We start from the raw sequence: 72,089 nt of genomic DNA, 5'->3' as shown, positions 1-72,089 counted from the left end.
ACTTTATCCAGTAACAGTAAATCCAGCGTTTAGAATTACACAACACACTTTTAGAAATAAGATAAAGGAACAGTCCTGCGTTTTTCAGCTCTGTCTCTGTCTCAGTTACGTCCCTGATCTTATTTTAATGTCTTTCTATTTTTTATTCATTAAAAATATTAACATTTAATTTTTAAATCCCATTTTCTACTTAATTTGGAAGGCCAGTTATTCAATCTCTAACGCCTCCTACTATACATGTGAGGTCAGGCTCCGCCTCTTTTCCAACCGCAGCCAATCAGTGCATCATCACTATTAAGCATCATTAGGCAATGCTTTTTGAGGAAAGCGCAGCATCCCCAGCTCTGATACATCAGCAAACAGACGCCTGTATCAACCATCATCACAACGTATAGGAGTGATGAGGAGAGAGAGCGCCCCCTACTGTACTACTGTACCCACCCAGAGAGAAACAGCATGACCTACTGTACTCTCTTTCTCAGACTCCAGCTGCTGAAGCACTGTGAGTCCTTTTTAATGCTGATGGAGAAGCAGCATGATCTACTGTACTCTCTCTCTCAGACTCTGGCTGCTGATGCACTGTGAGCCTTTTTAATTTGTGTTTCTAATTTAGAAAATGACAGCTGTTCTTGCTGAATTATTAGTGAATAGAATTATTTTGCAGAACGTTTTAATAGTACGTTTAATATTTCAATACTTGTTTAAATGAAGCTGTAAATCTGTATAATCGTTTTCATTCAGTGAAGATAAACAGTTAAAAGAGTTGCAAATAATTCTGGGGTAACTTTAGACCCATGAAACTGAAAAGAACTGCTTAATTCTTCTTCAATTTACAATACCGTTAATAGGCATTTTTATCAATCTGTCCCATCTTTGCTGTGAGAATAGGATGGGTAGAATTTTAAATTAAGATCAAATTCTCATAAATTTCAACCCAATAAAATCCTTTACTGTATTTTTTGCACAATAAGGCACGCGCAAAATCCTTTAAATTTACCAAAATTCATCAGTGTGTCTTATAATCCGGTGCTCCTTATGTATAAATTCTATCAGTTAGGTATTAAGGAGCAGTAAAGACACTCCACTGAAGTACAGAGTTATACAGGAGTTATAGTGAAGTTTCTCCAGCACCAAGGCTAGAGCAGCAGCATTAGCATTAGCTGCTAAAACAAGCGACACGGGAGAAACTGCTAGCTATAAGTGCCCTGGGTTAATGAAAAACTCAGGGTTTTTCAGTATAGCGCTATCAGGCAGCATTTACTAGCGCTAAGTGCTGCTATTCGCGGCTAGCGACGCTACTAACTGAACTGTTGAAAACATTGGAAATCTAAGCTTACTGTAATTAAATGTAAGTTCTTTACTCACCCAAATAAACAATTTTCAGGAAAGAAATCTGTGTAGATTAATATCCAGCACTCGTTTTACTTCGAAAGAAAATTATTTTTTTTAAGAATTACAGTTTTGATTACTTGACGACACCTTTGTTCCTTACTATTGTTGCTTAAAATGTGCCCTATAGTCCGTTAAATACGGTTTACGCTATTCTACTGTTTTAGAGCGGATTTTCTGTTCAGGGAAACATTGCATTACAGACGTTTCAGACAGAGCCAAAGTTGAAAAAGGCTGAAATGTTCCTTTAAGATTACATCCAGCAAATGTTTTACAAATCACAAAATCAGATTATACACAATAAAAGCACATACAGCACCCAACAGATCAATACACAACAAGCAGGTGTACACAAACATCTAGACTCGGCCACAGTCTTCACACATCACGATACACATCACATCAAGTCCAGTCCGGCTTCCTTTGAGTTTCTGTCACACGAACCAACAAAGCGTAAGCATGCAAAACGGCTACGAGCTAAAGCTACGAGCTAAAGCTACGAGCTACAGCTATGAGCTAAAGCTACGAATACAAGCTACGAGTGGGGTTTATTGAGATTCACTAACATCTAAAACATCTAAAGTACCATGTTTTTTAAATATGCGTAATTTACGACTAAATGTGGCGAATAAAAAGTTTAATAAAAGGGAGTTTTTGCTGCATGCTAAATCCATTAAATTAGTGTCTTTCGTTGCCCAAAAAAAGTGGATTAAGTCCGAATAAACTCAGCAGTTCACTACGGAGCGCGGGCGAAGCGAACGCTGCAGAACCGCACTTCCTCTTCCAGACCGGCTCAGTCTGCACACTTTACATCAGAACAGCGCGGCGTGTTCTCAGTGCAGCACTAAAACAACAACACCAGTTCTGTCCTGCGCCACTTTACTGCCAGTCCACATCCATCTGCTCCTTATTTTTCCTCACCTCCTCAGCGTGCTTGTCCTGCAAAACACAAAAAAACAGAGAGAAAATACAAAATCCATTAGTTTACAATGAATTATTACAAAATTATATTATTATTATAATTACTACAATTAAAACAGCTTAGACACAAATTAATACACACTAATAAAATCTTTAATCAAGCTGGATGACCAGAGCAGATTTTGACCAGTATACAGTTTAGGATACGTCTAAATCTAAGTTTGATGGTTAAGCTGGTCATGCTACAGACATGATTAGAGACCTACAGACCATCTCACCGAATTAGACTTAATTTTTTAAATAGTTTTTTTTAAACTCAGAATCTATTAAAACATATATTTAACTATTTCAGGCAGTTTTACTTCATTTTTTTTAGGCTTCTAATCCAAAGACTTTTACATTTTTCTTAGTCCTTTTACCAAAACTTATTTAAAATGTCACATTTAAAAAGCATGTTTTTAAAGCATTTTAAAAAGGAAGTCAACTAATTCACTAATTGATTTTCTCTTAAGAAAGTCTCTATTTTAAAGAAATGGTTGACTACATGTTCAAAAAATTGATAGTTATGACCAAAAAAATAAAAAATCACTCCTGTTACTGGAACTTAGTCCTGTTACTGGAACTCACTCCTGTTACTGGAACTTAGTCCTGTTACTGGAACTCACTCCTGTTACTGAAACTCACTCCTGTTGCTGGAACTCACTCCTGTTACTGGAACTCACTCCTGTTACTGGAACTTAGTCCTGTTACTGGAACTCACTCCTGTTACTGAAACTCACTCCTGTTGCTGGAACTCACTCCTGTTACTGGAACTTAGTCCTGTTACTGAAACTCACTCCTGTTACTGGAACTTAGTCCTGTTACTGAAACTCACTCCTGGTACTGGAACTCACTCCTGTTACTGAAACTCACTCCTGTTGCTGGAACTCACTCCTGTTACTGGAACTTAGTCCTGTTACTGAAACTCACTCCTGTTACTGGAACTCACTCCTGTTACTGGAACTCACTCCTGTTACTGAAACTCACTCCTGTTGCTGGAACTCACTCCTGTTACTGGAACTTAGTCCTGTTACTGAAACTCACTCCTGTTACTGGAACTTAGTCCTGTTACTGAAACTCACTCCTGGTACTGGAACTCACTCCTGTTACTGAAACTCACTCCTGTTGCTGGAACTCACTCCTGTTACTGGAACTTAGTCCTGTTACTGAAACTCACTCCTGGTACTGGAACTCACTCCTGTTACTGGAACTCACTCCTGTTACTGAAACTCACTCCTGGTACTGGAACTCACTCCTGGTACTGGAACTCACTCCTGTTACTGGGACTCACTCCTGCTACTTTTTATTTTTTGAGTAACAAAAAGTCAATTTCACGAGTTTTGAAATAAAATTCACTTTAACACTATCCGATGATGCCTATTAGGTAATGTTAAATTAAACTTGTTTAAAGGTTGTTTTTCAATCATCAACCTTAAAAGACTAAACAGTAATAAAACGAAATAAAGTAATGTTTATTTAATGTTCGTTGCTAAAAGGGCAAGCTAGATAACAAGAAAGCATAAATAAGAAGCTAGCAGGGTAGCTTAGTTATCCACTTTTACCATTAAAATCAAGCTTAGACTATCTAAAACCAGCTAACAGTGGGATCTGGGCTTGAGCTGAATGTTTCAGCAGGAAAAATCACATTATATCACTATTTTCCTCAAAATACAGCTTTAAATAGTTCTATACAGAAGCTAATGTGGGCTAATGTGGTTGGTGTGGAGCAGTGGATAACACAACTACCTAAAAGTGAGATAACAACCACATGGTAGGGGAGACTGGGGTTCAATTCCTGGTCTGGGTGACTGAATGCAGGGCTACACCAATAAGAGTCCTTGGGCTAGACTCCTAATCCTACATTAATCCAACTCTGTAATATAAATAACCTAATAAATCACTCTGGATAAGAGTATTAGATAAATGCCATAAATGTAAATGTAATGTATCTAAACAAGCTAACAAGTTTAGCACAATCGTATAACTCAAGCACACCGCTAGCTGGATAGCACGGCTACAAACAGTAGCAGCCAATCGGTATTTCCCCAACTTTAGACCACATTTATAGATATTTATCATCACAAAGAGTCACACAGAGTCAGAAACCACATGAAGACTGTCTATTAGAGATAAATCAGTCTGAGCAGAGTGTGGGACACGGAGATATAAATGCTGTTAGCCCCACGCTAACTTGTGGGTGTACGTTTCTGCTTAGCTAAGCTAATTACAGCAGCAACAATAGCATCACTGCTCCAGACTAACATTTTGGGTTTGGGGTTACAGACACAGGGGTTTCACTTTCAGTATTAAAATAAAAAAAATAAAATAAAATTCATGTTCTCTAAATATGATAAATCATTCTCCCAATTATGTTTTTTTAATTTATTAAAGGGTAACTAAACCCCTTGATTTTAGCTTGACTCCACCCTCAGCTCAATTTCGAAAAAAAAAAAATGCTAAAAAACTAGAAGGGTAGTTTGGAGGAGGCACTAAGTGATGTATGGGTTTAGAGGTGGGGCAATAAAAGCGTTATTTAAATATAAGGAAATGTTTATAAAACATTTAAGCAGGACTGGTATGTTTTATTAATTTAGAGTAACACATTTCAGTTATTAATAATAAAAAAATATGGTTTAGAGTTATGTTTGGACTGTCTCTCTAAACTAAGATAACATTAAATTGAGAGTTTAACAGTTAAAAAGATGGAAATAATCTGTTTTCTGACCAGCTCATCAGAGTTTAAATGCATTAATTTAAGTTTTGCACTAGTTTGTTGATGCCGTATTTCTGATTTTACAGTATATCAGTGTTTTTAAATCAGAACCTACTGTCAGTGTTGTCCGTCACCTCTCAGTTTCTGCTGTTTTTTATATATAAAATATATTTAAACATAACATAAAATGTTCTTTATTTTCTAATAATACGACGGATTTTACTGGTGACTAGCCATGCTCGTTCATACTGTTTAAGGAGTTTCAAATTAATTATGAACAGTGTGTTTACAGTATTTATATTACTAACTAACTGTACAGGAAAAACATGTTTTATTAAACCTTAAATCTCCTTAGCTGTTGATTTTAATACCAGCAGATGACATGTCTCTCCGAACCATCACTAACTGCACTTCATGCTTCCCTCTGCTGACTTTTAACTTTTATGAAGATGCAGATTTCATTTTCCAGCAGGACTTGGCACACTGCCCATACTGCCAAAAGTGGTCTTATATAAGATTCTAATTTTCTGAGATGCTGATTTTTGGGTTTTCATTGGCTGTAAGCTTCATAATCATCAACAACAATAACAGAAATATACGTTTAAAATAGATCACTCTGTGTGTAATACATTTACTGAATATAAAAATCCTAAATTTCCTTCAGGATCAATAAAGTATCCATATATCCTAGTAAACGAGCTGATTAAGCAGATGTTTTACAGCATGTTGTTAATCCCTATACTGGTTGAAATCTAAGCTGATCCACCAGCTTCACCAGTCTTATACAGTTATTCTGTGATTTCAGGATTCTGGTTTGCTAATTAACTAATTGATTTGTTAATTAATTAACCAATCAGCGCTCACCTTCTCCTGCAGGCGCTCCAGCATGGCGGCGATGTGAGCTTCCCTGTTCTCCTTGTTGATCTCCATCCTCTGCTCCAGCTTCTCTTTGGCCATCTTGATGAAGTTGTTCTGCTCGTCGATGGCCTTCTGAGCCACCTCCCGCTCGTGCTCCCTCTTCTCCGCCAGGTGCTTCAGAAGCTCCGCCTCCTGACCCTGATCACACAGCGCCACAGCCAATTATAGAACACGCAGAACACAAGGGGAGGGGTTTCTAAAAAAAGTGGCCACAGTGAGTGGATTGGAAGCACAAGGTATGTAAAGTTAGGGTGTTTCCAATAAAGTGGCCACAAGGTATGTAAAAGTAGGGTGTTTCCAATAAAGTGGCCACAAGGTATGTAAAGGTAGAATGTTTCCAATAAAGTGGCCACAGTGAGTAAATCGTAAGTACAAGGTATGTAAAGGTAGGGTGTTTCCAATAAAGTGGCCACAAGGTAGGTAAAAGTAGGGTGTTTCCAATAAAGTGGCCACAAGGTATGTAAAGGTAGGGTGTTTCCAATAAAGTGGCCACAAGGTATGTAAAAGTAGGGTGTTTCCAATAAAGTGGCCACAAGGTATGTAAAGGTAGAATGTTTCCAATAAAGTGGCCACAGTGAGTAAATCGTAAGTACAAGGTATGTAAAGGTAGGGTGTTTCCAATAAAGTGGCCACAAGGTAGGTAAAAGTAGGGTGTTTCCAATAAAGTGGCCACAAGGTATGTAAAGGTAGGGTGTTTCCAATAAAGTGGCCACAAGGTATGTAAAAGTAGGGTGTTTCCAATAAAGTGGCCACAAGGTATGTAAAGGTAGAATGTTTCCAATAAAGTGGCCACAGTGAGTAAATCGTAAGTACAAGGTATGTAAAGGTAGGGTGTTTCCAATAAAGTGGCCACAAGGTAGGTAAAAGTAGGGTGTTTCCAATAAAGTGGCCACAAGGTATGTAAAGGTAGGGTGTTTCCAATAAAGTGGCCACAAAGGTATGTAAAAGTAGGGTGTTTCCAATAAAGTGGCCACAAGGTATGTAAAGGTAGAATGTTTCCAATAAAGTGGCCACAGTGAGTAAATCGTAAGTACAAGGTATGTAAAGGTAGGGTGTTTCCAATAAAGTGGCCACAAGGTAGGTAAAAGTAGGGTGTTTCCAATAAAGTGGCCACAAGGTATGTAAAGGTAGGGTGTTTCCAATAAAGTGGCCACAAGGTATGTAAAAGTAGGGTGTTTCCAATAAAGTGGCTACAAGGTATGTAAAGGTAGGGTGTTTCCAATAAAGCGGCCACAGTGAGAGGACTGGAAGCACATGGTATGTAAAGGTAGGGTGTTTCCAATAAACTGGCCACTGCCTCACCTTTCTTCGTTCCTCAGCTGCGTGGAGTTTTTTCTGGATCTCCTCCAGTGACGGGTCTCGGCGGGGAGGGATGGTGGGATGGAACTCACGCTGTCCATCAAACGACGGGGGTCTGAGGATCACCTCGAAGGCCTGGCCGGAGGTGCGCTTGTTCAGCTCGATCACCTCCATGTCTTTAATAATGCACAGGTTCAGGTCCACCACACCTGCACAGGTGAGCAGCACACAGGTCACACATGGGTTAATAGAGCTGCATATATACACAGTACTTCACAGTACTCTAAATATGGTCACTTTATCAGAAATTTCGATCTGACCCTTTAAATGTAGGTCTCGTGGATCGGATACGTATCCGATTTAAGACCACATTTAAAAGTGACTCAAATCTGAAAAAATTAGCCATGAAAAAATCAGATCTGAGCCACACTGAGCAATGACTATGTCTATGATTATCTGGTGTACAGATGGTATAATATATATTTAGTAAAGTAGTGGTTTAGTAAAGATTATAATATGATGTGTTTAGATAGTGAAAAAAATCACTTTTAAAATCTTAACATAATTGAAAAAACTATAAAGAAACGTTGGAGGATTAAAGTGCACCTGATTCTGATAATCACGCACAGTCAGTACCAGTCAAAAGTTTGGACACAACTTAAATTCAGTGTGTTTTTTGTCTCCAGTGTACTTATGTAAGATGTAAGATGGTCACAAGCCATCAAACCAAACTGAACTGCTTGAATTTCTGCACCAGGAGTAAAGCAGCATAAAGTTATCCAAAAGCAGTGTGTAAGACTGGTGGAGGGGAACATGATGCCAAGATGCATGAAAAAACTGTGATTAAAAAACAACCAGGGTTATTCCACCAAATATTGATTATTTCTGAACTCTTAAAACTTTATGAATATGAACTTGTTTTCTTTGCATTATTTGAGGTCTGAAAGCTCTGCATCTTTTTTGTTATTTCAGCCATTTCTAATTTTCTGTAAATAAATGCTCTAAATGAGAATATTTTTATTTGTAATTTGGGAGAAATGTTGTCTGTAGTTTGTTTATACGTATAAGTAGTTTTTCCCAGAGATGTATAATGAAAAGTAATAACTACTCAATGTAAAGAAAATCAAGTGCAGTCACCGCAAACACCATCAAAAACGTTATTAATGATGAAACTGGCACTCATCAGGACTGCCCCAGGAAAGCACGGAAGAGTAAGAGTTTCCTCTGTTGCACAGAATAAGTTTATTAGAGTTACCAGCCTCAGAAGTTATTATGATTTGGTTTGTTTAATACTGTTTTTAAGTTACTACATGATTCCTTATGTGATCAGTAATTGATCAGTAATTGATAAGTAAATGATGGGAGTAATGGGAGTAATGGTAGAGGACGGTACCTTGTGGTGTGTGTTTGGTGGGTTTCTCTTTGGGCTGGGGGAGGATGCAGGAGCAGAACAGAGACACCAGGGGGAGCTCTCTCATCTTCTCTCTATACGCTGCAGGAAAACACAACAAGGCCAGAGCTGCTGTTAGAGAGAGGGATGACGTCATGTGATCTGCTTTCATTTGGCATCCCTAACAAACGAGGGTGACCTCACACACACACACACACACACACACATATATAGCGCATGTATATATAGGTATCTATACCTGCGAGAGTCATGATGGCGTGTTTCTGTGTTTTCTGGTCTGCAGAGTTCGGTGATCCTGAGGGATGAGAGAGAGAAGATGATGATGATGATGATGTCATCAGTAAACATGGTGCAGTGATGACCCGGGCGGTGAGGTCAGCACGCTGCAGTGCTAGTGTATATATTTATAAATAAAACAGCGGGTGGGACACTCTGATGAAAACACAACCCACACACACACTGGAAAAACACTGAACACTACCAACAGAAGCACAGCCAGCTTTTTGTTGTATAATGATGTATAATGTTGTAATAATAGATAGATAGATATATAGATAAGAAAGCACAGTAAGAAATATATTAAAGTATAGAAGATGCTAACTGAGGCTTAAAATAAGAATAAAAAATGCTCTAACTTCAAGATAAGCATCTCATTTACTACAGCTCTCAAAGAATATATACACAAATATATAAATACAATCAATACAAAACTATACATAGTATGAAAGTAATGTAACCATAGAGATAGAGAGGTAGTGCAGTAATACAGAATAAATGAAATATAATTAATAGCAGGTATTGAGTAGCAGAATTTAACACAACACAATATTTTCCTAACAAATAAACACCCTTTAACACACAATTCACACAATTACAACAGATCAGATACTGAGATCACACACACACACACACACACACAAACCGCCAAACCTCAGTAAATCTGTTATCAGAGCAGGAAATAAGGGAATTATATCAGTGTCTGTAAATCTGCGCTTGTGTTTCAATAATCATCATCAACCGCATTATTATCATTACATCACTCACCTCCCTGCACTCACTCGCTCTCTCTCTCTCTCTCTTTATCTTCTTTCCTCCTTCGCTTATTCTCTCTCTCTCTCTTTCTCTCTGTCAGTTATTCTTTTTCTCTCTCTCTCTCTCTCTTTCTCGCCCTCTGTTCCTCCTCTCATTGTACCCACGTTCACAGCTAATCACACTGCCACACACACAATGTCATGCCCACACACACACACACACACACACTATACAGGCTTATCTGTACAGTTTATGCTCAGTTCAGGTTGTATTTGTGTGCATTTTCTGCATAATATAAATAAAAATATAAATAATAATATATATAATATATATAACTAAAGCATTTATACATTAAATCCATTGCTCAGCACACACGTAATATAACACACACACACACATATATGTTTATATATAGGCACAGTATGTATATAAAACAGTTTTCCTATTATCTGAATACCCTAATGCCTAAAAATACTAAAAAATCTACACTTAATCTACCTCCTAAATTTCCTTCGGGATAAATAAAGTATCTATCTATCTATCTATCTATCTATCTATCTATCTATCTATCTATCTATCTATCTATCTATCTATCTATCTATCTATCTATCTATCTATCTATCATAGTACAGTTTATTAAGTGCATGTAAATGCATTAAACACACATTGTGTGTATATATATACTGCTGTATAAAAGCTGTATATATCATAAAATCTATAGTGTTAAGACAATACCCTTTTTTACTTTATATTTTAGCTACTTAGCATTTTTAGTCTTTCCTTTTGATTATATTGTATTATTCTAATTATTTATCTATTTATTTTATTACTTTACATTTTAGCTTGTCTTTTTATCCTTTTATTCTGAATTATTTTATTGCTTCTTAATTTAATCTTTTATTGTTTGCTTGTTTTTTTCTAAAGCTTTTACCAGTTTTTTTATTTTATTTTAGCTTAACCTGATTAAACACTTGATCTTATTTTATTGTATTTGTATTTTTCAGTCCCTTTAAGTAGTAAATGCTTGGATGCATTGCAAGTGAAGGTTAAATTCAGTGTATTACTGAGTTAAAATGAAGGTTGGTTGGTTGAAATATACATACATCAGCAAATATATGTATATATATTTCTGGTGTGATTTCTCAGCACATGTATACCCAGAGTTTTCCTATTATCTGACTATTCAAGTATATAAATATATTTATATAAATGCATTGATTTGATTATAGCACTTATAATTTAAAACGTATATAGCACCCTGTATTTATATAAATTCACATTAATGCATATATATAAATATATATATAAATGCTGCATTGCTGCGATGTTGCTCTGTTTCCATGCAGTTTTTTTTTCATGAGGCCTCTGACCAGACTCACCTCCATTACATCACTCTTATACACACGCACACACACGCAAGCACACACACTCTCACAGATGCAACACACACACAGATGCAACACACAATCGTATACACACTCCACACTTGTGCACACACCTTTTCCCCACACCTAACGCAATTTTTCCCATAAAAATCAGCAGATAATTAATAATAAAATGCACAGTTTGATGCTGTAAAGCTTCCTGCACTCCTTTATACCTTAATACATCACTGTAATCTCTGAACACACAGTCTAAAGCACAATGCAAAGCAGAGTCTAACTAGGATTTATCTTGATTTAACAGTTTTTACTTGTTTCTACAGTACAGTTTTCTCCTGTAAGATTGAAGCTCCTGCATGCAGAACTCTGCAGAACTGAACGCAGAACCTCAAACAGCTTTATCAGCTTTACTGATGCTGATCTCAGACCTGCAGCACAGCTCAGAGAACCGGTTCTGCAGAACTAGAGCTAGAACTAGAAGGAGCAGGTCTAATGATGTACAAATACAAAGAAAGAAAGAAAGAAAGAAAGAAAGAAATGCATAGAAAAATAATAATAAAAATAAATATAATACTAAAATGTAACAATGCATGCACATTATCGATGCATAGATATAAATGCATATAGCAGCAATTCTATTAATATATATAGAAGTGTGTGTTCTTACCTCCAGCAGTCTGCAGCAGTGTGAGAGTGTGTGTAAGAGTGTAAGAGAGTGTGAGAGAGAGTGTGTGTGTAAGAGAGGGTGATGGTCTGCTGTGTCCTCTGCTCTGGGCGAGTGCTGCTGTTTGGTGATGGAGCTCCGCGCAGCATCAGCACCAGCTCTGCTGCTCTGCTGCATGACATCACCTCTCTGCGCTCTGATTGGTGGAGAGGGATGCGGGGCTGCTGGAGGGTGGGGGCCCTTCGGGGTGCAGGCGGGGGCGGAGGGAGGAGGAGGGTTAACCCTTTGTTTGCAGAGAGAGAGAGAGAGAGAGAGAGAGGAAGATCTGTCTGTAAAAAGATTTAACACAAGACTTTATTACCCTTATTTACAGAAGCAGTGCAGCTTAATGGCTTTACTGGGTTTAATGGTGTGTTTAAAGGTGATGTGCAGTGATCTGTGCATCTTAATCATTCAGTCAATTTACATTTTATACAATTTCTATCAGTTAGATGAGGATAATATGAACAAAAATATAGATATACAGATAAACTTCTCTGATTTTGCCATTTGTAGGTTTATGTTTAAGTAAAATGAACATTCTTGTTTGATTCTATAAACTACAGAGAAATGGCTGAAATAACAAAAAAATATGCAGAGCTTTCAGACCTCAAACAATGCAAAGAAAACAAGTTCATATTCATAAAGTTTTCAGAAATCAAGAAGAGTTCAGAAATCAATATTTGGTGGAATAACCCTGGTTGGTTTTTAATCACAGTTTCTATGCATCTTGGCATCATGTTCTCCTCCTCCACCAGTCTTACACACTGCTTTTGGATAACTTTATGCTGCTTTAATCCTGGTACAAAAATTCAAGCAGTTCAGTTTGGTGGTTTGATGGTTTGTGATCATCCATCTTCCTCTTGATTATATTCCAGAGGTTTTCAATTTGATAAAATCAAAGAAACTCATAATTTATAAGTGCTCTCTTAATTTTTTCCAGAGCTTTAAACAAATATGAGCACATGACTGTATTATAGTCAATATTATAGATATAATACAGAGTACAGTAAACACAGTAAACACTCTGCAGACTAAAATGCTGCATTTTTAAAACCCAATAACTGCACATGAATTGTTGGCAGCAAATCATACAAATAAATTCAAAAATATTAGACCAAAATCAAGACAAAAAAGCTTTTTTGGGCAAATCAGTAGAGACCAAACAATTTATACTGAACAATATTGTGCTTTGATGTTGTTTGTGTTTAGATTCAGGGATTATATTATTTTTTTATATTCTCTGTATTTTTCTGTAATTGAAATTCCTTTAAAAAGCAAGATATGGTACATTTATACTATTTAATGCATTCCGTATAAAAACGGTGTGTCCTGTGTTCATTTTGGTGCATTCCTAATATACAATAAAGCTCTTTTATAAATTTATTTAACATTTTCCCATTTTCTCCAAACTTATTGTCTCACCCAATCAGCTGCTACTCAGCTGTATATCCCTCTATTACTAGTGATGCTCCTTTAACACCAGGAGGGTGAAGAAGACCAGCACACGCCTCCTCCGATACATGTGAAGTCAGACTCCGCCTATTTTTGAACTGCTCGGAGGAAAACGCAGCGACTCGGTTCTGATACAGCAGCTCACAGACGCAGCCTTGTGCTGATCCACATCACCCTAGGAGTGATGAGGGGAAAGAGAGAGCACCATCTACTGTACTGTACCCACCCAGAGAGAGCAAGGACATCTGTGCTCTCTCTGGGCTTCGGCAGCTGATGGCAAACTGCATGACCGGGATTCAAACCGGCAATCTCCCGATCATAGTGGCAGAATTGTAATAAACTAAAGTACAGAAGGCGGACTGGGCCGGTTCTGAATCCAGAACTCTGAGGGCAGTGCTGGTTCTGTACTGTGTGCAGAGGATTCAGCACCGCCTCCTCGTATCTCCAGCTCTCTGAAAGTTCAGAGCTTTATTTATCGTGATTCATTCAGTCAGATCCAACCGGGTCCTCGAGCAGAACCGGCTCGGCCCGGCTCTGAAATGTCAGATCTAAAAATGCTGAGCGGTGAGTGTGTATCAGAGCGATGAGTGTGTATCGCTCGGTGTGATCAGACAGTCTGAGGCCCATCTGTTCATCTGATCTTCTGCCAGATTCCTCATTTACATCCCAGAGAGAGAATTAATTTACGTATCAGAACCACTTCTCCTCACGCTCTCGCGCTTTCATCAATGAACAAAGAAAAAATTCACTTTACTTTACTTTAAACAATGCAGTTTACTGAAAATGCTAATGCTTACTAGCATAACTAATGTGTATTTGATGGTAATTGTGTTTATTATTATCTATTTGCTAAGGATGCTACCAAAATGATTTGGTCAAAATTTGATTGCAACCAACATACATAGAATGAGAAAATATTTTTCTAAATTTAGCAATTGTTAATAAATGTGGCAAAAATCGAAAGAAAACTGGTGGAACATCTATGACACTCTTGAGTCCTATTTTATCGATCTATAGAAACGCTGTAAACCATGCACCATGCACCATGCAGCTTGATTTAGGGTGTGTCAGTGTGTCTTTGCTATCGTAACGACGGGAAAAGTACATCTTGTGTGGTTAATTTTGGGCGTAACATAAAAAAAAATAAATCAATCAGAGTTTTATCTGTTTGCTCATCATTCTCTTTAAGAGTAGATCAGGTGAGCTCTGTCTTTGGTGGATTGCTATTGTAACGGTGCAGCTACCTGGACGTGTCCAACAAACTCTTCTCAGCAGAGGAAACTGAGCTGCTGGTTGACGCTGTGAAGGAGCTCCAGCAGCTCATTTACGGGAACAGCAATGTTATTTTATTTACTATTCTGTTTATTGTTGATGTAAAAGTTGGGTTTGTGCTGCTGTGTGTTCATGTGTGTGTAATAAGTGGGGGTGTACGCTCGGCTCGGCACGGCGCCTGTGTTACAGAGATAGCGATGAACGTCTGACTGTTGGCATCTGTCTAGGTTGTATTCAGTCAGTGGAGCTCCTGTGTTTTCTGTTACCAAGATAAACAAGATAAAACTCCAGAAATGTACCTGAACACACCTCATTTCCAGAACACCACGCCCATCAGTGTAGATATATTCAGAAGCTCTGCTGCTGTTTTTATAATGATAATAAAACGTTAATTATCATCTCATACGTGTGTATTATTGGGTGTATTATTTTCCAGTGTTCACTGCAGGCCCACGTCTCTCTCTCTCTCTCTCAGGTACTGTGGAAGATCCTCCCTGTGGAGCACCGGGACCGGTGTGTGCTAATCACCAGCAGAACAGTGTGTACCGCCTTCACCAGAGCGACAGAACCCAGTCAGAACACACCTGCTCAACACACACACATCAGACACACACACAAATCCCACACACACATAACCACAGGGCTGAATCAGCTGCCAATCATTAGCCGGCCCGGCAGAACACACAAAGGCCCGGTTCTGTTATTAATAGAGCTCTCAGAGTGATCTGCATACGAATAAACCCTTCATTAGAGAGGCAGCAGCAGCAGCCCGGCCCGGTCCGAACGGGTCTGAGTACCTGAATATTTAACACAGTGCAGCACTGAGTGTGTTTACCACAGGAGGAGGAGGAGGAGGAGGCCTGCATACACTTGTTTTTATACCATATCGGGACATGAGGTCACACACATGCTCCATATTTAACGGTATATTATATACAGCTCTTTAAAAAATGAAGAGAGCACTTCAGTTTCTGAATCAGTTTCTCTGATTTTACTATTTATAGGTTTATGTTTGAGTAAAATGAACATTGTTGTTTTATTCTATAAACTACAGACAACATTTCTCTCAAATTCCTAATAAAAATATTCTCATTTACAGCATTTAGTTCAGAAATAATCAATATTTGGTGGAATAATCCTGGTGGTTTTTAATCACAGTTTTTTTTCATGAATCTTGGCATCATGTTCTCCTCCACCAGTCTTACACACTGCTTTTGGATAACTTTATGCTGCTTTACTCCTGGTGTAAAAATCAAGCAGTTCAGTTTGGTGGTTTGATGGTTTGTGATCATCCATCTTCCTCTTGATTATATTCCAGAGGTTTTTAATTTGGTAAAATCAAAGAAACTCATCATTTTTAAGTGAAAACTTATTTTTTTTCCCAGAGCTGTATATATATATTTATAAAAGCAATGATAATATTTTAAGTGTTCTTCCTTTATGCCTATTTTGTACATATATGTAATAAACATGGCATATATATATATATATATATATACACACTGAATGACAAATATATATTGTACACCACATATATAGTACATATTCAAGGATACAGGTGTAGTCTGGGCCCTCTCAATCTCATCTTGCAATACAGTTTTACACAATAGACATATTTATTATTATCCTTTTACTCTAAAATATCATTAAATCCACACCTATACAGATTTACAACAATTAATTTTATTATTTTAGCATATTACCACGTACCAGTGACTTGTGTCCTTACAAAGTGCTTAATACACACACACCCAGACACACACACACACTCTGTGTCCTCATCTGCTATTCTCCTCACACTCTGTGGATGATGTCATCCAGCTGTCTGCTGCTAGGTGCAGAGTCGTGTGCACACACACACACACACACACACACACTCTCTCTCTAACACACACACACACACACACACAAACACACACACACCCACACACAGGGCCAGAGGTATGACCTAGTGCAGGAGAGGACGAGTAGGGAAGGAGGGAGGGAGAGAGAGAGAAAGAGAGAAAGATCGAGGGAGAGAGAGAAAAGCTCCAGTAAGGAAAGCCTCATCATCAGAAGCAGCCAGAAGCAGTGATGTCACTGCCAGCCAATCATAGGAGGCCACTGTGATGCAGCTTCCAGTCTGAGTCTGGAACACCACACCTATCACATCACATAACCCAATGCATGCACACACACACACACACACACACACACTCACACACACACACCCTGTTTAAAATGCATGGGGTGAAATCAGTGCAGAGCTGTGGAGCATTCCAGGCTAATCAGCTGAGATCCTTTATAGCAGACATGCTAACACGGCTAACACATTACTGAATCTTTATCTGTGGGAATATAATAATTCTATATTAGAGTGAATGAATTAAATTTAATTGTGAATAAATGTTTAAAACAATAGACCCAATAGAAACAATAGAAACAATGCTCTATCTAGTACCTGTTGGTTCCTCTATGCTGGATATAAGATGAGATTGAGAGGGTTGGGTTTGGAGGTTCTACAGGTTCTGTATGGATCCTGCAGCACATTTACCCACAGATGTTGCTACAGCTGGGCCTGTAGATCCTGTAGCTCTACACTCGTAGGTAGGATCTCTGAACAGCGAAAGAGCTAGCGCTTAGCACCATTAGCATCTAATGCTAATACTGCTCCAGCAGTGCTAGCCGTGGTTGGCAGCAGGCTGCAGGCCGATATACTTGTCTCTATACAGTGAAAGAACTAGCGCTTAGTGCGGTTATTAAATAATGCTAATACTGCTCAAGCAGTCCTAGCTGGGGTTAGCAGCAGGCTACGGGCCAATAATACTCACCTCTGAACAGTAAAAGAGCTCGTGTTTAGCGTGTTTAGCGGGTAATGCTAACGCTGCTCCAGCGGTGCTCGCCGGGGGTTAGCAGCAGGCTGCAGGCCGATATACTTGTCTCTGTACAGCAAAAAAGCTAGCGCTTAGTACAGTTATTAAATAATGCTAATGCTGCTCCAGCAGTGGTAGCTGGGGTTAGCAGCAGGCTACAATCTGATGTACTCACCTCTAAACAGCAAAAGAGCTAGTGCTTAGTGTGGGTATCAGCTAATGCTAATACTGCTCCAGCCATTCTAGCTGGGATTAACAGCATGCTACGGGCCAATAATACTCACCTCTGAACAGTGAAAGAGCTAGCGCTTAGTGCAGTTATTAAATAATGCTAATGCTGCTCCAGCAGTGCTAGCCAAGGCTTAGCAGCATGCTACAGGCCAATAATACTCACCTCTGAACAGGGAAAGAGCTAGCGCTTAGTGCTGTTATTAAATAATGTTAATGCTGCTCCAGCAGTGTTAACCAGCGTTATCAGCAGGCAACAGGCTGATAATACTCACTTCTGAATGGTGAAAGAGCTAGTGTTAAGCGTGGTTATTAAATAATGCTAATGCTGCTCCAGCAGTTGTAGCTGGGGTTAGCAGCAGGCTACAATCTGATGTACTCACCTCTAAACAGCGAAAGAGCTAGCGCTTAGTGCGGTTATTAAATAATGCTAATGTTACTCCAGCAGTGCTAGCCAAGGCTTAGCAGCAGGCTACATGCCAATAATACTCGCCTGTGAACAGAAAAAGAGCTAGTGCTTAGTGCAAATATCAGCTTATGCTAATGCTGCTCCAGCTTTATTGATGGAGATACTTCACTGTATAGCTCTGTACTTCAGTGGAGTGTCTTTACTGCTCCTTAATACCTGACTGATAGAATTCATACATAAGTAGCACCGGATTATAAGGAGCTCTGATGATTTTGGGGAAATTAAAGGATTTTTAATGCAGCTTATAGTGTGAAAAATACAGTATTATTATTGAAGAACTCTATATAGTGTTCAGGAGTAGATGTGAGTTATTCAGACTATGAGGTCATGCAGTGCTGCACTGGACTGAACTGGAGCATGAAAACATCAAAAGTATGACATCACTCTGAGCATCGGCCTGCATTACTCACAGCCTGACCGTCCTCTACCAGCAAACCCAATTACCCACAATTCTCTCTCTCTCTCTCACACACACACACACACACATTATAACAGTGAACAGTTATAAACGGGATGATGATGATTAGGAATATCAGCTCTGTATCGTCATTAGATTCTTAGAAACCGTGGTTTCAAAGGAACAAATCAGTGAAAATTCGTCATTATCGTAAGTGCTCCCTCATGGGTTTCTTTAGCTTACAACAGAAAATGCTAAGCTAATGTTTCTAACAAACACTGATTATTTTAGCTTCTCAACCCATCACTCAAAATTCATCAACGGTGTGAAAAGTATCTCCACCCATTCCTCTGTAAAATACATTTTTACATTACATTACATTACATTACATTACATTTGGCAGACGCTTTTGTCCAAAGCGACTTACAATAATCAAGTACAATGTAAAATAAGTTTAAAGGAAAAACATCTTTGGATAGGGATAAAAGGAGGTCAAAGGGGAATAATAGGATAGAGGAGTGAAGGAGAGGAAGAAGGAAATGAGGTTAGAATTAGTTAGTTTGTTAGAGGTGTTAGGAGAGTAAGTGCTCTTTGAAGAGCTCTGTCTTCAGGAGTTTATTAAAGATAGTGAGAGATTCTCCTGATCTGGTAGTGGAAGGTAGTTAGTTAGAGGTGTTAGGAGAGTAAGAGCTCTTTGAAGAGCTCTGTCTTCAGGAGTCTCTTAAAGATAGTGAGAGATTCTCCTGATCTGGTAGTAGAAGGTAGTTAGTTAGAGGTGTTAGGAGAGTAAGTGCTCTTTGAAGAGCTCTGTCTTCAGGAGTTTATTAAAGATAGTGAGAGATTCTCCTGATCTGGTAGTGGAAGGTAGTTTGTTCCACCATTGGGGAACTCTGTATGAGAACAGTCTGGATTGCTTTGTGTGAATGTTTGTTTGTCAAAGCGAGGCGACGTTCACTGGAGGAGCGCAGCGGCCGGGAGGTAGCGTAAGCCTTCAGGAGCGAGTGCAGGTAGGAAGGAGCTTCTATAGAAGTATCTATAGATACTTCTATAGAAGTATCAACTCAAGCGTTTTACCAATTTACACAGCCAATTACACACTCATCAGGACTCCCCCTAACACTAGTGATGCTCCAACACCAGGAGGGTGAAGAAGACCAGCACACGCCTCCTCTGATACATGTGAAGTCAGACTCCGCCTCTTTTTGAGCCGCTGCTGATGCTGTAGCATTACAGAGTAGCATCACAGCGCTAACGCTCGGAGGAAAGCACAGCAACTCGGTTCTTATACATCAGCTCACAGACGCAGCCTTGTGCTGATCCACATCACCCTAGGAGTGATGAGGGGAAAGAGAGAGCGCCATCTACTGTACTGTACCCACCCAGAGAGAGAGCAAGAGAGAGCCAACTGTGCTCTCTCAGGGCTCCGGCAGCTGATGCTCCAGCAAGCTGCATGACTGGTATTAGAACCAGTAAAAAAGTGTACAAGTACTGGTTTCAAAACTACTTAAAGTATAAAAGTAAAAGTAATGTAAGGGGAAAAAAGTAAAAAAGCCATTAAGAACAGAGTCCTATAGTGCACTAACACCCCCCCCCCCCACCCCAAAACACATTTTTCTAAAAGCTATCATGACTGTAATGTTAAAATATTAAAATGTTAATGTTGATAATATAATTTTGGATTTTGCACTAGGCTGTTCTCTAGTGTTTCAGCTGCATATATGCTGATTGTAAATGAATGTACTTTAGTAGAATGTAAATATATTAAAGTTATGTTAGTTGGACTGGAGTCTGCTATGTTCTTACTGAAGTGTGTGTGTGGGGGGGGGGGGGTTGTGTGCATGTGTGATGGATCACAGTATTATCCAATAGGGAGTGGGAATGGTATATGTTTCTACTTCTCTACATCCAATCACAATCAGATTCACTCTATCTGGATGGAGAGATTTATCTGGATAGGGGTTTTATTGAACGATGAGAAGCCGGAATGAAAACCAGCTGAAATGAAACAGGAATAAACAGGTTATTTAACTTTATAAAGTGATAAAGTTGTTGTACTTTATCAGTTTATTGTTTATTAGGTTCTGTCTGCAGACTCCCTCACTTCTCTCTCCTCCAGGCGTGTGATCAGGAGGCGTTCTGACATTTCCTCAGATCCATTCAGCTCCAGATCCGCTCTCCGGTTCTGTTCTGACTGTGTGTGTGTGTGTGTGTGTGTGTGTGAGAACAGGGTGCTGATAAATACCAGCACGCAGTGATTCATGCTCCGCCGACAGCTGCCTTTGTAAGCCCAGTCTCACAACCTACACACTGCAGCGGAGATGAGTCGCCTACACACACACACACACACACACACACACACACACAGAAAGTGAAACAAAAAAGTGCATGAATGAACACGACTTTAATTTAATAAAAGTTTAAGTTTAACTTAAACTTTTTAGGTTTTAGGTTCAATTCTCCCATACTGTCCACTGTATATTCAACATGCCACCTCATGGTAAAGAACTCTCTGAGGATGTGAGAAACAGAATCGTCGCTCTATATAAAGATGGAGCCCAGGCGATAAGAAGTTCACTAACATCCTAAAACTAAGATACATTTAGAACCGGTATGCATTTGTAACTATAGCCCGTTTAAATATATTAGTTATGTAAATTAAAGAATAATATTAATGCACACTGATTGGAATTTATTTGTTAACTAGAAAAAGAAGGGAATTGTTGCTAATTTTAATACTTTAATGCCTCTAATGGCTTCAGAAAAACATTATAAATTGATATTAAACTCTTGTCTGACTTGTGCAATAGAGCTTTTAAAAAATATTTTTTAAATACTTACAAATTAAGTATTTTTAGGTTTGTTTATAGTGTTTAAAAATAAGCTGTAATAAAGTTGTTAGCAAATCTCTTTCTAAGGTCTATTGTTGTCTATTGCTGTTTTTCTAAAAATGAAGTCTGATTTATTTATATATTGTGTAATTGTGTAATTTTGTGGGCCAAAGTAAACCCAATACTAATCAAAGCCTTAATTTAAAGCCTTAATGTTTTATATTATATGTACTCCTAACAGTACAGTAACAAAACAAACACAAACCTATATTAAAGCCCAGTTATGCAAATAAATAAATAAGATAAGATAATAATACATTGATATACTGTAGAATTGTCAGAATCTTAAAAAATACAGTGATATACATTTTTGGTCATACCCCCCAGCACCACCATATAACAGTTTCATAACAGGTCTCCTCATAAAGTCCATGTGTTTAGTGTAATATCCAGAGTTTGGCTTTAAAAAACAGATGCATTAGTGCTGCCAGTATTGCTTCAGACGTTGAAGAAGTGTGAGGTCAGCCTGCATTGCTCAGACCGTACGCCACACATTGCATTAACTCTGTCTGCATAGAACTGTCCTTAAAGGAAGCCTCTACTGAGGCTGATGCACAAAAAAGCCTGAAAAAACAGTTTTTGCTGAAGCCAAGCAGTCCAAGAGCATGGACATCTGGAACCATGTCCTGTGATCTGAGGGGATCAAGATACACTTGTTTGGCTCAGATGGTGTCCAGCACGTATGGCGGTGTCCTAGTGAGAAGTACCAAAACAACTGTCCCTTGTCTACAGTAAAGCATGGTGGTTGAGTTGAATTTCAACATGTACTGAGACATTCTGAAGCAGAGAATGATCACCTTTTGCAACATAACGACCCAAAACACACCTCAAAGATGACAACTGGCTTGCTGAGGAAGCTGAAGGTAAAAGCAACATACTGGACAAGTATACCTGCAGAATTAAACTCAATTGAGCACCTGTGGGGCATCCTCAAGCAGAAGGTGGAGGAGCGCAAGGTCTCCCAACATCCTCCAGATCCGTGATGTCGTCAATCTATACTATTAGACAAGCTGTACACAGACTGCTCTTAAGTTATATCCATCTTTCATTTCTACAGTGTTGCCACATGATAATATATATATATATATATATATATATATATATATATATATATATTTTTTTTTTTTTACTGTACTCACGTCTGTTGGATACTGTACACCAGGGTCAGCAATTAAAAAAAATCTGCTTTGTAAAATAAAGTGCAATGGGATGGAGTGCTGCTACAGACCCGTAGCAGACCCAGAGGGCTGCTGAACCCAATTGCAGAACAGGTAAACCCAAGAAGAAAAAATAAATAAGTAAATAAACACACCGCTCCTCACGCGGGATCGAACTTGTGTCGCCAGGGTCGCCGTCTAATGAACTACTGCTGCACCAGCTAGTGAATTAAGACACAGCCGGGGAAAAAAACGCCCTTATAAGGAAGAGAGGGAGCCCTAGAACGGGTGGAAAAACGAGAAAGTGCGGAAACTAAAGTCACGCCGAGCGCGACAGAGAGAGAGAGAGACAGGGGAGGCACGTAAACAAAAGCTCTCCGGAGCTTTATAGTTCAAACAACCTCTCGGACCAGATGTTTCATGCTTGTGGGCCACATCTGGCCTATTGCCGACCCCTGTTTTATACTGTGAATATTTAGAACATCAGTGTCCATGCTCACCAGCATAAATCAAGCACCAGACGAGTATAAACTAGTATATATTGAATTTTAAACACTGGTATTGCAGCAGAAATCATTATATATTATATTTTGAACAGTAATGTACTGGTAAAGCAGAACCACAGTGGTTCCAGATCAGAGTAATGTGGTTTAGAGGAGTGAAGGTGTAGATTTTACTCTGTATGAATGGTGTTTAGAGTGTGAGGGGGCAGGAGAATATTAAATAGTGTAACAGAAGGACGACGGGTGGCAGATCAGGAGCATTCCCCCACACACACACACACACTACACACACACACACTACACACACACACGTGCTGTTCCATATGGCAGCAGAACGGCTGCAGGACAGTCACGACTCAAACCAGCCCAGAACACACACACACACACAAACACACATCCATTCATCAGCACGGCTCTGCTACAGACTGGCCACTTTATCAGAAACACCTGCTATACCTTCTGCTCCACTCTAATACACACTCCTCCCTACAGCTGAAACACCCTGTAGATACAGTAAAATCAGACAGAAAATCTGAATCTGCTGCTGCACAGTTTACAGCAGGGGTGTCCAAACTACGGCCCGCGGGACATTTGCGGCCTGTTTCCTTTTTTGGAGCGGTCCGCGAGGTATTTTAGAAATAGAATGAAAGTTGTCCCGCTGTTAAGCAGGTTTTTATAATGTGAGATTCACAGTTTGAACGCTAGGTGTCAGACACGGGCCAAAGAGTCTAAAAGCGGAGAGAGTGCGCATTTCTAGTGCAGAAAAACGGGCCAAAGAGTCTAAAAGCGGAGAGGGTGCGCATTTCTAGCGCAGAAAAACGGGCCAAAGAGTCTAAAAGCGGAGAGAGTGGGCATTTCTAGCGCAGAAAAACGGGCAAAAGAGTCTAAAAGCGGAGAGAGTGCGCATTTCTAGCGCAGAAAAACGGGCCAAAGAGTCTAAAAGCGGAGAGGGGGCGCATTTCTAGCACAGAAAAACGGGGCAAAGAGTCTAAAAGCGGAGAGAGTGCGCATTTGTAGCGCAGAAAAACGGGCCAAAGAGTCTAAAAGCGGAGAGAGTGCGCATTTCTAGCGCAGAAAAACGGGCCAAAGAGTCTAAAAGCGGAGAGAGTGCGCATTTCTAGCGCAGAAAAACGGGCCAAAGAGTCTAAAAGCGGAGAGTGCGCGCATTTGTAGCGCAGAAAAACGGGCCAAAGAGTCTAAAAGCGGAGAGAGTGGGCATTTCTAGTGCAGAAAAACAGGCCAAAGAGTCTAAAAGCGGAGAGGGGGCGCATTTCTAGTGCAGAAAAACGGGCCAAAGAGTCTAAAAGCGGAGAGGGTGCGCATTTCTAGCGCAGAAAAACGGGCCAAAGAGTCTAAAAGTGGAGAGAGTGCGCATTTCTAGCACAGAAAAACGGGGCAAAGAGTCTAAAAGCGGAGAGAGTGCGCATTTGTAGCGCAGAAAAACGGGCCAAAGAGTCTAAAAGCGGAGAGAGTGTGCATTTCTAGCGCAGAAAAACGGGCCAAAGAGTCTAAAAGCGGAGAGAGTGCGCATTTTTAACGCAGAAAAACGGGCCAAAGAGTCTAAAAGCGGAGAGTGCGCGCATTTGTAGCGCAGAAAAACGGGCCAAAGAGTCTAAAAGCGGAGAGAGTGCGCATTTTTAACGCAGAAAAACGGGCCAAAGAGTCTAAAAGCGGAGAGTGCGCGCATTTCTAGCGCAGAAAAACGGGCCAAAGAGTCTAAAAGCGGAGAGAGTGCGCATTTTTAACGCAGAAAAACGGGCCAAAGAGTCTAAAAGCGGAGAGTGCGCGCATTTGTAGCGCAGAAAAACGGGCCAAAGAGTCTAAAAGCGGAGAGAGTGCGCATTTCTAGCCCAGAAAAACGGGGCAAAGAGTCTAAAAGTTGCCGTAATTAAGGAGTTTAATATTAAGAGACATCATGAAATTAAACATCAATTTGAAAAATCTTAGTTTACACAACACTGTCAAAGATAAAGATAGTCAGTCAAGTAAAATTATGTGTAAATGAAATAATCAGGAAAAGGTATTATTTAAAGTGGTATATTTTATTATTTGTTTTATTACAGAGTCTGTGGCCCGTGACTTCAAATATATTTCTCCTTCTGGCCCCCAACAATAAAAGTTTGGACACCCCTGATTTACAGCCTTCATCATCCCCTAGTCCTTCATCAGTACAGGATACAGGACACTGCCCACAAGGAGATATACATAATAAGACAGTACCCAAAGCATGCCTGGCCACAAGACGATACCCACAGGACACACTAGCTAACTTAGCTTTAATTTATATGTTATAAATAAGAAAGAGAGAAAGAGAGAAAAACATAAAAGAGAGAGAAAAGAACAAAAGAGAGAGAGAGAGAGAGAGAGAGAGAGAAGATGACATTACAACTGGGAGTGCTCATGTATAAAAATATTTATTTTCACACCAAAATCAAAACCGCAGCAGTGTGCATGTTTATGTTTATGGACACAGGAATGGATTTAATCTATTCAGCATATAAAGAGAACACAAACCTGATAAATACAACACTGTAATAACAAATAAACTGAGAAAAGAATTCCTAATAACAGCTTTAGGCTTTTAGGAGGAGAATAAAGTTCTGTATTTCTGTTCCAAAAAGTGAGAAACTGAGAAACTAAGTATGAAGTGAGAGGAGGTTTATCTGTGTAAATCCTTATTTATCCAAATAGCATCAGTCTGAGTCAGACACTCTGTATAAATGTGTGAATATATGAAGAAATGAGAGATTTATGCTAAACTAATCCTGAGGGATCAGATCTTCTGCTGTTTCTCCAGCACTGAAATAGAGCTGGACGCTTCTACGCTTCCCTCTTTAACTAAACACAAATCCTCAGAAATCCACACAAATCCTGACGCGCTGTTCGTTGGTTCTGAAGAAGCTCCAGCAGCCTGACGCACCAATCAGATCCTCAGAAAGCTCAGAGTCCAGGGAGAAGACCTGAGGTGGAGCTTCCTAACCTTCACTTCCTGCCGTCGTCACTGAGACTTCCTGTTTCTCACCTGCACCACCTCCTTCCTCTCCTTCAGGAAGTTCCCGAAAGCCACGCCCTCTTTACTCTCCTCCGTCACTGTGGGGGGAAAAAAAACACACACAAAAAAAACACCAGGTGTGATTATTAGCATCTGTGCACCATTATTATTATTATTCACTACTGATAATACTCAGCACGTCATCATCAACATTATTTATTTACATTTACAGTATTTTTTTCGCATTATAAGGCGCACCGGATTATAAGGCACATTATGTGACACTAGGAAGGAACAGGGGTGTCGCCATGTTTCCCATCTAAATTCAGCAGATCTTACTTTTGAGGGGGTGTGGGGGTGAGACCAGTAAAGCTAAGCTAAGCTAAGTTAAGTTAAATAAACAAAACTGTAATTCTTAAAAAAACAACAAAAAAAAAACTTATTTTAAAGTTAAACGAGTGCTGGATATTAATCTACAAAGATTTCTCTCCTGAAAACTGTTTATTTGGGTGAGTAAAGCGCTTCTATTTCTGTACAGTAAACTAAGGCTGGGTGCAGCAGCATTAGCATTAGCGGCTAACCGCTAGCACAAGACGAGATTAGCGCTAATAAATGCAACTCAACAGTGCTACCCTGAGGAACCCTGAGTGTTTCAGTAAACCAGAGTAATATTAGCTAGAGGTTTGAGTTTGTCAATAATCTGATCTACACATTTGCATGTATTTTTAAACACATCAAGCCAATATATAAAATATAAAACACGTTCTGGTTTGTTTAACACTTTTTAGTTTACTAAATAATTTAATTATTTCATTTTCTTCATAGTTTTGATTAATCTACAACGCAGAACATTTTAATATAATGAAAAAACACTGAATTTACAGTGTGTACAAACTTTGATTGGTACTGTATATTATTAATATCATATTATTAGTATACTGTAATAGACAGGTATTACTGTAGTAATTGGCAGTAAAAGGGTTTATACAGGTGCATCTTAAAATCTGCTGCTGTTGATCCACTGCAGTTTTGTTTTCCCTCAAAATCTTACAGCACTTCATATCTTACAGCTGAAAACAACTTTTATAGAGATGCGGATTTCATTTTCCAGCAGGATTTGGCACACTGCCCACACTGCTTATCAAAAGTACCAATTGATCTTATATAATATATAATATTCTTATTTTCTGAGACATAGATTTTGGGTTTTTATTGGCTGTAAGCTTCATAATCAATAATCAACAATAAAATAAATAAACATTTAATATAGATCACTCTGTGTTTAATACATCTATATAATAAATGAGTTTTTCATTTTCAACTGAAATATTACTGAAATAAAGTAACGTTTTAATGATATTCTAATTGTTAATTGGGGCTGAGGTCAGGGTTGTGTTTGTACAGAACAGATTTTTTGAAGAACTGAAAGACTGAATCGTTATTGAACATGATCACAGACAGAGCTCTGAGACTGGAGTGGGAGAAAAGAGTAAAAATAAATATATAAATAAATAAAGCCGCCCACACACAGTCTCCTTCATTCACTCTCAGTGTGTGGTGTTCTCTGTGCTTCAGATCGTGACTTCTTAGACTTCTCCTTCTTTCAGTGCTGGGTTTCCACCTCCACCTCCATTCACCTGCTGCTGTGCCCACCTCCCACCTCCCCCCCACGCCGTGCCCACCAGACCTGCCAATCACAGCGCATCTCACGATAACCACGATATCACTCAGTATTTCAGTAAGATAATTCTCTACTATACTTCACAGCATCTGTGTTTCTGAAGAGGATAAAATACTCCTTAATAATCAAATACCAGCAATTATGGATTTATTGGTGTTTCAGTTCCACACAATTTAACACCAATATTCTGCACTGCAGATCCACTAAATATGTGTTTAACAAAGTGCTGGACGATATGGCCAAAATTTATATCACGATATATTCCTTAAATGGAAATCTGTACCTACTACTGTCTGAAAATTTAATTTAAGACTTTGAAACCTCCTTTCACAAAAACTTTAATACTTTAGAAATAAAAGTAGTCAAAATAAATCAATGCTCAATATTATTTGCATATAGCAAAATAATAACATGACATCCCTGTCCAACATAAGCCAATATAACTATTACCAATAAAAATAACTTTAAATTACAACAGAGGCAGAGCTTCTTATTCTTTGTGAACAAATTTAACAGATTAAAACAAGTGTTTCAACTAGGATATAGAATACAATAAGCCTTTATATACGTAAAAGCAACAAGATTTTCCCGTCAAATAAACAAACCTACAGGCTTTATCAACTATGAATAACTTGAGCTATAAAAGTGCTTCAGTCAGTATAAGAAAAATATTGTATGTAGTGGAGTTGCTTGAAGTGGTGGAACAGTTTAGATGTATTAACATTACCGCTGCTGGTCGGCTGCACTCTCCGGCACAATTTGCAGCAAAGCGGCAAGGGAGCGGACCCGCGGCCGGCCTCGAGGATCCGGGGCCGACCGAACCGAGTCTACCTTAGCCTTGGATCCGCTCGTCCCGGCTCCGTTTGGCTCCAGCGCGAGACATATGTGCTGAGTAGCGAAGCGGACCCGAGCCTAGCCATTTGAACCTAGCCTTGCCTAGCCTAGCCTATTTGGCTACGTGCCTGTGTGGTTACGTCATCACGCACTGACGTAGCCCAGCTACGGGGGCTGAAAGTGTTGCGCTCTGGGGCGAGCTGACGCCAGTAAAAAACGCCTGTCCGTGATTCTAATACATATCGATATACCACAAAACTGATATCACCGTTATTGAAACATTTCTTATCGCGATAAATACCGATATCGAATTATTGTCCAGGCCTAGTTTAACATCACTGCGAAAATGTGCAACGGTGTGCCAAGTGGTCCAGCAGTCTAAAGCACTATGCCACTATGATCAGGAGATGGCTGGTTCGAATCCTGGTCATGCAGCTTGCTATCAGCTATCAGGGTAGATGGTGCCCTTTCCACTCATTACTCTCAGGGTGATGTCGAGCCTTATGTTCCCTCCTTTACGGTTTAAACTGCAGAGCGATGCGGAATCCGGAGACACATGGAGACAACGCATTGAAATTCGGTCATAGGTTGTGACGTGGGAAATTTCATTATCACAATGTTATTACTATTATAACCACCTTGTTATGACAAATGTAATCATTTTATGCATGTTCATTTCACTAGATGTGATCATTTGTATGCATGTTTATTTTATTAGATGTGTTTAATCACACTCAATATTCACAGTGGTAATTCACTTCATATTAGCTCGTTTTGCAGAGTTACCTTGTCGGTCATTCCGACATTTGTGTACGTGCTAGCTTGCAGAGAAACCTTGTCTGATAACCATTTTTGAGTAAACACCAGGATGTGAACGTGAAGAGGTTATGCTGACATTTCTGACGGGAAACAACCCTAAAAAAGTCTGCCTGGGAACAGAAGGGAGTTTCCGTCTTGGGATAGAAGGGAGATTCTGAAGGATGCCGTTGCAAGCGGGAAACCTTATGTCCATACATGGTTTAAGGTTCCGGATACAGCGGAGCGGGGATAAATAATGGCTCTGAGAGACTGTTACTCTCAGAGCACTTTCAGAGCGTGATGATTTCATGACTGATTGTACTCTCAATAATTTGCATTAATAAAAACTTGTTACTCATCTGACACGACTCAGAACTTAATATTTGTCTTTATTAATCGTCACAGGTATTTCCACCACAAACTGGCGTCACGAGACAGGATCCCAGAGTGATCGACGGACGGAGAAAGGTCCCTCTCATCGAGGACGCTCTCCGGTGAGACCGGACCCAAAACGAGGAAGGCCCACAGACAAAGGGACAGTACCGTGGGGGTGAAGGGGGGCAGGTCTCCATCCGCCGATCTGACGGGATTTAATAAGAACCGTGGTGGTAAGTGACAAAATCAGTTTTTGAAAAAACTTTAATATTAAATTCCCTCCACCGGTCCTCAAGCAGCTCCTTCTTGAGAATAAAATAGTACCTATATGGCAGTTAGCGGCCCTTTAAAGGGGTGGCAGTTAGCGGTATAGTATATGTGGCAGTTTTAACGACATATAACTCGTGGCAGTTAACGGCGTCTAAAGACGCGGCAGTTAGCGGCGTGTGTACAAAACCCACCTGGTTGATAAGGTCTCTAAGTACAGACGTGTATTAGAGTAAAATAGGTCCGGACCGCTAGAAGGACTGCAAGAATAGAGGAGGGTGAGAATAATTTTTGGGAACTAAATTTCTGAGTCAAAGTCAAGTGAGAGAACAACAAAATGGGATCCCACTTAGCTAAAGAATTAAAATATAACCCAAAAATACACACTGCTCCATTATTTCATGAGATGAGTAGAAATTATGGCACAGAGAGTGTAATGTATGTTCCAATTTGGATTAGATACTTTGGATTTCCAGTAAATGGCAGTCTTGGTGTTAGATATTTAGGGAGATTCAAGCAGAGGATACAGCAGCCGCCCATGGGGTGTCCACGGGCAGTAACTAATCATTGGAAAAAGCATAAGGAAAATATGTTAAGGGCAGCAGGGTTTTGGATAGAGGAGGCAGAAAAACGGGAGAAAGAAAGGGAGGGGGGTGCAATTAAACCCATGTCTCAGTGTCTCTCAGCAGTGCTCGATCCTGACCTGGACGCCGCCTGTCCCCGACGCCCACCACCTAACAACAATCAAGTAGGCGCTCCAGCAGCTGAGGCACCACCACCACCAGCAGCTGAGATACCACCACCACCGCCACCACCACCAGCGTATGCAGGCCCATTTCAACCCGGTCCATATGCAGAACTGAGGGAGAGGCTGGATGAGATGATAGCCAACACAAGTTTGGGGACCAACGCCCCAGCAAGTTCCCCGGTGTCAAGCAACACAAGGCAAAAGAGGCCAGGGGGGGGGGCAAACCAATCTCCCTCCTGCAAAGCCCCAAAACACAGGGCGTTTGGACCAGTCAGATGATCTGATTTTCGTAGGACCGATGGTTGAAGTAGCAGGGCATGAAGGGCCAATGCTAGTTCACAGATACTGGACTGAAAAGGACATTTTGGAAGTTTCTACTGGATTACCAGACCCACAACAAGTTGGAGGAAGGAAATTCGGAAATGAATTTGAGAACTTTTGTATTTCGTGCCGACCCACAGCCAACGAGATAAAGCGCATCCTGATGAGAAAACTTGGATCAAGTTACTGCAAGATTGACAGAGGTTGGCCGCAGCAGGACATCAGACTGGGTGATGTTCAGTGGAATCGAGATCCTGCAGCAGACCCAGATGTGAATTTGGAGTACAGGAACATGATAAGAGACTTAAAAGAGCGTCTTGTTGCAGCTTTTCCCCTTCACGTCAACATGGGAAAAATCGCTGAATGCAAACAGGAAGACGGAGAGACTGTGCAGGATTATATGGTTCGTCTAACCAGAATCCACACTGATCATAGTGGACTTGACGCTCCTGCAGCCAGAGCAGAAAATGCTGATGCGGTTTCTTCCTGGGAAGCACACTTGCGCAATAGCTTCCTACTGGGACTGAAGCCAGAATTGGCCAATTCCATCAAACAACACTGTATTGGATATTATCGACAACCTCTCAGCGTTATTGAAGATCATGCCAGACACTATGAGATTCTCTTCAAAAATCAAGAGAAGAAAAAGGAGAAGAAAAAGTCTGAAACGATGGATCAAGCTATGTTAACGATGGTACAGCAGGTAACGGAGCTAACTGTAAGCTCCCAGAGAGGAAAAGGAAGAGCACGAGGAAAAGGAAGAGGTAGAGGAAGAGGTGGACGAGGTGGACGAAGTGGATTTGCTGGTAACGGGCCTGTATTCCGACCACCAGCTCCTCAACAACAGCAACAAAACAGTCAAGAGGACGAAACTGAAGTGGATTGGACAAACAGGTGCTATGCCTGCAGAAGGGAAGGACACTTTGCTAGAAACTGTCCTGGAGAAGTTGACAGCAGTGCGTCAAACAAGTGACGGGCGGCGGAGAGGCAGGACGGCACAGACGAGTCCACTGAGTCATCGGACAGGGAAGTAGATCTTTCTTTCTCTTACCTTAGTTTAGTGCAGCAATTAACCAATAATCCTACAGCAATGCCAATGTTAAATGTTGAAGTATGCGGAAAGACATTGAAATTTATGGTTGACAGCGGTGCTGGTTATTCTGTAATTAGGGCTGAGGATTTGAAATGTGAAACACAACCAGGAAAACATACAGCATTAATTGGGGTAGGAGGGCAAATAGTTAAAGAAAAGGTGTCTGTGCCTCTCCAATGTTCTTTAAATGATCGATCCTTCTCTCACTGCTTTTTGATCTCCTCAACGTGCCCAGTAAACTTGTTGGCTAGAGATTTGATGTGTAAATTAGGTTGTAACTTGATTAGCTCACCAACTGGTTTATCTATAGAATTTGAACAACCATGCATGGTCCAATTTGCACCTGGGGCTCCAGGATATGCATATATGTGGCGTTGTGTAGAAGAACAGAGTGAAACAATGAAACATTTTCTGTCAGAAACAAAGAAACTGGTGACAAAGCCTTTAGAGTGGAAGCAAACTGATTTGCATTGTACATCCCACATTAGCAGTGGGCCAGACCATGAATACGAACAGTTATTTTACCACCAGACTTCAGAACCACTATCTACAACATTTTTAATTTGGGACAGTGAAAAGGCAGCAGCTATGGTCTCTTTAACTAAACAGCAGGACACTTTGTTCACAGTAGAAAATTCCTCCCCTCACATCTCCCTGGCCAGAGTTAACCATACCGTGCCATGGAAAAATATTGGTCCATGGGCTTTACGGGTGGCCAGGGCTAAAGATTGGGTTAATACAAAACACCCCAATGTGCAGCACAGCGCCTCCACCCACACGTGGAGATGCCCTTATCAGTATCGTTTGAAAACAGAGCCTACAGTGGAGCTGTTTGGCAGCGCGCCACTGGTGCAGGCGGTTTCGCTCACAGAGGAAGAGGAACTGGAGCTCAGCTCTCTCCCTCCTCAGCTGTGGGCCAGCAGTAAGTATGATGTAGGGTTCATTAAAGGCTGTGAACCTGTGTCCATTACACCTAAGTCTTCATATAGGCCTAGACAAGCTCAATATCCTTTGAAACCTGAAGCAGTTGAAGGCATTAGGCCCGTGTTTCAAGCTCTCCTTGAAAAAGGGGTCATAGTGCCATGCGCAGACTCACCAGTTAGAACTCCAATCTTTCCTGTTAAGAAGCCCGGCCGGGATGAGTGGAGATTTGTACAAGATTTGCAAGCAGTAAATGCAGCAGTTCAAGCACGAGCCCCTGAGGTTCCAAATCCCCACACTATTTTGTCTCAGATACCAACGGAACACACCCACTACAGTGTAGTGGATCTGGCTAATGCATTTTTCAGTGTTCCAATTCATCCAGACAGCAGATTCTGGTTTGCATTCTCCTTTGAAGGGAAAGCATATACTTTTACGAGGTTGTGTCAGGGTTATTGTGAGTCACCTACTATCTATAATGCTGCACTGAGAGATAGCCTGGCAAGCTTAGTTTTACCGCAAGGGGTCACTCTGGCGCAGTACATGGATGATCTTCTCATCTCTGCCCCCTCGCGGCAGCTTTGTAAACAAGCCACATTACAGTTGCTGAAACACTTGGCTGAGCAAGGCCACAAGGCCAGCAAAGCAAAATTACAGTACTGTAAGACTGAGGTTACTTTTGTGGGCCATGTCATAAGGGCAGGAGAGAGACGCATGGCAACTGACAGAATTGAGGCAATTTGCCAAATTCCTAAGCCCACAACAAAGAAGCAACTGCTTTCCTTTTTAGGAATGTGTTCGTACTGCCGCACTTTCATTTCCTCCTATGCAGAGCAGGAGGGCCCTCTAAGGGACATTATTCCTACAAAAGGGGTTAGCACTGCAAAACTGCAGTGGACACAAGAGGCAGAAGAAGCATTTATACAGCTTAAGGTGGCTTTGCAAAATATGCCAGCATTGGGCATACCTGATCCAACTAAACCTTTTGTTCAGATGGTAGATGCAAAAGGCATCTATATGACTTCAGTGCTTACTCAAAAACATGGAGATAAGCTTCGCCCTGTTGCATACTTCTCTTGTAAGCTGGACTCAGTGGCTCAGGGCCTGCCCACCTGCCTTAGAGCAGTGGCAGCAGCAGAAAAGGCACTAATAGCTTCAAGAGACATTGTGGCTTATGCTCCACTTACATTAAAGGTACCACATGCAGTGCACAACATTCTCCAAGATCAGAGAGTTGCACATCTATCAGCCCAGAGATGGCTGCGATATCACACTGCTTTACTTGACATGCCTAATGTTACAGTACAACGTTGTAGCACGCTCAATCCTGCTTCCCTCCTGCCAACTCCAGAGGATGGGGAGCCACACGACTGTCAGCTGTTGCTGCAGCACGCGTGCACACCACGAATTGATTTGCAAGAAGAGCCATTGCACAATGCGCAAATGGAGCTCTTTGTTGATGGCTCAGCAAGCAGAGATAAGACAGGAACGAACAGAGTAGCATACGCTGTAGTGTCAGCCACAGAGGTCTTGGACACTGGCGTTTTGCCCAGCTCTTACTCAGCACAGGCAGCTGAGCTAGTAGCCCTTACAAAAGCATGCGAATTGGCAAAAGGTCAATCATTGAATGCGTACACTGACAGCCGGTACGCATGGGGCGTGGCAAATGATTTTGGTTTTATGTGGAAGCAGCGTAATTTCCTGACAAGTTCAGGAACAAAGATCAAACACCATGAGCTGATTAACAACTTGCTTTCTGCTCTTTTGCTTCCCTCACAGATCGCAGTAATCAAGTGTGCCGCACACACATCCACAGGAGATCCAGTGAGCAGGGGAAATGCGTTTGCAGACAGCGTCGCTAAGCACACAGCTCATAATGCAAACATCACAGCTGCACAAATTTCTACACCAGAGCAGGAGAAACCTTCCTTAATTGACATTCAGTCAATGGCAACACCATTAGAAAAAAATTGTGGGCTAAAACTGATTGTTACAAAGACAATGGCATTTGGAGACAGAAATCCACCAACAGGCCGCTCCTGCCCAAACAATATGCTAAGGTTTTGATCAAAATTGTCCATGGGAGGAGTCACATGGCCAAGGGAGGGATAGTAGAGCAGATTTCCAGGTATTGGTATGCACCTGGACTCCACACACTTGCCCAAAATTTTTGTTCTTCATGTCTCATCTGTGCTCAACACACACACAGACATGCTGCACCACTCACACAGCAGCCAGCAGGTCATCCACCTGCCACAGAACCATTTCAACACTGGCAGATAGACTTTGTAGAGCTAACTCCAGCTGAAGGAAAAAAGTTTCTCCTGGTCTGTGTTTGCATGTTCAGTAAATGGATTGAAGCTTTCCCAACAGGTAAACAGGATGGAGAAGCAGTGGCTAAAGCATTTCTCAGAGAACTGATCCCAAGATTTGGTCTGCCAAAAAGGGTTTCTAGCGACAATGGCACACCATTTGTACACACAGGGCTCAAAAGTTTGACCAAATATTTGGGTATTGACATGCACAAGCATTGTAGTTACCACCCCGCCTCAGCAGGGGCAGTAGAGAGAGCAAACGGCACCATCAAAAATGGATTGGCAAAAATTACACAGCAAACAGGTCTAAATTGGGTCAAATGTCTCCCTCTGGTCCTGTGGCAAAGCAGAACCAGGGTGCAAGCAAAAACAGGCCTAAGTGCATTTGAGATTGTTTTTGGCAGACCTCCCAATGTAGGAGTGGGGCCCCCCCCACTGGAGGATCAACTGTTAGACCACACACTTGTTGAATACTGTATCTCATTGCATGATTCTCTTTTGTCTGCATCTCGACAGGTAAAAGCTGTGCTACCTCAACCAGCTGACCAACCCTTCCATAACCACAAGCCAGGAGACTGGGTGCTGATCAAGGATCTGCGGAGACGAAGGTGGAACCAGCAAAGGTGGACTGGACCTCATCTTGTGCTCCTGACGACCCACACTGCGCTGAAGATTGAAGGACGTGGAACCTGGGTTCATCACACACACTGCAAGAAGGCCCCCACCAAACCTGAAGAAGAGGAAGCTCTGGTTGATCAGTGAGTGGGTGTCTTAAGGTCTCACGGCTGGTGGGACGAGTGCGATTGGGCGTGCCCGCACTCTGAGCACTAAAGTGTCTACATAGGCTAGGGGCACCCACCCTGATAAACCAGTATCACCATGCTGTGGCTGTTAATGGTGGTGACCCTCCTACCTGGGTCCCATCAGTCCCTTCAGGACCGAGTGGAACAACAGTGCTTTGGAAACAAAGCATGCATGGCCACAGTAGCAGCAGCTGACGAGGTGTCTCCCAACAGAGAATGTATTGTCTGCCATAAGCTTGCTGTCCCCTGGATACCGACTCCTTTAAACAATGTGACCGCTGCTACATTGCTGAAGGATCCAGCAGACTGTGCTCTAGACAGGCAGATGGCATTTATGCTAAATGTATCAGCCCATTTCGCAGCCACGAAACAAAGCCCTCCATTTAATGGAAATGTGACTGCTATGTTTCAGATGATGCCCCAATGTAACATGACCCACCCCGGACCAAGATATGAGCCAAAATTTGCGAACATGTCTTTCACCACGGTGCCCCCTCTCAATGCATCCACCTGCATGTGCTCATCTGGAATAAGAGGAGGGCCTCGTTTAGGGTACACTGACTGTAAAGTTAACATCACCTTCTATGATAGCTTAGGCTTCAACTGTTCAATATCGGATGGCACTCACACCGTGAGACCCAACTACACAGAATGTCACATCATGTCAGGGGCCCGTACTTCGGGACCTGTGAGCTGGGTGTGTGGCCAAACTGCCTACACCAATCTACCACAAAAGAAGAGCCGAAACGGGACTTGGGTCCACTCATTCCCTTGGAATGGGTGTTGCACTCCAGCTATGGTGGTCCCACACATGGCAGTTCTCCCTAAGAACTCTTTGACTAGGAAACGACGAGCCGTGGGTTCGAAATACAACGGGTATGTCCTGGCTGACCCTTGGACAACACCTGGAGCATCAGTTGGATGGTCCCTTTTCCTAGGAGGTGGAACAACTGCTACTTTGAATAAGATCAATGGACTTGCATGGCAAATGTTGGTTATGGCTAATAGTAGCACCGAAGCCTTTTTTTCTAATAAATGCAGAGATGAGGGCCATACGTCAGGCTGTACTTCAGAATAGAATGGCTCTTGATCTTTTGCTGTCCCATGAAGGGGGAGTGTGTCAGGTTTTGAACACCTCTTGTTGTTTTTCAATTCCAGACTATTATGAGAACATCACTGACCTTGTAAGTCACATGAAACAAGCAATCCATGAACCTCCACCTGTGAATGAGCCATGGTTAGCATGGCTGGAGTCTTTTTTAGGGCCATGGGGACGTTGGCTACTGCCTATGGTCCTCCCTATTATTTGTTTGGGACTCCTTATCCTATGTATCGTACCATGTGTTATGAATTGTATCTCAAATATGATTACTCGTGCATTCAGTCACTACCAGATGTTTCAGATGATTCCAGGTGACGAAGACCCTGTTATAGGGCTATCCCTAATGCTTACTGAGGAACCTCAGTATGAGAATCCGAGCAATGTGTAGGAAATTGTGTGAGTTGATTCCTAGAATCAAAAGGGAGGAGTGACGTGGGAAATTTCATTATCACAATGTTATTACTATTATAACCACCTTGTTATGACAAATGTAATCATTTTATGCATGTTCATTTCACTAGATGTGATCATTTGTATGCATGTTTATTTTATTAGATGTGTTTAATCACACTCAATATTCACAGTGGTAATTCACTTCATATTAGCTCGTTTTGCAGAGTTACCTTGTCGGTCATTCCGACATTTGTGTACGTGCTAGCTTGCAGAGAAACCTTGTCTGATAACCATTTTTGAGTAAACACCAGGATGTGAACGTGAAGAGGTTATGCTGACATTTCTGACGGGAAACAACCCTAAAAAAGTCTGCCTGGGAACAGAAGGGAGTTTCCGTCTTGGGATAGAAGGGAGATTCTGAAGGATGCCGTTGCAAGCGGGAAACCTTATGTCCATACATGGTTTAAGGTTCCGGATACAGCGGAGCGGGGATAAATAATGGCTCTGAGAGACTGTTACTCTCAGAGCACTTTCAGAGCGTGATGATTTCATGACTGATTGTACTCTCAATAATTTGCATTAATAAAAACTTGTTACTCATCTGACACGACTCAGAACTTAATATTTGTCTTTATTAATCGTCACAGGTATTTCCACCACAGGTTGCCACATCTGTATAGAACCCTCAAAGGGGGGATTGGGATGATGGGTGTAAGGTCTAAAGAGACTGATGAGAGATCATACAGGAGGGAAGTTGTTGGATTTATGGTAAAACCAGCTGCACTTTTACACTTTATAATCAGTGTAAACATTTATTGACATCGATTATAAGACAATTACTTACACAATATGCTACTCAGCTGTATATCCCTCTATCACTAGTGATTCAGCTTGCCATCAACACCAGGAGGGTGAAGACTAGCACACGCCTCCTCCGACACGTGTGAAGTCAGACTCCGCCTCTTTTTGAACTGCTGCTGATGCTGAAGCATTGCCGAGCATCACAGCGCTAACACTCGGAGGAAAGCGCAGCGACTCGGTTCTGATACATCAGCTCACAGACGCACCCTAGGAGTGATGAGGGGAAAGGGCGCCATCTACTGTACTGTACCCACCCAGAGAGAGCAAGGACAACTATGCTCTCTCGGGGCTCCGGCAGCTGATGGCAAGCTGCATGACCGGGATTCGAACTGGCAATTATCTCCTTATCATAGTGGCAGCGCTTAGGATCACTGGACCAGTGGTAATAATTAATACATATATTGTTAAAATCTTGTCTCGTGAACCCAATAACATGTCTCATCACAACCCTACGTGTCGCAGCAAATCAATACGGACTATTACCTTGGTGATCAATATCATCAGTATCGCTGTCCATCTCCTCCTCCTCTTCCTCTTCAGGGTTTCCTCTGTTGAAGATCAGATCACTGGGGCCACTGATACCCGACGCTTCTGCAGAAGAAAAGCGTACTCATGAAATAACATTCATTTAATTACTCTTAATTCATTTACAAATTGAGATTAATTCTCTGGACTGGCTCCAACAGTGGAGTAGTCCATTAACAGAGCCGGACTCTGTTATAATCATATTTAGATTATTCATGCAGTAGAAGCTAATTGATGCTGCATTAATGAGCCGTAATTGTCCGTGTCTCTGAATTACTTTACCTGGCTCTACTGCCGTCTCCATCGAAACTTCACCCATGTCTTTACGGAGACGCTCCAGCTGTTCCTGCTGTTTCTTAGTCTGAGCATCAGCCTGAACACAGAACACAACACTAAATTATAAAACACTCATTCTGACAGACTGTAATACACTACAGGAAGCGTAGGGGGCGCTCTATAATGTTCATATGATCCACACTCAATATGACAGACTGTAATACACTACAGGAAGCGTAGGGGGCGCTCTATAATGCTCTATAATGTTCATATGATCCACACGCTCATTCTAACAGACTGTAATACACTACAGGAAGCGTAGGGGGCGCTCTATAATGCTCTATAATGTTCATATGATCCACACTCAATATGACAGACTGTAATACACTACAGGAAGTGTAGGGGGCGCTCTATATAATGCTCTATATTTTACATTTTAAGAAAAAGTATATTCCTTTGGGATTATACTTGGATTTCTGCATAAATTTGTCATTAAATGTTAAATTCTAATCTTCATCACAACAATAGAAGAACACAATCTTCTTAAACTAAAACCTCACAAAAAACATTATATTTTTGCATGATTTTATTGAACACAACATGTTAATATTCACAGTGAGGGGAAAAGTATGTGAATCCCTCGGCTAATGACTTGTCTAAGAGCTAATTGGAGGCAGGATGTGATGAGATGTGATTGGATGTGTTGGTTAAAGTTGTCCTGCCCTATGAAAACACACCAACACACCAGTTTTGAGTTTGCTGTTCTTAAGAAGCATTGCTGGATGTGAATCATGCCTCACTCAAAAGATCAAGCTCTCAGAAGCCCTACGTTCAAGAATTGTTGACTTGCATGAAGCTGGAATAGGTTACAAATCTAAAAAATATCTCAAAGTCTTGATGTCCATGTGTCCACGGTAAGACAGACGCTCTACAAATGAGGAGAAAGTTCAGAACTGTTGCTGCTACTCTCCCTAGGTGTGGTAAAGTCCTGTAAAGGTGACTGTAAGAGCACAGCACAGAATGAGGAATCAATGAGGTGAGGAAGAATCCTAGAGTGTTGGCTGAAGACTGAATACAGAAATCTCTGGCAACTGGATGTTCCACAGCAGTACTGGATAAATATACTGTGGATGGATGAAACCAAAATTGAGTTGTTTGGAAGGAAAACACATAACGCTATGTGTGGAGAAAAAAAAGGCACAGCACACCATCATCAAAACCTCATCCCAACTGTGAAACATGGTGGAGGGAGCATCATGGTTTGGGGCTGTTTTGCTTTGCTGCCTCAGGGTCTGGATGGATTTTGCCGTCATCAACAGAAAAATAAATTTCCAAGTTTACCAAGAAATTTAGCAGGAAAACTAAAGACCATCTGTCTCCAACTGAAGCTCAACAGAGGACGGATGATGCAACAGAACAACGACCCAAAACATAGAAATAAATCAACAACCGAACGACTTCAACAGAAGAAAATAAATAAATACTCCTTCTGGAGAGTCCTGACCTCCTGAACCCAACTGAGATGCTGCAGCATCATGACCTCAAGAGAGAGATTCACACCAGATATCCCATAATATTATAGCTGAACTGAAACAGTTTAGTGAAGAGGAATGATCCAGAACTCCTCCTGATCGTTCTGCAGGTCTGATCTGCAGCTACAGGAAACCATTGGTTGAGGTTTTTGCTGATAAAGGAGGATCAACCAGTTATTAAATACAAAGATTCACATACTTTTATTTACTCTCACTGTGAATATTAACATGTTGTGTTCAATAAAATCATGCAAACATATATATTGTTTGTGTGGTTTTAGTTTAATCAGACTGTGTTTGTCTATTGTTGTGATTTAGATGAAGATCAGAACACATTTAATCACCAATTTATGCAAAAAACACCAAGTATAATCCCAAAGATTCACATACTCTTTCTTGCAAATGTATTTTATGCAATGCTTTAAAAAAGGCTTAATAATAAATTGATTTTTACATCCCTAACTGTGATACTCTGCAGGTTTCTCCTGTTAGTTAGTTAGACAGTCGTTTGATCTGCAGGTTAAATAAGAATAATTATAAATATTAATCAGATTAAGCCCTTCTAATATCCATTCATTACTGAATTTATTAATTACTAATTTCTGAGAGAAGCAGGGCGAGATGAACACTTCTGCCAAACGCCCACCAGAACATTACTCACCAGCTCTTTATGCAGACGCTCGTATTCCGGCCGATATTCTCTAAATATCAGAGAAAAAACAGGAAAATTAGTCTTCAGCCCACGCGCAAACACACACACACACACAAGATTCATTCAGAACGCAGCAGCAAACTGGAGCAGAACATTCTGTATAGAAAACCTTACACAAAAATATTTGCAAAAATTATTAATAATGCAATAATCTAATCTTCTTAAAATACTTAATTTTACAAAATTACTAAATGAATAAATAAATGAATTTTACTAATCGGAGATGCAGGATGAAGTGAGCTGCAGGCGTATACAGCATGTTGGACATGAAGGTGAGCAGATTTAGACTGTATGTACAATCTTAAGCAGGTTTATTTTTGCACGCCTGGTCAAATTAGTGAATCAATTTAACTTTAAATATCTGTAAATACAACTTTTTGCACTTTTTTGGACTCAATTACAAATTGTTTACTAAATTTAACTTATTAAAAAAACTAATACAAAGCAACATACCTAAATTCCCTTACATTTGCACCATTTTGGTCTTAACTCATTGGCCACTTTATCAGAAACACCTTCACTGCAGCTAAACTGTATGAATGTAAAATTACACTATGTAGTCTATCTAATACTGCTGCACATTTTTCTGAGCAATCTTAAATGTTAAATTGAGAAATGAATATAACTTATGTTTTAGAATGCATGTTTAGAGGAAAGTGCCAGATCCCCAGCTCTGATACACCGGCTAACAGATGCCTGTACCAACCTGCTCTCTCTCAGACTCCGGCTGCTGATGGAGAAACAGCATGATCTACTGTACTCTCTCTCTCTCTCAGACTCCGGCTGCTGATGGAGAAACAGTATGATCTACTGTACTCTCTCTCTCTCTCTCTCTCTCTCTCTCTCTCTCTCAGACTCCGGCTGCTGATGGAGAAACAGCATGATCTACTGTACTCTCTCTCTCTCTCTCTCTCTCTCTCTCAGACTCCGGCTGCTGATGGAGAAACAGCATGATCTACTGTACTCTCTCTCTCTCCCTCTCTCTCTCTCTCTCTGTCTCTCTCTTACTCTCTCTCAGACTCCGGCTGCTGAAGTCAGATATCTAAAATAAGTGAGTTAATAAAATTCTTACGTCTCGTATTCTTTAGCTGCTTCAGCGACCTGAACGAACAGCTCATCCAGTCCAGAACCAGTTACTGCAGACACACCGACCACCTACACACACACACACACACACACACACATGAAATTAATAAATAAAAACAGGGGCACAATAAACAGTGACTGAAATCACATCCCACACAAACACCTAGTCATTTGTAAATGTGACAGTAGCTCCAGAATGAAGTCCATAGACTTTGGTGGATTGCTATTGTAACGGTGCAGCTACCTGGACGTGTTCAACAAACTCTTCTCAGCAGAGGAAACTGAGCTGCTGGTTGACGCTGTGAAGGAGCTCCAGCAGCTCATTTACGGGAACAGCAATGTTATTTTATTTACTATTCTGTTTATTGTTGATGTAAAAGTTGGGTTTGTGCTGCTGTGTGTTCATGTGTGTGTAATAAGTGGGGGCGTACGCTCGGCTCGGCACAGCGCCTGTGTTACCGAGATAGCGATGAACGTCTGACTGTTGGCGTCTGTCTAGGTTGTATTCAGTCAGTGGAGCTCCTGTGTTTTCTGTTACCAAAATAAACAAGATAAAACTCCAGAAATGTACCTGAACACACCTCATTTCCAGAACACCACGCCCATCAGTGTAGATATATTCAGAAGCTCTGCTGCTGTTTAAACCAGGCAGGAGGTGTGGGGTGTAAGATAGCAATAGAAGAGAGATTGTATAAAGTTTTACCCGCAGGTTGGTGTAGAACTCGTCCAGCACGAGACTCATGGAGCGCGTGAGGTTACTGACGTACGACGTCTCCTGATTCAGAGCGTCCTGAAACGTCTCGAAGTCCTGCATCCACTCCACCGCAAAACTGTGATCTATTATATCAGTCTGATATACAGAAAAACGGAGAGAGAGAATTAAGAATATTTGTAGAAACTGATTTATTAACATTAATAAATAAAGGAAGGCATTAATGATTACTGTGTTCAGATTTATTTTATATAACTAAACCCTGATTTTACTTCTTTTTTACCCATAATTTTATTATTAAATACCTTGTTCATAACAACGATGAAGGGCAGCTTGGTTTTGTAGAGAATGCTGCAGGAAACAGAAACAGAACAGATTTTAGTATTTTAAATACATTAATACACACATCCACTAACCTACCATAGACTCATCATTCAATACCTTACGTATGGAAGTAATAAATTATTATTTTATTGTAATATTAGCCTGTTTAAGTTGTACCAAGAACACAATAATTAAAAATAGTGTTTTGTAGGAACAAAAAAAGACTCAAACTTACAAAAAATTAAAATGCAAATAATGTGAATAAATGAAAGCAAAATGTGACCATTTTTCTAAAAGACTTATACTAAATAAATACATTTTATTTTTAAATCTTTATTTAAAAATCATCTTTATTAAGAAATGTTATAAATCTAATTTTATCAGGCTTACTTTATTGTATGTTACTCATCATGCAAGTTATTTTCTTTTCTTTTTACATGCTTTTATTATTTTTGCATCCTCTTTCAGACATTCATACATCTTTTTTTCATTTCTCTAAAAAGTATTTCATTACAAGCTAATGTCATTTTATTTGCAGTTTTACCTGCAGTATTTTACTGTGTTTTGGTCCATTATACATTCTGTTTATGTCTGTTTATATATGTTTATATATGTTGAGTTGTCAGGAAAGGTATTATTCAAATGAAATATGAATATAATAATAATTATTATTATTATAAATGGAGATGCAGGATGAGCTGACCTGCAGGCGTACAGCATGTTGGACATGAAGGTGACGGGATTCACACTGCGGGACGTGTCCATCACGTACATCACCACACAGGGGAAAGACGACGCCTATAAGAATATATTTATTATATTATATAATATAATAAAATACTGTTCTGCCATTTAGCTCTCATCAGTGTGATTTACTTGGATAAAACAGATAAAAAAAACAGATTAATGGAAATTAAAAATGAATAAAATGGATTTTGTTAAATTGCAAAGTTCAATTTTCAAGTTCAAAAAATGATAAATCTTCTTATTTTTCAATTAAAAAATGGAAATATATTTTTCTATTGACCCATTCATTAAAACTTTGGACTCAATATAAATTCTTAAAAAAAATATATATATATACAGTGAGTCCAAGAAGTATTTGATCCCTTGCTGATTTTCTTTGTTTGCCCACTAATAAAGACACTATCCTTCTGCACTTTTAATGGTAGATATATTCTAACATGGAGAGACAGAATATCAAGACAAAAATCCAGAATATAATTTTAAAGAATATATTTTAATTAATTTGTATTTCAATGAGGAAAATAAGTATTTGATCCCTCTTGCCAAACACACTCAATACTTAGTGGCAAAGCCTTTGTTTGCAAGCACAGCGGTGAGACGTTTGTTGTAGTTAACCACAAGTTTAGCACACACACCAGGGGGAATTTTGGCCCACTCTTCTTTGCAGATCCTCTCTAAATCATGAAGGTTGGTGGGCTGTCGCTTGGCAACTCTGACCTTCAGCTCCCTCCATAGATTTTCGATCGGATTGAGGTCTGGCGACTGGCTGGGCCACTCCATGACCTTAATGTGAATTTTCTTGAGCCAATCCTTTGTTGCCTTTGCTGTATGTTTTGGGTCGTTATCATGTTGGAAGACCCAACCACGGCCCATTTTCAGATCCCTGGCAGAGGGGAGGAGGTTGTCCCTCAGGATTGTGCGGTACATGGCTCCATCCATCTTCCCAGTGATGCGGTGAAGTAGCCCTGTACCCTTGGCAGAGAAACACCCCCAAAACATTATGCTTCCACCTCCATGCTTGACGGTGGGCACAGTGTTCTTGGGGTCATAGGCAGCATTTTTCTTCCTCCACACATGGCGGGTGGAATTGAGGCCAAAAAGTTCAATTTTGGTCTCGTCTGACCACAAAACCTTCTCCCAATAACTTGGTTCATCTTTCAAATGATCATTGGCATACTTGAGGCGCGCCTCCACATGTGCTCTCTTCAGCAGGGGTACCTTTCGGGCACCGCAGGATGTGAATCCATTGTTGCGCAAAGTGTTGCCAATTGTTTCCTTGCAAACTGTGGTCCCAGCTGCCTTCAGGTCATTTGCTAACTCCTGCCGAGTGGTTGCAGGACGATTTCTGACCGTTCTCAACATCATTGCCACCCCACGAGGCGAAATCTTCTTTGGAGCACCGGGCCGAGGTCTGTTGATTGTCATGTTATACTCTTTAAACTTTCTGATAATTGCACCAATAGTTGTTACTTTCACATCCAACACCTTACTAATCTTTTTGTAGCCCATTCCAGCTTTGTGAAGGTCAACAATTCTGACTCTGAGGTCCTGTGACAGCTCTTTGGTTTTACCCATGTTGGAGACTTGAAATCTGTGTGATCTGTCTGATTCTGTGGACAGGTGTTTTTCACACAAGTGATTAGTGAGAACAGGTGGCTTCAGGTCAGGTAACAAGTTGATTGGGAGTGTCTAACTGGTCTGTAAAAGCCAGAACTGCTAATGAATACTAAGGGATCAAATACTTATTTCACTCCATGAAATACAAATCAATTAATATATATTCCTTAGATTTATTTTCTGGATTTTCTTTTTAATATTCTGTCTCTCCATGTAAGAATACATCTACCATTAAAAGTATAGAATGATCATGTCTTTATTAGTGGGCCAACGAAGAAAATCAGCAAGGGATCAAATACTTCTTGGACTCACTGTATATATATATATATATATATATTTATTTATTTATTTATTTATTTTTTGCTCCACTTATTCAGCTGAAGAACTGATAGCTTAGCACACTTGGGCTTCAGGGGTGGAACATATGGTATCATATGCAATAATATCACCAAAATATCTGAGAAAATACTGATTACAGTTTATATACAGCACTAAATATATAAATACACTTTAGTTATTGTGGAATATTACTTTATTCTTTAGTTTATTATATTATTGTAGATTATACGCAGCAGGATATTTACCAGTGCTTCAGTTATGATGGTTCCAGACGCTGACCAGGTGAACACCTCGATCTGCCCAGGTGTGTCAATCAGGACATACCTGCACAGGTAAAACAGGGTTTCATTAATAAATGAATGAATTCATTAATCAGTATTTAAATATAAAGCAATTTTCTTATTCAAACCTGCAGCTGATCAGATACAGAAACACTTACTGATGATTGTGCTGCTTCTTCTCGATGAACTTCATCACCTGAAGGAGCAGCAGAACAGAATTACACACTGAAACCCAACACAAATAACCAGAGAACAGCGCCACCTGCTGCACACTCTGAGATTACCTGATCAAAACGAGTCGCAAACAGGTTTAAAGAGGTGACGATTCCTCCGTTCGGCCCTAAACCGTATCTGAACCTGAGTTAAAGACTGTGAAAAATACTGTAAAATACTGTAAAACACTGTAAAACACTGTAAAACACTGTGAAACACTGTGAAACACTGTGAAACATGAGGATTTAATTCATTTTAATGATTATTAACATCAAAGTATTGGTGAATACGTCTGTAAAACACTGTAAAACACTGTGAAACACTGTGAAAGACTGGGAAAAAATAGGATTTAATTCATTTTAATGATTATTAACATCAAGTAGTGGTTAATATGTCTGTAAAACGCTGTAATTATTATTATTTGTTGTGAAAAAGGCAGATTTTAAAGCTGAGGATGAATGTTGTGTTGGTGTTGTATTCAAAACTTGTGCTTAAACATAAAAAAACACTTTTAATACCAGATTTAAAGAGCTGCACCACCTATAAATTAAACTGTTTTTAAGGCTGCAACAATTAGTCGATATAATCGACAATATCGCTTATAAAAAAAATCATTGTCAACTAATCGTTAATTTTGCAGCACTAAACAAGTACTGGCGACACTTAAAGTTTACACTGAATTTGGCTTGTGATTATATATTTCCTCATTATAAATATATAAGGACAACTAGATATTTGATATCAAGATATTTGAAGGACATTTAAATCCCATTTTTAGCTGTTTTAATAAATTTGAAGTGATAACAGGAAAAGCTAGAAACAGGAGTCGTACCCACAGCAAGCAGAGATGAAGGACACGGCAGAAATAATTAGGGGTGTGACGAGACACTTACATCATGAGAACGAGAGTGCAAACAATAAGAACAAACCACAACCAGTCACATTAAGACTATGGTTTGTGTTTTTTTCTCCTAAATCTCCTAAAATACCGTTTATTGTTTCCACTGGAGCCAAAATGCAGCCAAACCTACAACTTAAAAAGTGTGTATGCAGCCAATGCGACGCATAGGGGCGCTGCACTAAAGGGGGCGCCAAATGAAAGCCCCAAATACATTTTCTCTCAGGAGAAACAGCCAATCAGCTTGCTGGTTTTGCGGAGCGCGGTGGGCTAGTAATGACAGAGCGTATCTCCTCCAACCACTCCCCCCCAGGGGGCGCTGATACTACGTTTAAATACACCACAAACAGTACTGCTGTGTTGCCAGATCCCGCTTAAAAAGTCCACACTAACCTATTTTTTTTCCCGCGAGACAGGTTAAAGCTTGGAAATATCGTCACGTTTTAATCTCGTGCCACGAGATCTCGTCACACCCCTAGAAATAATCGTTGACTAGTCGACTAATCGGAAAAATAATCGACAGATTAGTCGACTACCAAAATAATCATTAGTTGCAGCTCTATAATATATTAGTACATATAGATATGCAGTAGACTAGGGCTGCAACTATTGACTATTTTAATATGACTAGTTCAGTATTTTCTCGATTAATCGATTAGTCATGACTATTTTTATCATGACCTCTATTCGTGTTTTTATTGGTGAGGCTCCTGAGCCTAAACTTTTAGAGCCCTACACAGATTTAGCAGAACTTTTTGATAGTCAACGTACAGATATAAAATTACAGATATATAATACTTATACAGTATATGTATAATCATACAGATGTACAATAACAAAATGTATACATTACTTTGAATTTGACCATGTTTTGATAAAAAATGTAGTTAATCTCTTCTATTGTGAGGAAGTTTCTTTTAATAATAATAATAATAATAATAATAATAATAATACGTTTTTTTTACGAATGCAAATTACCATTAAGTCCGTTTATTATTTCTACATTATTTGTGTCTCAGCTAGGAGTGTGCCATACCGTATCGTATGCGATAATATCGCCAACATTTTTAAATATGGTGAACTATGATATTATACCCTAAAAATATGGGGCCATATCACTCATCCTGTTTATCACATCAGGGTTCTACTTTTTTACTGTTTTTAGCAAAAGAAAAAGTCACACTGTTCTCATTACCCATTATATATCTACTAGAGACAGATTATATCTGTACAGTATCATTTATTTTACTTTAATCCTGGATATATGGAGATATTTGGAGTGCATTATTATTATTATTATTATTATTATTAGTATCGTGATATTCTGCATCATTGACCTCTTTTACAAATCTGATTAAATTCTTGTACTTTTTAATGTCTCAGTTAGGGGTGTGACATAAATCGTATGCAATAAATAAATACAATTTTTATTTTGTTGCAGTAGTGTATTCTTGAAAAAAAAAAATCATTAATTTATATCGCCAAGTGTACCGTTATCGCAATGACCATGAAATATCGTGATATTATTTTAGGGCCATATCGCCCACCCCTAGTCTCAGCTGCCTCTTCCACAAGGTGTACTGATTTAAACACACATTAACAACTAGGCAACACATTTTATATCCATTATGTTGACTAATTATTGACATAATTGCCATTCAAACATAGGAATTTTCTCACTACAGGACAAAAGGAGTAAAATGTTTTATTATAGACACATTATTTTTCACATTATAGACTTTACCCAGTAATTCAGAGCTAAGAAACAAATGGTTAGAATTAGTCTATGGAGGAAAAACACCACCAGCCAAGTAAAATAGAGATAGGTAGGTGTTTAGATGTTTAAAGCAGTTGGATTTTTACTCTCTGGAGCTGGACTATCCACCTCTGTGAGTAACTATAGGTTTAAATAGGATCTCCGGTGGATTTGGTGTTTTACAGAGACTCTAAGACTAGGTCAGTGTCTGAACTGCACTAAGCAGGGCATTATTACACATGTTGTAAAGTAACATATGACATTGCAAAGACTGTTATTAGTGTAAAAATGTCTTAATTTTAAAACGTCTCGTCTCTAAAATCTTCCGAAACAACTTAAACAAAATAACGAGTAAATTAGTTTTAAGTATTAATCTATTTGCAAATATAACACATCTACATATAACATAAGAGCTCATCAGTCACGTCACAGTGAGTCGGTATGAGAGCAGTAAAGGATACTGTTTCATCACTTCTTTATAGTTGACCGTGTCTCTGATATCTGCAGATAAAACACAAAACAGTATTAATTATTAAATCTCTTTATATTTAAATTTAACACTTAAAACATTTAAAACAGACTGGAGATGCTGATGAAACTGAACACTGACTGGGGGCGGAGCTTCCAGGAGGAATCTGGAACCGAGCTTTATGGGATCTGAAGTTTTTACACTAAATGTAAACTTACTGCTCGTACAAAGCACTAGAGTACTAAAGCACTTAGAAGGGGTGATATTATACAGCTCTGTAAAAAATGAAGATTCCACTTCAGTTTCTGAATGAGTTTATCTGATTTTGCTATTTATAGGTTTATGTTTGAGTAAAATGAACATTGTTGTTTTATTCTATAAACTACAGACAACATTTCTCCCAAATTACAAATAAAAATATTCTCATTTAGAGCATTTATTTACAGAAAATGAGAAATGACTGAAATAACAAAAAAGATGCAGAACTTTCAGACCTCAAATAATGCAAAGAAAACAAGTTCATATTCACAAAGTTTTAAGAGTTCAGAAATAATCAATATTTGGTGGAATAATCCTGGTTGGTTTTTAATCACAGTTTGTTTCATGCATCTTGGCATCATGTTCTCCTCCACCAGTCTTACACACTGCTTTTGGATAACTTTATGCTGCTTTACTCCTGGTGCAAAAATTCAAGCAGTTCAGTTTGGTGGTTTGATGGTTTGTGATCATCCATCTTCCTCTTGATTATATTCCAGAGGTTTTCAATTTGGTAAAATCAAAGAAACTCATCATTTTTAAAGGGCTCTCTTTTTTTACAGGGCTGTATACTAATGTATTGCAACATTTTGTTTTGTAATACTGTATCAATTTTCAAAAACAATAGTATTGATTAGTTTAGTATTAGCTTAGATGTAAAGATTGGTGTCAGAAGTGGTTCAATAAGTTTTGCGTATAAGCTCCGCCCACTAGATAGCAGTGTTATATTCTTTCATTAGATCCAACTGTTCTGATTGGATAAAAATTTTACTTTTACCGATGTTGGCTGGAAACGGGACTTCGTGGACGGCAGGGTCGAGGTTAATAACGTACGGAGGAGAATTCTTAGAGTGGAGAAAAGCAGTGAGACGCTGTAAAATAAAAACAGAAGATAAAGAAATTATTAATATTATTATTATTATTATTATTATTATATTATATATTATACCATGCATAGGCCTGTCAAAATAATTATTGCTGTGTGGACAATATATTAATAAATATATACATAAATAATTGCGATAAACAATATTATTGTCATTTTACATCCATTTTATGCCACTAATATAATGCTATTTTAATTCTGATGAGTATTCAGACATTCAGACTGACATTAAACATTTTTTTTTATATAAGCCCCTCATAAAAAAGTCATAAATAAAATGAAATCACAGTTTTGTAAGTTTTTAAGACTTTCTGGCAATTCACATGAATGTGCTTTTCTCAATCAGATTTTTTTTTTTGTTACACTATTATAATTTTCTACAATTTTCTTGGTAAATGTACTGTTTCCAAAATAAACAAAAGTTTACAGATTTATTTTATTTCTACTAAATGAAAAAAAAACGGTAATATTTATATGAACTAAAAATATTTGTATTTATTTTGTTGCACTTATTATTGCAATTATTATTATTTTTTAAATCAAAGTTTTGTCAAATCACCAAGAATATTATTATGATAAAAAAAACTGAAATAACGTGACAATATTTAAGCGCCACCTCTATTCTGTAAATAAAATATTAAAATAAAAAGTTCATAATATTTATAATAAGACAATATATATTTTTTTATTGTTTTAACAGGCCTTGAACTAAACTCCAATATAAAACCAATACCTATCCAAAACCTCTGTTTATAAAATATCTATATTTATAGTTTTATTTAAATCTGGAAAAGTCTGCAATGACTATTTTATACTTTAAATTAGAACTTAATAAAGTAAAAAACTTGTGTGATATGTGATTTCACATATTTTGATCCAGTGTTTAAATGTTAAATAAAGTAAATAAAGAAGATAATAATAATATTAAAACACATTAATATAAAAACAGATAACATTCGGGTGTTTACATAGTTCTGAACATGTATTTAATGATTAATGTGTGTGTAATAATTAAGCTGAAGTAAATGTACAGCACTCTGTGTAAAGTTTAGAGAAGCTAAAACTGATCTATATTTTCTATTTTTGATTATTTTTAAAGCTAAACTTGGATTCTTTTCGAATTGTCCGTTCCACCTTAAATAGAGCAGTAGCAATAGAAAAACACCTTCAGGCGCCAGAATGGAACTATGGAACATTTAAGGTGGACCGGAGGAGATAGCCCTCGTGTATCTGTACCTGTACAAACGTGGTTTTCCCGGATCCAGCCATTCCCAGAACGATGAGACAGACGGGCTTCTCCCGCGGGCCGCTCTCCCCGCCCGCCCCGGCCTCCTGCTCCCCCGCGGCGGGTCTATCCTGCGGGTTTTCTCCCGGAGCTCCGTCCCCGGTAATAGAACCACCGGCAGCCGCCATGCTGTACACTACCGCAGCGCCGCGGACCACGTGACTACAGCTTTCCGCTCAGTACCGCTACTGTCCGCTAGATGGAGACAAAACCACACTTTATAAACCCGCCATAGTAAATAAATAGTAAAGTGATCAATCAGATTATAAAGAAATACATAAATAATTCATTTAGTAACTTAAAAACAGTGTTAAACAAACCTAAAACTCTTTTAACTTGTGGTTTCTGGGGCTGGTAACTTTGATAAACTTATCCTGTACATCAGAGGAAACTCTCGCTCTTCCTTGTTTTCCTGATGAGAGCCAGTTTCATCATTAATAACGTTTTGATGGTCTTTTTTGTGGTATCTGCACTTGAGGATACTTTCAAAGTTCTTGAAATTCTTCTTTTTTTAATTGACTGAACTTCATTTCCAATTTCTTAAAGTTTTTTTTCTTTACGTAGTTGAGTAGTTGTTTCTTCTCATAATCTGGATTCGAACATTACTCAAATATTCACTATTCACTGTATACCTGTAACTCTACCTCTTCACTACTTTACTTTAACTGATGCTCTCAAACACTTTATTAAGAGACAAGAAATTCAAGTAATTAACTCTTGATGAGTTCAGCACAGCTGTTAACTAAAAGACTGAATTCCAGGAGACTCTACCTCATAAAACTGACTGAGAAAATCCAGCAGAAATGTTCAAAACTCATCATCTAAACAAGAGGAGATACTTTATATATGTATATATATATATATATATACAATGTATATACAATTTAAACAAAATAAAAGCCTTTAAATAAAATCTTACTTTTAATGCATTATTTGGATAAAATATATAGGAAAAGAATTGGAAAAAGTTCTCGACAAAATATTTACAGACAAATTATGATCAGACTGTACCTGAGGTGGGAAAATGTATTTACGGAAAGGCTTAACTAATAAACTAAAAATCAGACAAAAATCAGTATTTGTAATAAAATGATTAAATGTGACCACAGGCAGGCGCTGCTGCATCAAAAGTGAATAGAAAAAATAAAAACAAAGTTAAAAACGGTGTGGCTGAATAACGTGTTATTTTTACAATAAGCAGGAACTCATTTTCAGTGATGAGTCCAGCTGCGGATACTGGAACTGCTTGATAGCTGCTGTGAAGCTGGAGACGATGAAACCGAAACTTTATGTGAAGCTCTGCTGCTCTTTATACAGCATGAATATCAGTTTAGGAGCGTAAACTGTTAAAAGCACTGTCTGATATAGATCACATTAAAACAATGACACAATAGCATATACAGACACTTTTACCTGCATGTATTTTTATACCTCTGCATAAGTTTTGCTATGGAATTCATGCACTCTAGTTTTTTAGTTCTAATTTTAGAATATTTGCAGGTAACTGACGTTATTTTAAGATGTTATTTTATACATTCTTTCTGATTCTCAGCTTCGTCATATTAATAAATAAGAACTCTGAATGTGTAACAGCAGTAGATGGGTCTGTGTAAAAGCCTCTGAGAGGAAGTGAGGCGAGAGGGAAAGCCGGGGTAATTCCAGTGTTTAGAATAGTCCACATAATTCTGGTAAATCAGCTCTGAGTGATGATGTTTCCTCAGCAGGTCCAGCTGCTTCCGTACAGGAGCTCCCAGAGCTTTGGTTCCCAGAACCAAACCTCGCCAACATCTACTGAACACTAATATACAGTCATTAAAGCAGCCGTCCTTTAGAGTTTTTTAGGTGTGCAAGGCTTGTTTTGATGCTAATTGCTATCTTACCCCCCACCAACAGTCTATTTTCATTTGAATATCAGCAGAGCTTCTGAATATATCTACACTGATGGGCGTGGTGTTCTGGAAATGAGGTGTGTTCAGGTACATTTCTGGAGTTTTATCTTGTTTATCTTGGTAACAGAAAACACAGGAGCTCCACTGACTGAATACAACCTAGACAGACGCCAACAGTCAGACGTTCATCGCTATCTCGGTAACACAGGCACTGTGCCGAGCCGAGCGTACGCCCCCACTTATTACACACACATGAACACACAGCAGCACAAACCCAACTTTTACATCAACAATAAACAGAATAGTAAATAAAATAACATTGCTGTTCCCGTAAATGAGCTGCTGGAGCTCCTTCACAGCGTCAACCAGCAGCTCAGTTTCCTCTGCTGAGAAGAGTTTGTTGAACACGTCCAGGTAGCTGCACCGTTACAATAGCAATCCACCAAAGACAGAGCTCACCTGACTCTACTCTTAAAGAGAATGATGAGCAAACAGATAACACTCTGATTGGTTTATTTATTTCACGTTACGCCCAAGGTGTACTTTTCCCGTTGTTACGATAGCAAAGACACACTTGACTGCTTGCATAAACATTGCTAACAAAGAGCCCATTGAGTATTTTTGGGGAGAGGGTCAGCAACATGCTAATTGGTTGTTATTGGCTTGTTTCTAATAAAGTGGCCAGTGAAAATACAGCATTGGAAAACACATAATTAAGTCTATAGACTTTCTTGGGAAAGTATCAAATGATTTAGACAGAAGTTAGCACTATGCTAATTGGTTGTTATTGACTTGTTAGCTGCATTAGCTTCGTAGCTAAATAAAAAACAAAAATCACATCCCGTTTAAAACTGATTTAATTTAACTTTAGAGAGAAAGCTGAACTCATTTCCAGCAGTGTGGGGTTTTAATATCTCCTGCATGTTTTTTATGTGTTTCTGTTTATAGAAGCGCAGCGTCTGCAGAACGTTCTCCAGGATGATGAGTGTTTTACAGGGAGGACGTTCTGCACCGGGGTCACTGTCCCTCATACAGATACTGCAGATAGGGAAGGAAAAGGATGAGCCCGGAGTGGAAAAACAGATTTCACATAACCCCTGTTATCTGCTGTACACTCCCCGGCCACTTTATCAGAAACCCCTCCCTCCCTGCTGTACAGTTACAGGACTACAGTGTGTGTTAGCTGTTCTTTATTCTTTACTCAGAGATCAGTTACTTTACATTATTATATTCATGTTTATTCACTGTATAATTATTTATTCACCACTGTGCACTATTTACCATCTACTATACACATTATACTCATTACCTATTAGGATTTATTCAGTATCCACTATGAATTGCTCAGTAACCACTATTAATTACTCAATACTTACTATGAATTACTCATAATCCACTTGGAATTACTCAGTACCCACTATGAATTACTTTGTATCCACCATTAACTATTCAGTGGGCACTATGAAGTCTCAGTATCCATTATGAATCACTCAGTATCCACAACAAATTAGCCAGTACAAACTATGAATTACTCCGTATCTAGTATGAATTACTCAGTACCCACTATGAATTACTCAGTACCCACTATGAATTACTTTGTATCCACCATTAACTATTCAGTGGGCACTATAAAGTCTCAGTATCCATTATGAATCACTCAGTATCCACTACAAATTAGCCAGTACAAACTATGAATTACTCAGTATCTAGTATGAATTACTCAGTACCCACTATGAATTACTCAGTACCCACTATGAATTACTTTGTATCGACCATTAACTATTCAGTGGGCACTATGAAGTCTCAGTATCCATTATGAATCACTCAGTATCCACTACAAATTAGCCAGTACAAACTATGAATTACTCAGTATCTACTATGAATTACTCAGTACCCACTATGAATTACTCAGTATCTACTATGAATTACTCAGTATCCACTTTAAATGACTCAGTATACACTATGAATTATTAGTGCCCACTATTAATTAGTCAGTATAAACTTTGAATTACTCAGTACTCACTATAAATTAGTCAGTATCCAAAAGCAATAACTCAGTATCCACTCTGAACTATCTACTACATACTATGAACTATTCAGTAACCACAGTTTAATATGTACTGTAAATTACCCAGCATCCACTATGAATTGTTCAGCACCCACTGTAAATTATTCAGTATGTACTGTGAGTTATTATTTATCATCCACTAGGAATAGTTCAGGATCTAGAATTAAATATTCAGTGTCTACTATCAATGATTTAGTCACAAACTAAATATAATTCTGTATCCACTCTGAATTATTTAATATGTGCAGTGGTGCTCAGTGCTGGTGTTTAAAGGGTTAATAGTGAAGATATAAAGAGGTGTTGGAGGAGAAACAGAGCTGCACTGTGTTCTGTATGATCATGTGGCCACACTTTATCACATCATTTTACCTTGTGAATCTAATTTACTATAAAATCATTAAATGAAACACTCAGATCAATAATCTCTTTGTAGTGAAGAGCAGGGTCATCATCTCTCTGAACATGTGATACATCTTATACATACTGGATACACAGGAGACACACTGACGCAATATACGACCTCTTTAACCCCTCCACACACACACACACACACACACACACTGTAACATACACACACACATACACACACACACACACACACTGTAACATACACACACACACACACACACACACACACTGTAACATACACACACACATACATAGTATAACACACACACACACACACACACACACACACACACATACTATACCACAAACACACAGACACACACTGTAACATACACACACACACACACACACACACACACACACACACACATACTATACCACAAACACACAGACACACACTGTAATACACACACACACACACACACACACACACACACACTGTAACATACACACACACATACATAGTATAACACACACACACACACACACACACACTGTAACATACACATACACATACATAGTATAACACACACACACACACACACACACACACACACACTGTAACATACACACACACACACACACACACACACTGTAACATACACACACACACACATACACACACACACACTGTAACATACACACACACACACATACACACATACACAAATACTATACTACAAACACACAGACACACACTGTAATACACACACACACACACACACACACACACTGTAACATACACACACTGTAACATACAAAACAAACTGTAACACACACACACACATACATAGTATAACACACACACACACACACACACACACACATACTATACCACAAACACACAGACACACACTGTAATACACACACACACACACACACACACACACACACACTGTAACATACACACACACACATACATAGTATAACACACACACACACACACACACACACTGTAACATACACATACACATACATAGTATAACACACACACACACACACACACACACACACACACTGTAACATACACACACACACACACACACACACACACTGTAACATACACACACACACACATACACACATACACAAATACTATACTACAAACACACAGACACACACTGTAATACACACACACACACACACACACACACACACACTGTAACATACACACACTGTAACACACAAAACAAACTGTAACACACACATACTGTAAGAAACATTTAAACACACGCAAACACACACTGTAATTTTAACACACAAAACACATATGGCATACACACTGTAACACACACACACTCTGGCATACCCAAACTGTAACACACATACACAAAAAACATAACACACAAAACATACATACTGTAATACACATATTGTAACACACATACAAAACACATAACACATACTATAACACACACAAATCACAGACACAAAACACACATACTGTAACACACACAAATCACAGACACAAAACACACATACTGTAACACACACAAATCACAGACACAAAACACACATACTGTAACACACACAAATCACAGACACAAAACACACAAGTACTGTAACACACACTGTTACACTGTTATCCAAACATACAAATTTACACTGTAACACACTGTAACTCACACAAGTACTGTAACAACATGTACACACACTGCAACAGAGAGCACACACACACACACACACACACATACACAACCCTGTCACCAATAACCCAATGCTTTAATTACTGAGCCGCTCCTGTTCACTAATAGACTTTATTAGTATTACAGAGTTTCATAAAGTTCTTAAAACATTTTTAGTACTTTAGAAACCTTACACACACACACTAACACTAACACACACACACACACACACACACACACACACACACACACTAACACTAACACACACACACTCCGCACATCTGTGGTGATGATTGTAGTGCATTCTTTGCAGTGTAACCTGGTGTGAACCGGCTGTAGAGCCGTCAGTGATCTGATGTATTTGCTGAGTTTCAGACCTCTGTCTCTTTTCTCTTTGAAATCTGTCTGCAGGGAGTCAGGCTTAAAGCGATAGTTCTGAAAAATATATAACCCCACCAAGTTCACCCCAAATTCACCCATAATTCACCTCAAATTCACCTCAAATTCACCCTTTTACCCCAAATATAATTCATTATACAAGTGTAGTCTGTATGGCTACAAGTCAGTAACCTCTGTCTGAGTGTCTGAACAGCATCTGTTACCTGATATAACAGAATTAGGATTAGTGTTCTCCTCTAAGCGTGTTGAACTGATGGAGAAACAGCATGATCTACTGTACTCTCTCTCTCTCTCTCTCTCTCTCTCTCTCTCGGACTCTGGCTGCTGATGGAGATACAGCATGATCTACTGTACTCTCTCTCTCTCTCTCTCTCTCTCTCTCTCTCAGACTCCGGCTGCTGATGGAGAAGCAGCATGATCTACAGTTCTCTCTCACAGACTTACAGACAAAACATGAAAAATAATCGTTTCCTTTCATTTCTCTCATGAGATGTTAAATCACCCTCTTCTTCACATCTGAAACATATCATCATCATTATCACACACACACACACACACTCACACTCACACACACACACACACACACACACACACTCTCTGCAGCATCATCACAGTGCTGAACGGCTCCTCAGTGTATTGGTGTGAGATGATGTCATATGGGTGAAGCTCACTCTCCACCCCGACGCTGACCTCTAAAACACGCCGTCTCACCACCCAACACACACACACACACACACACACACACACACACACACACACACTGTGTGTTTTAGGCTTTGCCAACTATGATGAAAATCAGCATCACTGCAGGAAATCCACCAGAATCAGCCTGAGAACACGGCTCTTATCACATCATATAAACACAAGTATCGGGACACCTGATCACTCACTGTTTCCTCTGAGATCAAAGGTATTAAAACGAGGAGACTGCAGGGAGTAAACCCCCCAAAAACTAACACCGGCTGAAAGAGGCTGCAGTAAAAGTAAAGGATTTGCAACTAAATATTAAGTTTTATTCATTTTATTTAATTTGCTTTTTACAAAAGAACTCTGGTGTAAAATCCTCACAGCGAGTTGAGTTTTAAAAATGATCTTAATGTGTTTTTAATTTTAGATTTGCTCCACTGGGAAAAGGAAAGATGAAAAGAAATTGTAACGGAAAATCATTTATAAACCCAAAATAATAAAAAAACACTGTTTCTTACATTTCCTTTTTTTTTTTTTTTACTTCTTTTTGATTTTTTGATTGCAGATTATTAGAACCCAAATATGATGTTTTATCTGCTCAGCATTACATTTTATAATAGTAAGAGTGTAACAAAGCACCAAAAACTATTTGACAATGTGCATCTCAGAAAAAACACAATTTCACATTCTGTTTATTATGAAATCTCATGTTAGTCACTTTTTTTAAGCCAATCAGAGGCCAGTGTTATCTGACCAGAATTTAGAGTCCTATAAAACAATAGCAAACACTGTTTAAGTAATAATACTGTAGGAATTAGAATTAATCGGATGGTAAAAGTAGTAGAATTTGGTTGAATGTAGACCAATTATAGAGTTTAGAGTTCTATATAACAAGAAAATCAAATTGGTTATCATGTCAAATAACTTATTTTATAAATATCTAATTCTTATGTATTAAAGATATATGTTTCAAGTGATTTTACTGTAGTAATTTGGAATAATGGGACGTCAAACTTGTCTTGTCTTGTCTATGGGAAGTTGAAAAATGTCTATTTGCTTTTGCATAAACCAGATTTTGGAGTTTTATAAATCCAGCAAATCAAACTTGCAGCATTTCACATTAGTTACACACTATTGCTATATGAGTAGATCAATAAATATTACCCTTAATATCAGAATAAATCTATAAATAATCATTTTTTGATCCTGCTAACTGGAATGTACTGTTTTATAAAGTTGGGATCAGGTCCAGTTCACTACGTGTGTGAGATCACTCTACAGAACCGGAGGAGGTGAGGTTATCTGTGAGCAGAACCGCTAATTGTTCCTAAAAGTAGAACCTCCTTCTATATCCAGAGACTGGCTGTAGTCTTTAATCATCATAATCAGAAACGTCAGATTCATTTACGTAACTCAGACTGTCTATATATATAGTGGTGCTTCTGCATAAATATGATCTAAAACATCATCAGATTTTCACACAAGTAATAAAAGTATATAAAGAGAACCCAGTTAAACAAATATGATGAAAAATATTATACTTGTTTATTTATTTATTAAGGAAAATGATCCAATATTACATGTTTGTGAGAGTAAAAGCATTTCCCCCGCTTTTTCAGCTATAACTTCTATAACTAAACATTTCTGCTAACTGTTAATCAGTCCTGCACTCTGGACTCCTGATATCCTGATAAATCTCATTTTTAATTCAGAATTGATTGTTAAATCAATGAAGGCGAGTCGTCCTGGCTCAGGCTCATCTACTTTTAGGACTTGTGTGGAAATCTGATGATTTTAGGCCATATTTACGCAGAAATACAGACAATTTTAAAGGATACACACATTTTTAAGCCCCAGTGTATGCAGCAGTTCACAGTGTGTGTGTGTGTGTGAGTGTGTGTGTGTGTGAGTGTGTGTGTGAGTGTGTGTGTGCAGTAATAAGGGAAGGATAGTAGGAAGGATTTAGGAGAACAATAGCTGCTGATATATTAGATTTCCTGTCGGCCCGGTGGTCAGCGCTGGGGGAACGGGGACGGGTCAGTCTCAGCGGTTCTGTCCCGTCACTTTCAGATCCAGACCGGCCTCGGCTAAAAATACAGAAAACAGAAAAATACAGAGCAGAGAGATGAACCAGAACCAGAGCTGAACCCAGACTCATCCACACCCTGACCTGCTGCAGCTCACAGACTACAGATAAACCTGCTGTTCAACCATGAGTTCATACAGACGACCAGCTGACCTGTAAACGTAACAGTTTACATACCTGTTCATACCTGCTACACCTGTTCGTACCTGATACACCTGCCCGTACCTGCTAAACCTGCCCATACCTGATACACCTGCCCGTACCTGCTACACCTGCCCATACCTGATACACCTGCCCGTACCTGCTAAACCTGCCCGTACCTGCTACACCTGCCCATACCTGCTACACCTGCCCATACCTGATACACCTGCCCGTACCTGCTACACCTGCCCATACCTGCTACACCTGCCCGTACCTGATACACCTGCCCATACCTGCTACACCTGCCCATACCTGCTACACCTGCCCGTACCTGCTACACCTGCCCATACCTGCTACACCTGTAACTGGAGGCTTCCACTAGAGGTCGGCAGCTCAGTAGACCTGATGACTGCTGATCACCCTAATTTAATATTAAATTGATTTATTTAGGTGAGTGTAGTTAGATAGATGTAGTTAAGTGGGTATAGTTAGGTAAGGTGGATGTGGATCCTATTTGAATCTCCTCTGAAGAGTGGCATCATGGGCTCATCAAAACAACTCTCAAATGATCTAAAAACAAAGATTGTTCAACATAGTTGTTCAGGGGAAGGATATAAAAAGTTGTCTCAGAGTCGGTTTCCACTGTGAGGAACATAGTAAGGAAATGGAAGAGCACAGGGACAGCTTAATGAGGTTACCAAACCAATTTTGTGCTTCTGTAAGTCAGTAAAATCCAAATCAATAAAATGATAAGGGTGCCCATACTTTTGCACCGGTCAAATTGTGGTTTAATGCATATTGCATCATTTTCTGTTAGTACAATAAACCTCATTTCAATCCTGAAATATTACTGAGTCCATCAGTTATTAGATATATCAAACTGAAATATTTAGAACTAAAAATGATTAAGAGTAATAGGGGTGTCCAAACTTTCTCATATGACTGTAGTTGAATGGATGTAGTTAAGTGGGTGTAGTTAAGTGGATATTTTTAGGTGTATGTATAACATTGGGTGTAATTAGGTGGATGTATTTCAGTGGGTGTAGTTAGGTGGGTGCAATTGAGTGAGTAGTATGTGGGTGAAGTTAAATGGATGCAGTTGAGTGGGTGTAGTTAGGTGAATATATTTGGGTGAGTGTAGTTAGATTGATGTAGTAAAGTGGGTATAATTAAATGGATGTAGTTAAGTGGGTGTAGTTTGGCCGGTGTAGTTAAGTGGGCATAGTTAACTGGTTTAGTTAAGTAAGTGTAGTTAGATGGATGTAGTTAAGTGGGTGTAGTTTAGTTTAGTTGGGTGGGTATAGTTAAGTGGGTATAATTAAATGGATGTAGTTAAGAGAGTGTAGTTTGATGGATGTAGTTGAGTGGGTGTAGTTAAGTGGTTCTTGATCTTCCAGTTCTGTTGCTTTAATGCAACACTCACATCCTCAGACACTGTTTATATCAGAGAGCGCTGACCGCTCTACACCCAGAGCTTCCTCCACACTTCCTCCAGCAGACCTCCTCTTCCTCTCCGGGTTTCTGGAGGGCGTAAATCAGACGCTTCCTGCTGGCAGAGGTCAATCTGAGGAGGCTTTCTGTTTATTTTCCTTCAGCAGTACTTTCGTATCAGAGACCGTCTGAGAACAAGGTCAGGATGCTGATCACCATCACAGCTCTATCACCCCTAAAATAAATCCCAGCTAACCTTAAAGTTGTCTTTTTGCTAAAATCTACTTTTTCTTGTAGTTTGTGAAATACAGGCAGGTATATTGCCTCTGCGCGCACTGGGGGTTCTGTATTCTGTATTTTCTATGTTTAATGTTTTGCCTGATTCTTTGTCCTGTAATCATGTTTCTGTAAAGCTGCTTTGTGCCAACACCAGTTGTAAAAAGCGCTATACAAATAAATTTGATTTAATTTGATATATTTCACCAGTTAAAGCGGTGCCGTTGACGTCAGACTGACCAAGCACTGAATCACCAAGTCTGAGGTGAGAGTTTAGTAGAGTTAGTTTAGCTGAAAGAAACGTTATTAATGCCTCGTGGCCGAGTAACGCTGAGAGTCTGACGTTAAGTGAAGTTTAGGGGTTTGGCAGGTGTAGTTAAGTAGGCATAGGGCGTTTTCACACCAGCACTGTTTGGTCCGGTTAAAACAAACTCTGGTCCGTTTGTAACTTTAGTGCGGTTCGATTGAGCAGGTGTGAAAAGAGTAATCGCACTCGGGTGCGGATCAAAAGAACCGGACCGAGACCAGCTAGAGGAGGTGATCTTGGTCCGGTACCAAACGAACTCTGGAGCGGTTCACTTTGGTGAGAACGTGATCCGGTCTCGATCCGACCCAGCTATTAAATATAAGCCATTTACATTTATGCCTGTGTGAAACCAGACTAAACAGAGGGAGAAAACGCTCCAAGTAAACGAACTCATCAACTGATTCGGACCAGAGAAACAAACTACAGGTGTGAAAACGCCCCTAGTTAAGTGGGTGTATTTAAGTGGGTGTAATTAAGTGGGTGTAATTAGGTAGGCATAGTTAGGTGGTTTAGCTAAGTGGGTGTAGATAAGTAGGCATTTTTTATGGGGTGTAGTTAAATAGATGTTGTTAAGTCTGACCGCTCCAGAAAGTGAATGTAGTAAGTGTAACTAGGTGCATGTAGTTAAGAGGTTTAGTTGGTTCTTGATCCTGTATGAGACGCTATAAAAACACCCACATCCTCAGACACTGTTTATATCAGAAAGCGCTGACCGCTCACACTGACCGCTCACGCCGACCGCTCTAGAAAGTCATTTTTTATTTGCAAGCTTCAGTTCTTTCAGGTTTTTCTCATCTCAGTTTCCCCTGATTTAAAATGCTCACTAACATAAAACACAAATTAAGATCCGGAATCCAGAGCGGAACTGGAGGATCAGCATGTTCTGGAGTTCTGGTGCAGCGAATCACACTTATTACTGCTGTCAGAATGACGGATGAGAACTTTAAAGTGCTATGAAATCACCCCCCAATACCCCCAACACCCCCCAAAACCCCCCAATACCCCCCCTACAACCCCAGAGCTCCTTAATTAAGAACAGCTTCTCTGATTCATAAATGTAGTTTTTACTATCCATCTAAAACCTGATTATTATCAATATATTACTTTATAACTCAGAATAAAGCAACATTTCAGCCCCACTTACCTCAACAATAATTGTAATGTAATGATGATATTTTAAACTGATTAAAATATTACAGTAAAATAAGTAAAGTTAATTCGTTTAAACTGTATAAAACAGTGTAAATGAGTCTCTAGTTTAGACCCTGTTGGATCCTCTATGCTGGATATAAGATGAGATTGAGAGGGTTGGGTTTGGAGGTTCTACAGGTTCTGTATGGATCCTGCAGCACATTTACCCACAGTTGTTGCTACAGCTGGGCCTGTAGATCCTGCTCTGGAGGTTTTAGAAAATGCTCTTCAGAGTGGAGGTTTTGAGAATGCTCTTCAGGGTGGAGGTTTTTGAGAATGCTCTTCAGGGTGGAGGTTTTGAGAATGCTCTTCAGAGTGGAGGTTTTTGAGAATGCTCTTCAGGGTGGAGGTTTTGAGAATGCTCTTCAGGGTGGAGGTTTTTGAGAATGTTCTTCAGGGTGGAGGTTTTTGAGAATGCTCTTCAGGGTGGAGGTTTTGAGAATGCTCTTCAGAGTGGAGGTTTTTGAGAATGCTCTTTAGGGTGGAGGTTTTGAGAATGCTCTTCAGAGTGGAGGTTTTTGAGAATGCTCTTTAGGGTGGAGGTTTTGAGAATGCTCTTCAGGGTGGAGGTTTTGAGAATGCTCTTCAGAGTGGAGGTTTTTGAGAATGCTCTCTTCAGAGTGGAGGTTTTTAAGAATGCTCTTCAGAGTGGAGGTTTTTGAGAATGCTCTTTAGGGTGGAGGTTTTGAGAATGTTCTTCAGGGTGGAGTTTTTTTGAGAACGCTCTTCAGAGTGGAGGTTTTTGAGAATGCTCTCTTCAGAGTGGAGGTTTTTAAGAATGTTCTTCAGAGTGGAGGTTTTTGAGAATGCTCTCTTCAGGATGGAGGTTTTTAAGAATGCTCTTCAGAGTGGAGGTTTTTGAGAATGCTCTTTAGGGTGGAGGTTTTTGAGAATGCTCTTCAGAGTGGAGGTTTTGAGAATGCTCTTCAGAGTGGAGGTTTTTGAGAATGCTCTTTTCAGAGTGGAGGTTTTGAGAATGCTCTTTTCAGAGTGGAGGTTTTTGAGAATGCTCTTCAGGGTGGAGGTTTTTGAGAATGTTCTTCAGGGTGGAGGTTTTTTGAGAACGCTCTTTTCAGAGTGGAGGTTTTGAGAACGCTCTTTTCAGAGTGGAGGTTTTTGAGAATGCTCTTTTCAGAGTGGAGGTTTTGAGAATGCTCTTCAGAGTGGAGGTTTTTGAGAACGCTCTTTTCAGAGTGGAGGTTTTGAGAATGCTCTTCAGAGTGGAGGTTTTTGAGAATGCTCTTTTCAGAGTGGAGGTTTTGAGAATGCTCTTTTCAGAGTGGATGTTTTGAGAATGCTCTTCAGAGTGGAGGTTTTTGAGAATGCTCTTTTCAGAGTGGAGGTTTTGAGAATGCTCTTCAGAGTGGAGGTTTTGAGAATGCTCTTTTCAGAGTGGAGGTTTTGAGAATGCTCTTCAGAGTGGAGGTTTTTGAGAATGTTCTTCAGGGTGGAGGTTTTTTGAGAACGCTCTCTTCAGGGTGGAGTTTTTTTGAGAACGCTCTCTTCAGGATGGAGGTTTTTGAGAATGCTCTCCAGGGTGAAGGTTTTGAGAATGCTCTCCAGGGTGAAGGTTTTGAGAATGCTCTCCAGGGTGAAGGTTTTGAGAATGCTCTTTAGGGTGGAGGTTTTTGAGAATGCTCTCCAGGGTTATTAATGTGGCCAAACCTGCTATAGATTTAAAAACAATCATTTTAAAGCACTTACATTTTACTTTCCTATAAATGGACTGTATGAATTGTAAATTTTGAACTTTATCAGCTGACTACGCTCTATTTTTAAAAAAGCTAATAGAATTGTCAGTTTGATAGTTAACTCTACACAAAATGCTCTTCCTTTCTTTTGTTTTCTTTAGTCTACACTGACTTCTTGTATCTTCTTGTTTCTGTTCTCTTTTCCAGCTGCAGTAGATCAGGAGCAGATCTGAGGCGAGAGGCCTTCGCAGGAGATCAGACTCACATCTGGAGAAGAGTTTCTACAGCTCACACTGCTGCTGCTCCCAATCCAACACTGAGTTAAGTGTGGATCTCAGATTCTGGCACGAATAAGATGGGAAAAGTCCAGAACTGTGCAGGAGTCGGCCAATAATACGCCAAACAGCCCTGCAGCTCTGACTGGACGAGAAAAAACATCAGATTAAAAAACAAAACTCTAAAATTAGAGATATTAATCCATAAACAATCTCAATAAACACTATTATACACTAGAATAGGAGATATTAGTCTATAAACACCCTCAATAATCACTCCTATACACTAGAATAGGAGATATTAGTCTATAAACACCCTTAATAATCACTCCTATACACTAGAATGGGAGATATTAGCCTATAAACACCCTCAATAAACACTCCTATACACTAGAATAGGAGATATTAGCCTATAAACACCCTCGATAATCACTCCTATACACTAGAATAGGAGATATTAGCCTATAAACACCCTCGATAATCACTCCTATACACTAGAATAGGAGATATTAGCCTATAAACACCCTCAATAAACACTCCTATACACTAGAATAGGAGATATTAGTCTATAAACACCCTCAATAATCACTCCTATACACTAGAATGGGAGATATTAGCCTATAAACACCCTCAATAAACACTCCTATACACTAGAATAGGAGATATTAGCCTATAAACACCCTCAATAAACACTCCTATACACTAGAATAGGAGATATTAGCCTATAAACACCCTCGATAATCACTCCTATACACTAGAATAGGAGATATTAGCCTATAAACACCCTCGATAATCACTCCTATACACTAGAATAGGAGATATTAGCCTATAAACACCCTCAATAAACACTCCTATACACTAGAATAGGAGATATTAGTCTATAAACACCCTCAATAAACACTCCTATACACTAGAATGGGAGATATTAGCCTATAAACACCCTCGATAATCACTCCTATACACTCGAATAGGAGATATTAGCCTATAAACACCCTCAATAAACACTCCTATACACTAGAATAGGAGATATTAGTTTATAAACACCCTCAATAAACACTCCTATACACTAGAATAGGAGATATTAGTCTATAAACACCCTCAATAATCACTCCTATACACTAGAATAGGAGATATTAGTTTATAAACACCCTCAATAAACACTCCTATACACTAGAATAGAAGATATTAGTCTATAAACACCCTCAATAAACACTCCTATACACTAGAATAGGAGATATTAGCCTATAAACACCCTCAATAAACACTCCTATACACTAGAATAGGAGATATTAGTTTATAAACACCCTCAATAAACACTCCTATACACTAGAATAGGAGATATTAGTCTATAAACACCCTCAATAATCACTCCTATACACTAGAATAGGAGATATTAGTTTATAAACACCCTCAATAAACACTCCTATACACTAGAATAGGAGATATTAGTCTATAAACACCCTCAATAATCACTCCTATACACTAGAATAGGAGATATTAGTCTATAAACACCCTCAATAAACACTCCTATACACTAGAATAGGAGATATTAGTCTATAAACACCCTCAATAAACACTCCTATACACTAGAATAGGAGATATTAGTCTATAAACACCCTCAATAATCACTCCTATACACTAGAATAGGAGATATTAGTCTATAAACACCCTCAATAAACACTCCTATACACTAGAATAGGAGATATTTATTGAAGAACAATATTAAAAGATACACTCATCTAGTGAAATACATAGAATATATAACATAGACAGTGCTTTTTATAATATGTGGGTCATGGTCCCTTTGTGCTCTCAATTTAAAATGAATAATGTTAAAGTCTATTTACTCTACCCAAAGTAGCCACTTAGAGCCCTTTCACACCCATAGTGTGTCTTTGCTATCATAGCGACGGGAAAAGTACACCTTGTGTGGCTCAAAACACAAGGCAAAAGTCATGCTCTAACTCTCTTAATTAATCGTGGGTGTGGTTAATTTTGCACGTAACGTTAAAAAATAAACCAATCAGAGTGTCACTTGCTCATCATTCCCTTTAAGAATCAGGTGAGCTCTGACTTTGGCGGATTGCTATTTTAATGGAGCAGCTACCTGAAAAATGAGAAATGGCTGAAATAACAAAAAAGATGCAGAGCTTTCAGACCTCAAATAATGCAAAGAAAACAAGTTCATATTCATAAAGTTTTAAGAGTTCAGAAATAATTAATATTTGGTGGAATAACCCTGGTTTTTAATCACAGTTTTTTTTTTCATGCATCTTGGCATCATGTTCTCCTCCACCAGTCTTACACACTGCTTTTGGATAACTTTATGCTGCTTTACTCCTGGTGTAAAAATTCAAGCAGTTCAGTTTGGTTTGATGGGCTGTATCTGCATTAGTTTTCTTTGTTAATAAATTGTGTTGGGTGTTTTCAGGTCAGTGGAGAAAAACAGATTTTGGTATCCGTGGCTCTGTGTGTGTGTAAGTGTGTGTGTGTGTGTGTATGTGTGTGTATAGAGCAGACCGAGGGGCCCAAGAGACCGGCCCCTATTTAACTTGGGCCCCAGAAGCTTCTTGAGGGATGGGGGGTGGAGTTATGGGGGGTAAACGGAGGGGTAAAGGAGTTCATATAGAGAAAACATGCTCCCGTCCAACACGCTGAGATCATTCCACAGACGGAGAGAGCTCTGGATGGAAAAGGTGTGTGTGTGTGTGTGTGTGTGTGTGTGCTGGGGGGGCGGGGTTAAATTTCGTCCCTCAGGATAGTAGCGGTGGCTGGGGCCGCTGCAGGTCGATGGGCGAGAGAGAGAGAAAGAAAGAGAGAGAGAGAGAGAAAGAGAGAGAGGAGAGAAAGCTGAACTCTTGGCTGAACTCGACTCTATTGTGCAGCAGATCCTATCAATTTTCTCCTTTTTTCCCCCAGAATGCATTTCCACTTTAATAAAACAGCAGCACAATGTGAGAATCTGCAGCTCAGATCTGATTTGGCCACACCCACTTCCTGTTTTGATAATTTAAATAAAGATTAGCTTTGAAAAAAAAAATGGTAAATAATCTTTTTAAACTGTAAAATCTGTTTGGGTTTCCACACTTCAGTTTTTATAGTTATTTATTTATTATTGGTTTAATTTTTTATTAATTAGTTCATTTATTAACAAAGAGTATGTTGGCTTCTTTTATTCAGCCTACAGCAGTTTAGCTCCTCCCATTCATTATTTCAGCCTACAGCAGTTTAGCTCCACCCATTCATTATTTCAGCCTACAGCAGTTTAGCTCCTCCCATTCATTATTCCAGCCTACAGCAGTTTAGCTCCACCCATTCATTATTTCAGCCTACAGCAGTTTAGCTCCTCCCATTCATTATTCCAACCTACAGCAGTTTAGCTCCTCCCATAACATTTCAGCCTACAGCAGTTTAGCTCCTCCCATAACATTTCAGCCTACAGCAGTTTAGCTCCTCCCATAACATTTCAGCCTACAGCAGTTTAGCTCCTCCCATAACATTTCAGCCTACAGCAGTTTAGCTCCTCCCATAACATTTCAGCCTACAGCAGTTTAGCTCCTCCCATAACATTTCAGCCTACAGCAGTTTAGCTCCTCACATAAATTATTTCAGCCTACAGCAGTTTAGCTCCTCCCATTCATTATTTAGCCAAACACTCTACAAAAACCCTGGAACCACAGTGATCCAGCCAGATCAGCTCAGCAGGAAAAACCCTGCATTTTTAGAAAGTATGAATCACTGCGGGAAATTGAATCAGTTTAATCACACACTGTTTCACTGAAACACACAGTTTTTGGATGAATAGTTTTGGTTAGTTTAATTTAATTCCCCGCGGCTGGTTCGGCCAGAGGTCTGATCACTGCAGCCCCACAGGAAACGCAATAAAGTAAAACTGCTTCTGCTTCAGGAAATGTGCCTGTATTTCTTGTTATCGTCTCAATTTACTTCTCACAGTTCTACAGTACTTGCTATGGACAATAGGCATAGATCCCTCCCTCGGAAGAAGTCTGCTGGCTAATTCTGCTGTGTACTGTTGTCTGAGGTTCTCAACCAGCAGACACAAATGGAAATGTTTCTTTAACTGATCTAGTGGGCGGGGCTCTGGTGGGGGTTGATGGGTGATGGGTGGAGCCAGGGTGGTTCTACCCCTCACCCTCAAGTTCCTTTATCGTGATGTCACAGTAAGGGAGGAGCCAAATAGTTTATAGAAGCAAATGATTCCTGACACCGAACTCTTTCAGCTGATGAGAAGGAAGTAAACTTAAGAGGATTTAAAGTATGTTCAATTAGGTAAAGAATACTAACTAAGTACTAAATACATTTTCTATTTAATCTACTCGATAAAACATACACATTAAATATACTTAAATATACTGAAACTGCACTTTAGTGTAGTTTTTTTTTTTCAGAAACATTAAGGTGTACACAATATTGCATTAATATGCAAAGTAGTACATTTACAATATACTTCAAATGTATTAAAACTTATGTTTAAAAAAACACTTACTTAAATTTATTTAAGTTTGCAGAAGTTTTACAAAAAAATAATAAAGAGCACAACTTAATGCTTTTATGTTTTATTCAAATTTATTTTAATTACAAAAACACAAAACAAAAGTTGCCATGAGTTGTTCCAAAATAGTACATATATATTGTATGTATGTATTTAAGTATGTATTAATTTTAATGCTAAACGTATGTACTTTTCAATGTTAAGTTTACTTTTTTTCAAGCAGATATGTAAATTATTTTATAATAATAATAATAATAATAATAATAATAATAATAAAAATACATTTTATTCATATAGAGCTTTTACATTTTTTAAAAAGACGCTTTACATACAGAGATAAAGCTCAAAGTAAAAGTTAAAACAACAATAATAAGGGATACATTAGGGCCATTAATTGAACATAAAAATAATATAGAATATAGGCGGATTTACCAATGACAATTACACTAAATATATAAAAAAATCAAATATAGTTTTATTTTTTATTTTATTTATTTATTTATTTATTTATTTATTTATTTATTTATTTATTTTTTAGAGTATGTTAAGTTTACTTTAAAAAAATATACATAAATGCACTTTTTTTCTTTTACAAAGGCACTTTTCTTTTATGGCACTCTTCGGGATACAGACGGAACTTCAAAATGGCACTTTTTT

The 72,089-nt window shown here is 39.2% G+C and overlaps 2 protein-coding genes across 4 annotated transcripts in view; both read right to left on the bottom strand.

Moving 5' to 3' along the window:
• The window catches only part of stmn4l (stathmin-like 4, like), a 14,448-nt gene extending 2,535 nt beyond the window's left edge, over window positions 1-11,913 (bottom strand). For 2 of the 3 annotated variants that reach the window (XR_007424009.1, XM_022664750.2), the window contains exons 1-6: window positions 11,772-11,913; window positions 8,929-8,985; window positions 8,673-8,771; window positions 7,283-7,488; window positions 5,927-6,118; window positions 2,311-2,328 (exon numbers count right to left, since the gene is read on the bottom strand). Coding sequence is in view for 2 of the 3 variants with exons in the window: in XM_022664750.2 (XP_022520471.1) it covers window positions 2,311-2,328; window positions 5,927-6,118; window positions 7,283-7,488; window positions 8,673-8,771; window positions 8,929-8,941 (528 nt within the window). In the remaining variant the exon portion in view is untranslated. Of the gene's footprint in view, window positions 2,329-5,926; window positions 6,119-7,282; window positions 7,489-8,672; window positions 8,772-8,928; window positions 8,986-11,771 lie in introns of all 3 variants that reach the window. The other variant, XM_022664749.2, reaches the window with a different exon arrangement.
• A 13,510-nt stretch (window positions 11,914-25,423) lies between these two features.
• gpn1 (GPN-loop GTPase 1) lies at window positions 25,424-52,607 on the bottom strand. Its single transcript, XM_022664773.2, has 14 exons — window positions 52,397-52,607; window positions 51,053-51,146; window positions 50,012-50,051; window positions 46,968-47,034; window positions 46,842-46,879; window positions 46,648-46,726; window positions 44,403-44,497; window positions 43,681-43,726; window positions 43,367-43,513; window positions 42,650-42,732; window positions 41,527-41,566; window positions 39,340-39,430; window positions 39,016-39,123; window positions 25,424-26,118 (listed from the first exon to the last, which is right to left on the bottom strand). The coding sequence occupies exons 1-14, from the start codon at window positions 52,571-52,573 to the stop codon at window positions 26,027-26,029; spliced, it is 1,197 nt and encodes a 398-aa protein (XP_022520494.2). The 5' UTR covers window positions 52,574-52,607; the 3' UTR covers window positions 25,424-26,026.
• Window positions 52,608-72,089: the final 19,482 nt, after the last annotated feature.

Source organism: Astyanax mexicanus, chromosome 14, assembly GCF_023375975.1.
Source record: "Astyanax mexicanus isolate ESR-SI-001 chromosome 14, AstMex3_surface, whole genome shotgun sequence".
Lineage (NCBI taxonomy): Eukaryota > Metazoa > Chordata > Actinopteri > Characiformes > Acestrorhamphidae > Astyanax > Astyanax mexicanus.
Note: the sequence above shows the minus strand (reverse complement) of the source record. Positions and strands in the feature narration are given on the sequence as shown.

What these genes read in the sequence shown, in the direction of transcription:
- gpn1 (XM_022664773.2), bottom strand. Translation starts at nt 52,573, where the DNA reads ATGGCGGCTGCCGGTGGTTCTATTACCGGGGACGGAGCTCCGGGAGAA. An exon ending in AAGAAGCAGCACAATCATCA is followed by an intron (nt 46,727 to 46,841) that starts GTAAGTGTTTCT and finishes TTACCTGTGCAG; the next exon opens with GTATGTCCTGATTGACACAC. An exon ending in AACATGCTGTACGCCTGCAG is followed by an intron (nt 43,727 to 44,402) that starts GTCAGCTCATCC and finishes TGTTTCCTGCAG; the next exon opens with CATTCTCTACAAAACCAAGC.